General features: G+C 39.4%; 7 protein-coding genes across 7 annotated transcripts in view; 6 read left to right on the top strand and 1 right to left on the bottom strand.

Moving 5' to 3' along the window:
- LOC124290025 (lengsin-like) overlaps window positions 1–3,441 on the bottom strand; it is a 3,694-nt gene extending 253 nt beyond the window's left edge. Inside the window, exons 1-3 of the mRNA XM_046726707.1 lie at window positions 3,340–3,441; window positions 1,667–1,803; window positions 1–1,292 (exon numbers count right to left, since the gene is read on the bottom strand). The exon at window positions 1–1,292 is cut by the window's left edge and continues 253 nt beyond it. Coding sequence (XP_046582663.1) covers window positions 199–1,292; window positions 1,667–1,799 — 1,227 coding nt within the window. The 5' untranslated portion in view covers window positions 1,800–1,803; window positions 3,340–3,441 and the 3' untranslated portion in view covers window positions 1–198. The remainder of the gene's footprint in view (window positions 1,293–1,666; window positions 1,804–3,339) is intronic.
- Window positions 3,442–12,921: 9,480 nt separating this feature from the next.
- On the top strand, window positions 12,922–17,340 carry LOC124290054. Its single transcript, XM_046726741.1, has 5 exons — window positions 12,922–13,050; window positions 14,945–15,081; window positions 15,633–15,816; window positions 16,263–16,309; window positions 17,214–17,340. The coding sequence occupies exons 1-4, from the start codon at window positions 13,004–13,006 to the stop codon at window positions 16,264–16,266; spliced, it is 372 nt and encodes a 123-aa protein (XP_046582697.1). The 5' UTR covers window positions 12,922–13,003; the 3' UTR covers window positions 16,267–16,309; window positions 17,214–17,340.
- A 4,183-nt stretch (window positions 17,341–21,523) lies between these two features.
- Window positions 21,524–26,642, top strand: LOC124290031. Its single transcript, XM_046726713.1, has 5 exons — window positions 21,524–21,577; window positions 22,024–22,151; window positions 23,907–24,071; window positions 25,540–25,586; window positions 26,408–26,642. The coding sequence occupies exons 2-5, from the start codon at window positions 22,067–22,069 to the stop codon at window positions 26,441–26,443; spliced, it is 333 nt and encodes a 110-aa protein (XP_046582669.1). The 5' UTR covers window positions 21,524–21,577; window positions 22,024–22,066; the 3' UTR covers window positions 26,444–26,642.
- Window positions 26,643–31,213: 4,571 nt separating this feature from the next.
- Window positions 31,214–38,735, top strand: LOC124290063. Its single transcript, XM_046726752.1, has 6 exons — window positions 31,214–31,304; window positions 31,510–31,577; window positions 35,089–35,210; window positions 37,089–37,253; window positions 38,154–38,200; window positions 38,616–38,735. The coding sequence occupies exons 2-6, from the start codon at window positions 31,525–31,527 to the stop codon at window positions 38,682–38,684; spliced, it is 456 nt and encodes a 151-aa protein (XP_046582708.1). The 5' UTR covers window positions 31,214–31,304; window positions 31,510–31,524; the 3' UTR covers window positions 38,685–38,735.
- Window positions 38,736–40,297: 1,562 nt separating this feature from the next.
- Window positions 40,298–47,224, top strand: LOC124290062. The gene is made up of 6 exons (XM_046726751.1): window positions 40,298–40,387; window positions 40,575–40,641; window positions 42,337–42,458; window positions 44,312–44,476; window positions 46,631–46,677; window positions 47,131–47,224. Exons 1-6 carry the CDS (start codon window positions 40,372–40,374, stop codon window positions 47,170–47,172), a joined length of 459 nt encoding a protein of 152 aa, XP_046582707.1. The 5' UTR covers window positions 40,298–40,371; the 3' UTR covers window positions 47,173–47,224.
- Window positions 47,225–55,225: 8,001 nt separating this feature from the next.
- On the top strand, window positions 55,226–61,222 carry LOC124290023 (neuronal acetylcholine receptor subunit alpha-3-like). The gene is made up of 6 exons (XM_046726706.1): window positions 55,226–55,292; window positions 57,045–57,193; window positions 58,580–58,689; window positions 59,121–59,659; window positions 60,749–61,042; window positions 61,185–61,222. Exons 1-6 carry the CDS (start codon window positions 55,226–55,228, stop codon window positions 61,220–61,222), a joined length of 1,197 nt encoding a protein of 398 aa, XP_046582662.1.
- A 7,379-nt stretch (window positions 61,223–68,601) lies between these two features.
- On the top strand, window positions 68,602–71,038 carry LOC124290022 (histidine N-acetyltransferase-like). The gene is made up of 3 exons (XM_046726705.1): window positions 68,602–68,763; window positions 69,798–70,028; window positions 70,193–71,038. The coding sequence occupies exons 1-3, from the start codon at window positions 68,602–68,604 to the stop codon at window positions 70,706–70,708; spliced, it is 909 nt and encodes a 302-aa protein (XP_046582661.1). The 3' UTR covers window positions 70,709–71,038.
- Window positions 71,039–72,089: the final 1,051 nt, after the last annotated feature.

Genomic DNA, 72,089 nt, shown 5'->3' with positions numbered 1-72,089 from the left:
AAGATAGGTTACACACCACATATAGGATGTACATAGGAAAGGCTCTCCTGACTGTGGACTTAATCGAATGAACCAACCAGACTGTAATAAATTATCTTAACTCAATCGATATTATCAGTTACTAAAACAGTTTTCCATTATACCTTTTACGAGAGTAGAGAATTAGTGGCTTGGAATACATTCGCTGGAAGTAATGTATCAGCTGCTTATTTCAATGTCTTTTTTTGCAACTGCAACAAACCAGTCCACCAGCTCCTTCCCGAGAATATTCACCATGTCAGTATCTGCCTGGAGAGCAGACAGAGCCTCGGGGAGAGAGGTTGGTAGAGTATTAGCTGCTGTGGAGTTAGAAGATGGATCATCTGGGTCTGGGCATTCAGGAGGACAATCCAAGTTATTGAATACCCCGTCTAAACCTGCTGCTATCGTGGCAGCCATAGTCAGATATGGATTGCTGCTGCCGCTTGGAATCCGGTTCTCAAAGTAGACCCCTATTTTATCAGTATCTGCTTTAACGCGGAAACATGAAAGACGATTTTCACACGCCCAGTTGATATTCCCTGGTCTCCTTGGACGATGGAGTCGATCATAACAATTTACAGTCGGACACCAGAAGGCTGAAAGGGCCCTTGAATGTTTCAGCAGACCTGCGAGCCAACATCTTCCCAAATCTGATATACCATCGGGCTTGCTTGAATCACTGAAAATATTTTCGCCACTTTCCATCGACAACACTGAATGATTATAATGCATTCCGACTTCACCCGATTTTTGTCTTGCTTTAAAGCTTACTCCATAATCTGCATGCTTACTTGCAACTTGAAGGGCTCCATTTCGAAAGGTAAAAGCCTGGTCAGCAGCAGTGATGCCTTTGGATGCCTTTAAAACGCTTTCGTAGAGCCCAGCGTCCCACTCTGTATGGAAGTTCTCTACATCAACACCTGCATTACGCATACCTTTGTCTAAGGCATAGAGAAATTCGCTGTGTTGAGTATGGTCCAAGTGATACATTCGGTGTTTCCCCGACGCAGGTAGGCTTTTATAATACAACATGTATTCCATCTCAAATCCTGATAACATTGCATACCCATTATCTGCCAATCGTTGAAGCTGTTGTTGAGCAGCATGCCTCGGAAAGAATGTAAGAGGTGTCTTGTCTTTCAACCAATACGCATCACATATGACCTCGGCCACCTTGTACTGTTCACCTCCATCCCAGGAAATAGTCTTCATTGTGCTGAGGTCGGGAACGATTACAAATCCATAATCCCTTCGCAGTGCCCTTGGAACGCCTGCAATATTTCCAGACAAGGATGTTCTACTTATGAGTATGTTTATTTCAATACAGCCTTTTCAAACATTCATGGTTATTATTGTTATTGTTTGTTGTTTACCACTACAGAATACCATGGAACCCTAAATATTCCAACCTCGACAATTATACTTAAGTGCGATGAGCATCTTTACTAAGAAATGTATTTTCTTTTGTTAACGTAATAGCTATATGATGGAGGTGTGGTACTATGTCTGGAACGGGCATCCAGTCACAAGACTGATACCACTGATCTTACTAACGAGTCTCAGCCACCAATCCCACTGGTTCAACCTCCATCGGTTCTTACAATTTCAACACAGAAAGGGTAACGTTACAGATGACAACACATACCTACTCCTACTGTGACTCCAGTTCTACAGGTGTGTTCGGCATGGCGGCAAGGAACAACTCTTCCTCTGGACTTTCCAGATATATCACAGATAGTTAGTCGTAAATAGTCGAAGGAGACTTTCATTTGAGACATGGGTCTGCAAAAAAAATAAAATTGACCATTATTTGGACTCTTTGATTATTTCTGAACAATTAACCCGGGAAACATTGCAATTTTTCAATCCTGGCTTGAACACTGTCAGATAATATAATTCGCCGAATAAAAGATCTCATACATCTCCATCGGTTCCTGTGGAGCTATGGAGACGAATCTCGGGCCGATTTAATCATATACGTGTATGTACAACTGCCGATTTAATCTATACGTGTATGAATTTCGGGCCGATTTAATCATATACGTGTATGTACAACTGCCTCTCTCGGGCCGATTTAATCATATATACGTGAGAAAAGAATCGTCTTTCTTATTGAGTAAATCTGCCTGGCGATGACTGACAGCAATCAGAGAGCAGAGAGAAAAATGTATGATTTATCTGAATTGAATATCTATGTTGAACACATGCGTAGGGTCACAGTGGCCTAGCACTAGTCTGGAACATATTTTAGGTTAATGGCGTGATTCTATTTTTTTTCCAGTACATAAACCGGGACGAGGTCACACTGGTCCTTCACATTATCGAGCAATTTCATTGTCCTGTAGTGTTTACAAGAGCATGGAACAAATACTTTTAAAGCTACCAGTCAGTGTTTGTTTCTAAGAAGAAAAAAACCCCGGACCATCCTGCATATACTCGCAAACAAATAATGAGTAAACAATTTAAGCTTTGATTTCGTACGCTTTGAACCCTTCGTTGATCGTGCAGTAAACAGTATGCAGTGTCAATCTCTTTTTCCTAACAACCCAACATGGAATCTTTGTATGTTTTCACCACTCATCGTACAGTTCATACGGACAGATCACAAGCTGCTGGTGCCAAGGTTTTAAGGGCTACTTTCATTGGATTTCTTTAAGGAAAGTCAAAAGGTAAGTTGCTAGAAACAGCCTAAGAATGCATTGAGCACCAAGAATAAACATACGTAGTTATCATCTCCATTACCTCTCTTTCCCGTTTTTGGGTGCTTAAACGTTCAAGTTTTACATCCGACCATATCTGACACACTAAACCACGTAACCCGTGAAGATCCGGGTTATAATTGATCTTCAGTAATAAACCCATGCTTGTCGTAAAAGGCGACTAAATTGATAGGGTGGTCAGGTTCGCTGACTTGGAAGACACATGTCATCGGTTCCCAATTGCGTATATCGATGCTCGTGCTGTTGGTCACTGGATTGTCTGGTCAATTATTTACAGACCGCCGCCATATAGCTGGGACATTGCTGAGTGCGGCGTAAAACTAAACTCGCTCACCCGGATAAATATTATCCAGTGACAAGGATACCATCTGAGGGTGACAATTTTGTGATTACAAAGTCTGAGACGGAATCAGGCAGGCTGAAATGCGAATCTCATCAAACAACAAGTATCAACCTAAGATGCTGAAGATGTTAATCACCGGATAATCTGATACGGACTCACAGAACGCCTTCATATGTGTACTTACTATATTGAAGAGTGTAGCTTCAACAACAAACAATTGAGTGAGTGAGTTAAAAAATAATGGTTACTACGAACCCTTCAGTATTCTGTACCTTGGTTATGCTGGTGTCGACTTGTATCAGTAACAGATAGTGAACGGCGTACCTTCTCGGTCGGTGCAGAAAGCTGGATTACAACTGGTCGTTCAGCTGATGAATTATGATGGGACATGTTCCTTTTATACACGACATATTTGGACAAGAACACGTGACCAATACAATTATACCTTATTATTCTAAATGTATGTTGACAAAAAGAAAACTATGACAAATATCATCTCACACGCATTGATGACGATAATGAAACCTAATTTCACAAAAGAACTAATAATCCAATAATTATTCAGACAAATGAGAGTTAAAATGTTCGCAGCAATTTCGCAAGAGCCTTAAAACATAAACAATTGCACATGTTACAACAATCTAACGGCACATTCGCTCACCTGTTAAACAACCTATGAGCAGAAAAACTGTCATCTAGTCAGCGTTGCACGTTAAGCAACACAGTAGGTAACGCAAAAACCGATGCTACAGCTAAGGTTAAACTTGATTTAAACATATGTTTTATTCATTGGATGAATACTGATTATACATAGGATGTGTCTTTTTACTGCCCGTTAATGAGGTGAAACAGTGGGAAGAATGTTGGATATGTAAATACGTTGACAAAAAGAACACTGTAAAAACTTCATAGAATATGTACAAATTATTTCTGAATTCAGTAAAATTTGGACAAATGAAGAAAAAATGAAAGCAATTTTCACAGCGATAATGTCAGGAGCAGTATGGATACTCAGAGACATATCTTTCAAACATATGGGCGTTTAGATCACTACATCCGAATCGTAGTCGGGAATCTGAAATTTGGCAGAAGCAACATCCATAATTCAAATTGAAATAATTGACAGGTTTGGTTTTCATCTTGATTGTTCTTTTGAGATAACGAGTAGGGGCTAGTATATTCGTTGAGAAGTTCGTTCCATAGTTTGATACCATCATGTCAAAATTTCATAACATTTTTTCATAATAGTTTGTTTGCAATGTATAGTTTGGATTGGTTTCTAAGGTTAAACAGATTAGATTCGATCACTTCGACCACTGTAGGTCGATTACGACCGGTACTGTAGGTAAAGTAGTCAGGCGTTAAATTGTTTGTAATTTGACAAAGCAAAGTTCTTTTAGAATAAAGGTTGTTTCTTCATATATTTCATAATGGCTTGTTCCACATGTTGTCAAAGTACCCAGATCTATTTTTTCTAGGAGGCGATGTTGCCGTTTAGTGTAATTGTCCCAGATATGGCCACAACAATCAAATACAGGTAAAATATTTTTTTTTTTGTACATTAAATATTGTTTCTAACTTTGACAGTTGAGCACATGGTTAACCTTAGAGTCAATACCGACAATATGATCGAAGCAGGAGCAATTGTTACGGTTAATAATTGCCGTGACAAAAAGGTTTAAGAGTCCCCTTTGAACCAGCAAAATATAAAACACACAAGTCTAAAATATTCTATAATATATTGAGCAAACAATGAGCAAGCTACAATAGATGACAATACAGATATTTAGTACAATGCAATTGAGTCACAAATCTAAAGTAATGGGTCACAAATATAAGGTATCAACTCACCACGAGCCTTGGCATTTACAGTGAGTGCAGATATACAAACTAAAGGTAGTTTACAATGTCAGTAGACAGTCGGTCTTGACGAGACAATCGGTCTTGACGATGTTGACAGACAGACGACGACGGTAGGCAGGTGACGGCAGAAAGATGTACACAACTCCCGTGATATGAAAAGTGACGTGTAATTCCGTGTGTGTGTGTGTCAACACAACAACCAGCCTATATATACTGAACATCATTGAAAACGCACCAGTCTAAAATTGTCCATATTTTCATCAAGATGGATTTCAGCATGACAATGATCAATGAATATAACTAACATGAAGTCGAAGGGCATGTCCAGTTGAAAAAATGCTTTAGAAACAAATTCCTGTCCACAGTATGACACTTTATTCCAAAATGCATCAACATGCAGCCCGCCATGAAAAAAGTGCGAATTTAATTCTGAAATTATACTGACTGTGACATTAAAAGCAAGTGTATGAGAACCGATTCTCACTGCTTCACTAACGATTGTGAAACGAGGACAGAGATGCCGCGGTTAACACCTCACGAAAGAGAACGTGCACTAGGCATGATTCAGGTTGGCACCAGCAGCTGGGATATTGCTCGACAACTTGGACTTGGCCACTCCACCATCGTTAGGCTTCATAGACGACATCAGTAGACAGGCAGCACCCGTGACCTGCAATGACCTTGGCAACAACGTGTTACGACGCTCCATCAGGATCCCAATATTGACCTTGTCCATATCAGTGATTGAACACTGCCGATTGCCAGGACTGCTGCACTAGTTCAAGGTTGACGTGGGGGTCATCAGCGCTGACTCCATGCGACGCCGTCTACAAGCTACAGGGCTCCATGCTCAACGTCCTTACGTTGGACCAATTCTGACTAACAGACACCGTAATGAGCGTATACAAAGGGCTAGCAAGCATTTTCAGTAAAGGTTACAACAATGGCATGGTGCGGTAGTCACTGACGAATCACGTCATCATCTACGTAATACTGACGGCCGATTACGTGTTTGGCGTAGACGTGGTGAACCTTATGCTGATGAGTGTATGGTTCAGATAGACCTTTGGGTGGTGGGAGTGTCATGGTCTGGGTTGGAATAAGTTACAATCACAGGACTGCCTTCACGTCTGTCAAGGGAGAGTTAATGCCCTTTATTATCGTGAGCAGATTCTTCAGAATCACATCGTATCTGTCTTAAATCACCACCAAGATGTCAATACGTTTCAACAGGACAACGCACGGGCACACACATTAATACTTTCAATGCAGTATCTGGCCCAGCAACACATCCAGGTTATTCATTGGCCAGCACAGTCGCCAGATGTATCCCCCATGGAGGACTTGTGGGACGAAATTGGTCAAAGTCTTTCGCGGCGACAACAGATGCGAAACATCCGGGAACTTGAGGCTGCTCTACTGCAGAAATGGAATGCCATCCTCAAGAACTCTATTCGGACGCTTTTTTGACTCAATGAGGAGACTTTGAACTGCATGTGTCAATGCAAATGGCGGTCACACGCGATATTGACATTTCGATTTGACCCCACGTGTGTTTGATCCTTTCTGACTGTGGAACATTTCAATGAATGAGCGTCTTTTCTGTGTTGTTGTTTTGTCAGTCGTCCATCTGTTATTATCCACTCAAAAAATATCAATTCCTTACACGTGCTTTTAATAATCTGAACGTTTATAAGTGGTGCGTTTTCAATGATGTTCAGTATATATACTGACACAGTGTCTAGAACATTCTTTATCCACTGACAACATTCACGAATCATGTTGAACCTTCGACCGGGAGTCAAAACAAAATAAAGCCAAGGGAGGCAACTCTGGAGCGCTATCAAAAAGGCGTACCGCTAAAAAATACTATTGCCATTGAACGTACATGATGCAAGATGTGACCTACAACCCACACTCAAAACTCTATACATTGTGACTCAATGACAACTATCCCTTTATCAATGATAATACAAATTACAAAAACACACTCTCGTAACACAATCGCTAAATAGAATATCCCCCCAGTGTCTATGGTTTACTACTTCGTATTGTCCCTCGACAAAGGTGCACGCAAATTAACATTCAATTTTCGCGTACATAATATTGAAAGTGTCTTATTTGGATTGAAAGAGTGCTATTTTCTTGCCCAAAGTGAAATTTGAGATTAGCATCACTTCCATCCATGATACATATCATTAATGTATAATATAAAACATAAGGGACCCAACACTCATCCCTGGCGCACCCAAGCGAAAACCGATTTCCCAGATGAGCTGATACCTTGATTTTCCACTTTTTGTGTTCAGTTGTTTTCATACCTTTGAAACCATTCAAATACACTGCCGTCGATGCTATCTCGCTCAAGTGTATGAAATAATATGTTGTGTCAAACGTGCTTAAAATACTCTACTCATGTCCCAAAAGATGTCTTTATCCTTTTGCGATAGAATTGTACAATAACCTAAGTTGATTGCCGCTTCTTTCTTGATGATAAGAAACGCGGTATGTTTTCGTGATGATACAAACAATTTGCTAGAGATTCTTGTGGTCATTTCTTAAGGTATATTTCTTATACTGCCCGGACCAGATGTTTTAGTACTCGAGAATATTTTTAACATCGTTACTACCAATAGGTACAGCGCGAAGAGGGTTTTCGGATTTTATAATGATAATTACAGCAAAGTAATAACAGAAATTGTTTGAGTGATCATCATAATTCATGCCAGTATAACCTGAAAAGTGACAGGATTATTTTATCTTTTTATCCTATTTTTAAAATTCTTCATGACATACTTATTTTAGTCATAAAACCCCTTTATCGCCTCTGCTTTCTATGATTTCAAGCCATCCATCAAATCTTATGCAAAAAGGTCGAACACCATGCAGGAATTAATAAACGTCAAAATTATAAACACAAATCGGTAATACTTGCATGGATCGTCTGTCAGGACACGAGGAGGTCATTTTTCAACGATGTCGTACTGACCTCAGTCGGTTTACTGACAAATATCTATTCAAATCAGATGATGACGAACTTCCTAAGTCATCCCTTGATGAAACGCTCAATGGCAAGCACACTTGACTGTGTTGCCTTCACGGTTGCAAGATATTCATTATCCAGCAACAAACCTGAAATATCTTTTTACCTGTGTGAGCTGATGTATTACAAAATAAAAACGTGTATAACTAATTACTAGTTTTAGGACTGTTTAAAATTGTAAATAATATTGTAAAATGTGTGAAAATATAGACAATGCTTTCGGATTTAAGTGTTTATAATGGACTTGTGTATATGTGTGAACAGGATCTTGTGGCTATATGACTGAAATGTAGCTGATAAGAAATTTTAACTCCCTCCTTCATACCACAATTACGTTGCATGTTATCAATATAAACAGGTTTCAGAAACATATGTTCAGCATTAGCGGTGAACAGAGAATATCAATAATCGTCGTTGCCTGACTATGGTATTCCAAAATACTCATTAATCATGAATGCTGATTTTGCAAATTTCCAACTATGTTTGACAATATTATCATTTATTGATATATAATTAATCAAAAAACCTGTTACGTGTTATTTCCCAATTTGAAACAATAAGGTAACTGGAAATCAATCATTTAGAGAATTCGCACTATTCACAACAATAATCCAACTACATTTAACAACAATCATTAAATATCGACCAAACCAATGACCGAGGCACACTGTTAGATTACAATTGTGAAGAATATGTTTACTTACATTGCCAGTTTGACACATTTTTAGCTATGATGCCCATGAACACTGTCTAACTGATCCCCAGTCGACAGCTGCAGAGAAACAGCCAATACCTCTGTTCCCTTGTCAGATCAGGTGTTAAATTTGTAAAACTGCCCATGATGGAGTTCTTGTTTGTCATTAATCACAGGTCGATGCATTTTGGCAGACACAGAACCTTTTATTGTAGAGAATAGGATACTACGAAATCTAACTGTACCACGTTTGTAGCATAATATCTCTTTTTCTGTTCAAATTTTGAGTTTTTTCGTTACTTTGATTATATGTTTCTACATTTTTCCGTTCCATTACTTCTTATCCCCGGCATATAATTTGGGGAAAGTAATAGTCAACGCCTCGTGTATCCATCCGACCGTCGGTCCGTAATCTTTTCCGGACCATAACTCAGACACCGTTCCATATTTTGTAACAGACATTACTACATGCATGTATATTGTTTCCCGACACTTTTGAAAAAGACATCACCCATTGTAATTCGGGGTTCCCAGCAAAATCTGCTGGTCGAAGGAGGCCATTAAAATCGGATTGGCAGTAACTTGGAGAACCAACCACACAGTAATGCTTCTATTCAATTTTGAAAGCATGTGATATTCCAAGTGACAATCAATGGATCGTCTGGTCCAGACATAATAGTTGACATGTTTGTTATGCAGGATTTCCCACGGGAAATCACTGTCTGTGCTGCATATAGAGACATTCTAGATTGAGCCACCATCAAAGACAATCCTTTTTCACGTTTTTGTCGAAAATATACGAAGGACAATAGTTACGTTGCCCAAAATGCCCAAACAAGTTAAATACTCCGTGAACATCCGTTTTAAAAGTGTTCTTCAGCAACCCATGCTTGCCAAAGAGGCGCCTACCGGGACCGGGTGGTCAGGCTCGCTGACTTGGTTGGCAATTGTCATCATATCCCAAATGGCGTAGATAGATGCTCATGTTGCTGATCACTGGATTGTGTGGTCCAGACTTGAGTACTTACTGACCGCCGCAATATAGTTGGAATATTGCTGAGTGCGACGTTACACTATCAACCAACCAATCGGACAATCGGTAACTATTCGGCTGTCTCAGTAATCTGTTCATTTCCCCTGTATTTTGGTTGGTATTTCATATTTGCTAGTATACCAAGTCGTACATGTAAGTAGTTAAACATAGACAGCACGAATGTGTATATTTAGAGAAAAAGAAGTGCCCTGCATGTCCTACTGCAAACATTTAGCTCTGGAGTCTCAAATAAACGACGAGAGGACGCTATGGTCGACAGTTGGCTGCCTATAAAACAGGTAACATATGTTCATATGATTGAACTTGATGAAATGAGAACATCGTTTATCAATAACAGCATTTTGCAGTCATGTATAAACAACATATCAGTCATGGTTTATCATCAAAACACGTTAATTGACTACCTGTTTGCAAAAATTAACCAATTTTTCCTCTTCAATTAACAAGTAATTATTGTTATGTTAAAGCTATTTTATTTGGACTTTTGTGGTTGGATAATTACTTTTGCCCGATATTTAAGAGTTTGTTCAGTTTGGAAGTTAGTTATGGTTTAATTTCATGCTGTATAGCGCTGCTCACAGCAAACTTCCAGCTCTTTGTAAATAAAAGAGTCCATCCGTGAAGACCCAACTCAGAAATGGTCAGAAATGGACAAACGGCATTGGGTGGTCAGACTCGTTGACTTGCGTAAATCAAAATTGCGTTAATCGATGCGCATGTCAACCACTTTCTGCTTTGATCGCTGGTTGTTTAACGCCATAATCAGCAATTTTCCATCTGCAGACAAAAACACATGAATTTTAAACTTGCCGATACGAATTTGATGTCTTATGTACTGAACATCATGGAAAGCGCACCAGTCTAAAATTGTCCATATTTTCATCAAGATGGATTTCAGCATGACAATGATCAATGAATATAACTAACATGAAGTCGAAGGGCATGTCCAGTTGAAGAAATGCTTTAGAAACAAATTCCTGTCCACAGTATGACTCTTAATTCTAAAATGCACAACCTGCAGCCACTCCATGAAAAAAGTGCGAATTTAATTCTGAAATCATACTGACTTTGACATTAAAAGCAGGTGTATGAGAACCGATTGTGAAACGAGGACAGAGATGCCGAGGTTAACACCTCACGAAAGAGAACGTGCACTAGGCATGATTCAGGTTGGCACCAGCAGCAAGGATATTGCTCAAAAACTTGGACTTGGCCACTCCACCATCGTTAGGCTTCATAGACGACATCAGTAGACAGGCAGCACCCGTGACCTGCAATGACCTTGGCAACAACGTGCTACGACGCTTCATCAGGATCCCAATATTGGCCTTGTCCATATTAGTGATTGAACACTGCCGATTGCCAGGACTGCTGCACTAGTTCAAGGATGACGTGGGGGTCATCAGCGCTGACTCGCGATGCGACGCCGTCTACAACGTCCTTACAGGACCAATTCCATGCTCGTCATTTTCAGCGCTGGACCAATTCTGACTGACAGATACCGTAATGAAGCGTATGCCAATGGGCTGGTTCAGAAGCCTTTGGGTTTTCAGTAAAGGTTGGGTTGGAAAAAATGGCACAGGTGTGTCTTAAATCACCACCAAGATGTCGATACGTTTCAACTTCAGAGGACAACGCACGGGCTTAAACACACAACAAGACTTTCAATGCAGTATCTGATCCAGCAACACATCCAGGTTATTCATTGGCCAGCACAGTCGCCAGATGTATCCCCCCATGGAGGACTTGTGGGACGAAATTGGTCAAAGTCTTTCGCGGCGGTAACAGATGCGAAACATCCGGGAACTTGAGGCTGCACTACTGCAGAAGTGGAATGCCATCCTCAAGAACTCTATTCGGACGCTTATTGACTCAATGAGGAGACTTTGAACTGCATGTGTCAATGCAAATGGCGGTCACACGCGATATTGACATTTCCATTTGACCCCACGTGTGTTTGATCCTTTCTGACTGTGGAACATTTCAATGAATGAGCGTCTTTTCTGTGTTGTTGTTTTTGTCAGTCGTCCATCTGTTATTATCCACTCAAAAAATATCAATTCCTTACACGTGCTTTTAATAATCTGAACGTTTATAAGTAGTGCGTTTTCAATGATGTTCAGTATATTTAGGTTATATTGAGACCATACCCCCAATTGTACGTCAGATTTTAGGATGGTTGCAACCAATAGCGGAAGTACTCGTCATCTGCCTCCTCAACTCTTCTCAAACTGAATATTTTGCAGTCACAGAGGCAAAGTACCTGGTGTAGCCTCCCCTCGCACGGTTAACATTTGACAGTCTCCTCCTCTATCAAGCGTCGAACTCAGTATCAGAATCTTCTGCCATACGTCACTGAATGCCGGGGCGGCGGGGTAGCCCAGTGGTTAAAGCGTTCGGTTCATCACATGAGCACAATGTATAAAGCCCATTCTGGTGTCCCCCGCCGTGATGTTGCTGGAATATTGCCAAAAGCGGCGTGAAACCACACTTACTCACTCACTCACACACAGTGTTATGGTTACCTACTAGGTTTTTGCCGAATGAAAATAATGTCAGTTAACTCCAGAAATGAGAAATTTAATTTGTTCTTGCATTGACTTACTCATATTAAATATGGTATGATTTGTATTTTTCATTTCACTCGGCAATATTCCGTCGGTCAGTTGACCTCCTGAGCATCGATCTACGCCATTGTGATACGATGACAAGATGTTCTATCCCTGATCATCACGGCAGCGTGTGAAATAGTTTCCTAAATTTGCTAGTCAGTTGGGCTAGCTATGCCACAAACTAATTCACTAGCCCGAAATTTGAATGTAGAAACAAAGCAAACGATTACAAAAATAGATGAGAATAAGATAGTGTTGGCATGACACGGGTTTCATCATTAAGCTGCTAACATAATGAACAAATTTATCAGTCCATAATCTTGGATGATCTAAAGGTGAATTATAACTTAACAAGTCGGAGAGAGTGATATATTTTCAAAATGACCCCATGAAAATTCACTTGCCAGTCGGGCCAGTGACTGTGGGCTTTTACTGGCCCGACGGGATTTTTACTAGCCACGGGTTAGCGGGCCAGTGGCTATTTCGCGCAGCCTCAATTATAAAAATTACATGCTTGACAAGACAACAGCGTCAGGTAAACGGTCATGATTCAGGTAAGTATAACATAACAGGTGTTAATCAACAGGACATAGGAGATAAGATTACCCTGGCCTACTCCTTGCCGTGAATTCCGAATAGAGAAGGCTTTCAAAATGTCTTCCTTTTTAATTGTTACAGTCCTTCTTGTTGGCGTCTCATGGTAAGTTATTAAATGCCTGCGTGTTTATATATTTGAGTTTTAAATCTTTTGCTCCTAACTGCAAATGTTTGAAAAGCCTCCTCCCGAGATATAGCCATAAGACAAAACTGGCATTTCAATATGGTTACCGGGGGCCCCCAGCGGTGAGGTAGCCTAGTGGTTAAAGCGTTCGCTCCTCACGCCGAAGACCCGGGTTCGATGCCCCACATTGGTACAATGTGTGAAGCCCACGTTTGGTGTCCCCGGCCGTGAAATTTTCGGAATATGGCTAAAATTCAAATCACTCAATACGGTTACCAGGTCTTGCAAGTTAGCCATAATGTAGACATGGACATCTAGTAAATGTGTAAAATATTTATTGGAAAACGCCCGGATATTGCAATCTTCAATTTATAGGCATATAAAACGTGCCTATGCAGTTATTGATAATGAAACGACTAACACATTCCCCTTCCCACACTGAATGATGATCATAACATCAACCACCACCCTCGGGAATTCGGGGTAAGAATGCATGTCATTGCTTGACAGGTATGCCAACATCGTCGGCGACATAGTCGTTGATGTCTTTGAATCGTATCCAAATTGCGTAGGTCGATGCTCATGCTGTTGATCACTGGATTGTCTGGCCCTGTCTCGATTATTTACAGACCGCCGCCATGTAGCTGGAATAGTGCTGAGTGCGGCGTAAAAACTAAAGTCACTGACTCACTTTGAATGTACATCTCAGCCTTATTCCTTAGTTAGTTCTTCCGAAACCTGGTTACATAACATAAAACTTTGTATGCTGAGATGTCCGTCTACTTCGCATTGTTTGCTTGCGACATTAAAATCCCGATGTGGTTCATTTCCGAAATGGCTCTTAATTGCCTACGTGAGCTCAGTTTAGCCTAAAATAATACCTTTCAGTTTTTAACGAATCCAAGTTTTGCTTTGAAAACAAACAGTGACCTTATTTTCACAATGAGCCTGCATTTACGTTAAAAACATACCCAGAGGAAAAATAATCCACGATCATCAAAACGTACTAGTTCATCTCTAGACCGATCTGTACTAGTCAAAACATTGATTACACAACAGTCTCGTTTCCTGCTGGCTGAGTTCCGTCCTATTGCGCAGGCTAGCACAATAACCAGTCCAGAATTTTGAAACAAATTCATTCAACTGGATACATAAATATTAATCAGTATTATTTGATACATCTAAGCACTTGTATATTGCAACACTACGCTCCTTTTAATCCTTGCAAACATGTTGTGCAGCGTGCTCTGACAAACGGAAATTTGGAAATCGTGGAAATCTCAAACGAGGCTCTACCGCTAGAAAAGTTTGGCGGTCTGGTACGGACTTGATATTTCATTAATCACATTGTGCGTTACAAAACTACATGAAATGAACGCAAGAAACACATAACAGGTGTAACCAGTGAGCCAGATGAATTGTGAATCATTTTACGACCTCATCAAACAGGGGCAGTCTGTGACGTCTTAGTTAAGATCATGCTGCCTACACCTCGCCATAAAATATAGAAATACGATCTTATTAAAGAATAAAATTAAAATTTATTTATAAATACCATTTTCTTATGAAACAAAAAATTTAAATTTAGTGTAACCATAGTTGTTTGTGGTGTCTCTTTCACTTTCACACGAGAAAATTCGGATCGGCTGAAAAGTAGGTCATTGTCTGAATAGGTTAATGAGACTTATGTTTCGGTTTGAACAAGTTTAATAGCAGGATATTTATCCATTTTGGAATAATGCAACAAATAACAGGTTTCAACAAGAAATATTAAGAGGTTTTTGAGTTTTGCTCGATCGTAGCAAAGACAGGGACGGACATGTTGATTGGTATTATATATTGTGCTGCTGAGATGTTATTTCTAATTATCCAGCCAACACCATAATCACAACAGCCATGAAATCTACACTAACGTAATTGGAGATGTCTGGCTGAGCTCGGATGCTAATGGCGACGGCATCTTTGAAAGATATGAGTTGACCGGTGTCTTTGCTCACTACGATGACAATGGTAAGACTGGGATAGGTGTCTGTGTTTAAGAGTTGGAGTGTCTTTGGTCTAAGACTGCTAGTTGGTGTCATGGTGTCCTTGGGAAGAACGGGAGCGGGTGTCAGTGTGTCTTTGGTCTAAGAGTGGATGTCAGGGAAATAGGAAACAATTTCACGTAAATGTGTGTGTATGCGTGCTTGCGTGTTTGTGTTTGTGTTTGTGTGTGTGCGTGTGCGTGTTTTCCGCTTCATGTGATAGTACTAACTGAGACCAAACTTTCCCCGCCCCCAATAAGTGACCAGCCCGCGCATGTGATATGTTGTTGAGTTAGTGGTACTTTGCTCTTAATGACAATCACTGGATAGTCTGTCCCGACTGCGGAAAAAATCAACATGTGTCTTTTTTAAAATATAACTGGAAAAAATAGGTTGTGATAGGTTTAAGAAAACAACATACAGTATTTCATAGGATAATGTTCCTTTAGACAAACAAAAAATATGAAAAATATATCCCCTTCTCACAAGAGCATTAATGGGTCTGTCCGTAGTGTAATATTCAGTATTTGTCACCAGGTGATCACATTATCACCCACCACGAATACATGGACTCCGTCCCCTCTCACTCCCCTCTCAAGGAGTACACCCATGCTGTCTTCAAGGAGTTCGACGCTAACGACGACAACAGACATCGATACTGGACCCACGGTAAGAAATACGGACATCGATATCGTCTTTCTTTTAAAAATGGATCTCGACGGTAAGAAATACGTTAATGGTTTCAGCGTGACGAGCGAACACACGTCGACTATGATGAATATGGTTTAATTTATTTATATCATGCAGAAAATATTTCCCCCATTTGATACTGGCGTCCGTCATTACATTAATCACTAATTGGTCCAGCTCAAATTGAATTATTAACAGACCACTGAGATATAGTCGGAATACAGCTTTGGATTACAGATCCCCCAAACCGATGAAACAAGATCTTTTGCCGGAGATTGTTCGCCCTGATTTTGTCACAGGCGATTGTGTCGTCTAGGTTTCCCAAGGTGATGGGACAAACTAGGTTTATAGAGTAACAAACATATAGAGTCAAAAGCCCCATAGTCTCGACCTGAACATTCCCACAAACCAAAGTAACTGAAACCGTTTGTAGCGTCCAGAATATGTCATTTCAATGTTCGTTTTACATTTTTTTAGATAACAAAGAAGTCTCAAAGACGGAATTTACAGCCTTTTGGATGGACGTAAGTGTACATAGCTTGTTAGATTAGTAACAGTGCGTGTCTATAACCAGCTGAAATATGTATCTTTTTGTTTCGTAGGCTCCCGTTTTCTTGCCAGAACCCCCGTAGAGATCATGAGTTTGAATATGACCCCAGCAACCAAGGCATGTCTAACAATGCGGATTAAAGAGGGTGGTCAGTCTGGGTGGCTTCCTTCCTTGCGTGTTATTGTATCCCGATCATTGCCGAGTTCGATGTTAAACCAAAATAAAAAATCGTTGCTGATAATATCCATCATTGGTTGGCCGGTCAGTACATGCAGGCTGATGTCATATTTCGTGACGTTTAAGTTTGCTTGGTTGTTGTTTTACGCCGCACTCAGCAATATTTCAGCTATATGGCGGCGGTCTGTAAATAATCGAGTCTTGACCAGACAATCCAGTGATCAACATAATGAGCATCTATCTACGTAATTTGGGATACGATGACGTGTCAGCCAAGTTAAAAGCAAGCCTGGCTGACCCGATCCCGTTAGTCGCTCTTGCATGAGTCCCTGAAAACCAATTCTTACCAGGATCATCATGGGGTTCATTGTGTTTAAGAACAAACATCCTGCAAAACTACAAACACGCCAGAAATTGATCGCATCAGTGTAATACCACCTCCCCGTTGTTATGTAAACCCCTTGAGAAGGATTAGTGATGGTTGTCACAGCAACGATTCTCAGCTACTTAAAAAACTAACAAAATTACTGCGATAAGATAAGACTCAGAAAGACTCCCCGAAGGTGTAGATGGCTGCTCATTGCATCAATCACTAGATTGTCTAATCCAGAATCGATTATTTATAATCCAGACATGGACAGATGAGTTCACCGACATACATATATATAGAAATGATCAGGTATTTTGATATTGCTTTTCAGATTTTGACGAAGACAGCTCACCTTCACGGCCACGGCCTCCACTTGGGTCACCATCACTAGATCACGTGATCACTTGCAGTAATAACTGCTCAACGGAATCATTCAATAAAATATAGCAACAACGTTACATGTTTGTTTGCCGCACTCAGAGTGAGTGAGTGAGTTTGATTTTTAGCAATATTTCAAAAATATCAGAAATGGGCTTCACACAATGCACCAATGTTGAATTGGGAATCGAACCTGGGTCTTCGGCCTGACGAGCGAACGCTTTAACCACTAGACTACCCCACCGCCCCTTAGCGCACTGTGCAATTTTCAAGTTTTATAAGGACAGTCTCGAAATAATCAGGGGCGTGAAGGTCCCGGTTAAAATTGATCTTAACACGTTTGTCGTAAAAGGCGACTAACGGAATCGGGTGGTCAGGCACGTCGGTGCACGTCATCGTATCCAAATTTCAAAGATCGGTGCACATGAAGTCAGTCACTGGATTGTCTGGTCCATACCGCATTGATAACATATAAAACAACAAACAGACATGATGCAGTTTGATATTTTTAGGAAATATTGCTTGATCTCACCCATGTGATATTTCCTCTAAAACGCAAATTTTAGCAATACTTCAAGAAATATTACAGGGTTACACATGTCATCACACATTGTACACCAAGTGTGGAATAGAACTCAGGTTTTCAGCTTGATGGGCGAACGCTTTACCTACTAAGCTACCCCAATGCCCTTGTTCTATTAATGTAAACCTAATAATTGTATACTACCCATCCAAAGTTTAGACTCGCTTAAAGCACTCACTATATGTTATATATGTATATGTGTGTGTGTGTGTGTGTGTGTGTGTACATATATATACACACGGTTACATCGAAGATGAATTTCTCCACTAACTTCGGGGAACCAACTGCACACCTTATGCAGATGAATTGCACGAGGATTATGCATCAAATATCTGAAAAGCTAGTGGAAATAACGTGCAAGTGAACAGCTGAGTTTTGGTGTAAAGGTTTGATAAGAATTCGCCAATTTTCACTGAATTTCATCATTTATTGAACTCGTGACAACAATCTTTTCAACGTTACGTATTTTTTTTACGATACATCAATTCATGTGTAAACATTACCTTTAAACATAATGGAATATTTTGCAAAGTTTAGATCAGAACAGTTGACTGAAGTATACATTTACAAACTTTTGATAGGTAGTATATGACTGGTTGGCGCTTTGCGCATAATTTGTGCTTAGAGCCACTGTACATGTTTTAGCTGGACATACCAGCGGCTTGACCATGCACTAGTTGCGTGGATATGTGCGCTATATAAATATCCTATAATAATAATAATAATAAGGCGATTTGCTAGATAATCTCTCGAAGGAAACCGAAGGATAGTCCAGACTCAATCATGTGCGTAACTTATTTATATTGACAGACAGGGGACGCAACTCCAGGCAACCGGTTACGTAGTCCAGGAACACACGCCCCCGCGTCCACACGAGTCATAGATATCTAGCAGAAAGTATTCTTACAGTGTTCCATCTTATCAGCATTTTATAAAGACGGCGCACCTGCATGAAACGGACAATATGACCTTGACCTAGTAGCAGTAGAGAATGTCACTCTTAATCGCTGCATGAATAGGTACGTAGATAATATCTTTAAAAAAGAAAACCCTACTTGCGGTTTCTTTATAGGTCCTACAAATTATGGTTTACACTATTACTTATTCTGACCCAAAACAAGTAAGGAATTTTGGAACACGTAAAATATAGCTGAAGCATCTTTTGCAACGGTGCAAAATTATGAAGACAATGTTGAAGAGGGCTCTACAACAGACAAAATCTGAAACAAATGTTTTGAATCATGTACTAGGAAAATCAACCAACAGATATAGTTACATATACTGTGCCTCCCCTCTATTCCAGCACTATCATGGTGTGGAAAGTACATTGTCTCCATGTGGGGAACCAGGTCTTCGGTTTGAAGAGCGAACGCTTTAACCACCAGGCTACTACACCACCTCCTGTGTAAGAATACGTGATGCGCATGAAGTCAATCACTGAATTGTCTTGCTTTTCGATGATTTCAAGACAATATATATATTCAAGGACTAGTGGAGACCCCTAAAGACTCATTAATTAGCCATTCAGCGGTGGGGCTTTGAATTCCCTGTATGAGAGCACAAAACATTTAAACCATGTCTGATTTCCGTATCTTCGAAACGAACTAGAACGACACGTATAGCCTGAGAAGTAAGACGAATCTGATCAAATGCTCTCATTATGATGAGATTTTCCACAAAGAAATTTATGCAACACCTACAGGAACAAGAATCACACTGGATTAAATATTGGACTAATACGTGTTCACCTGAACATGTGTTGGTGTAATTAGTTTGCATTTAAATGGCAACTGCAAATAGGTTTTCTTTAAAAGAGACGTTCCTCTATTGTAACGGTAAACTTGAATGAACAGGCGTCTTTGTGCGTACTTGTACATTGGAGAAGGGAAACAATTTTTACTTGGGTAAGTTCTTATATATGTCGCCGGCAGTCTTTTATTTCTGTATCTTTTCATCAGAAGGCTGCTTCTCCACTGTCTTATATAGGGAGTTGTACGTGCTACCCGTATTTGGCTCACGGGCTTCTACACCTGTGACGTATGACAATATAAATTCACATTCGATTGTCATCCGTCAGCAATCACACATGCATGGCTGACACAATATCTTCCTATTGTTGTATTTTTCCTCATTCACAGTTGAGAACCCTCTCTATATTCCTTCTCTATTTCATAGTGCTAAATATCTAATTATTATCAATTAAGTACCTTAAGTTAGTAAACATATTACTGCTCGCACATAAAGTAAACATATCTATCGCGTATCACTAACTAACGTCAGACAGTGTGAAAGTGTAATTATAACCTATTTTATAAACCTTTTATTATCAACACCAACTGTGTATATTTTTAGAAATAATATGATGCATCACCTATATGTGACGTCATCATGTAAACAATCACTATTATTCAATTGTAATCATAACGTATGCCTTAGTTTGTGCTAAGCAGACAAAATAGAACGGAGATCCTCGGTAACACACACACACACAAATAGGATCTCCGTTCTATACACACGTTCTCACACATACACACACGGGCGTGGGTTCAGGCCTTAGTCTGTGACAACATCTTCCCCTGTCTGTGCACACATATACTAGTGTGTGTGTGTGTGCGTGCGTGCGTGCGCACAGACAGGTGAAGATGAGCACTAGGGGGAAGAAACCAATAGCTTTAACAGGGAACAAGAAACATATAATCCCCTGCACCAAGGTTGGTCATTTGGTCATCACATTTAATGTCTGACCCTTTCTCATTTTGACCGCCCAACTTATAGCCCTGGGTCCCGATCCACAAAGCGTTCATAGCGCTACGACATTCGTGAGCCTATGTTAAACTATAGAGTTACGACAGGTCGTAACGTTACAAGCGCTTTGTGGATCGGGACCCTGATGATTTGCTTGTTTGTCTTCTTTCCCGCTATATGAGGGCGGTTTGTAAATAATCGAATCTGGACAACACAACCCATTGACTGATATCATGGGCATCGATCTAATTAATTGGGATTCAATGACATGCATCCACCAACTAAACGAGTCTGACCCCAGAACCTTTGAGTCGCCTCTTAGAACAAGAAGTTGCTGAAGACAAATTCTAACCCGGATCTTCAAGGGTATGTAACCTCGTTGTGGCCAGATATATCGCCAACAAAAATAGTGTATTGACATTGAGTTTTTGTAATTTGTGAAGTGATAAATTCCCCAAATACGTTAAGAAAGGAGATCTATGGTTTTGTTCAGGCTTCAAGCCTTGATCGTGTACAAGTGCAGTACCCATCTGTAAGACAACCATACAACTCTTGTCTCTGGATATATTTTGTGCTTGTGAGTGAGTGACTTTGGTTTTACGCCGCTTTTAACAATATTCCAGCAATATCACGGCGGGGGACACCAGAAATGGGCTTCTGACAATGTACCCATATGGGGATTCGATCCCGGGTCTTCGGTGTGACGAGCGAACGCTTTAACCACACGACTTACCCACAGCCCGTTTGTGCTTGTACATAGACGCATTGGGAAATAGTCCAGCAACATGTCAGCGAACTATAGCCTAGCATAACCTTATCTTCGATTGCTACTTTACATATGGATATTTTCGGTTCAGTTTTTATTCATCTTCCTGACAGGTGCGGCCAAGATATAGTCGAGAGTTAACACTTGTCTTGTGTAGTCTTGGGAAAATGTATTTTCTGGTCAGCGTTGTGTTGGCTCTTTGTGTCTCCCAGGGAGCCAGTCAGTGAGTGAGCATATGTGTATTACTATAACTGTTCATTGTCACTTCTCAGTCTTATTGATCATTCTTGGTGTATTATTCAAGAACAGTTGTGAAACAGTTAATTACATTTTAACCGTTAATCAGGTAAATTCAATTTGGGCACCATGCAGGAAGCAGAAGTCCCCATGGCCCATTGTGTGATGATGGTGTTATATGCCCACAGACAAGCTTTCAATCTGTATCTCTGATACTGTGGTTCTTTTATTGCTCTTTGTCGCCAGGTTTTATAGTCTAAGTATATGTATTAGTAATGGATAGCTTGTTTCAGCCACGATACGGCTGAAATACGAGGTGACTATGAATAATGACTTAAACAATCCTGCTTGTCATGACTCAGTATGGTTTTAACGGGACAATTTATGATGTATTTGCACTCCGTACAATCTATTCAATAACATATATTTAAGGGTGACTATAGACCTTCGGCCTTACAATGAAACCGCCAAGGTGATGTTTGCGTCCGCTGACCTTGACAAAGACTTGACTTTCACCATCGGCGAACTGCAGTATTCGTACGATGCCTACGACGCTGATAGTAAGTAGATGTTCCTCTATTGAGTGAGTGAGTGAGTATAGTTTTACGCCGCACTCAGCAATATTCCAGCTATATGGCGGCGGTCTGTAAATAATCGAGTCTGGGCCAGACAATCCAGTGATCATCAGCTTGAGCATCGATCTACGCAATTGGGATACGATGACATGCGTCAACCAAGTCTGCGAGTCTGACCACCCAATCCCGTTAGTCGCCTCTTACGACATGCATGGGATACTGAAGATCAATTCTAACCCGGATCTTCATGGGTCTCCCTCTACTGAGTGAGTGAGTGAGTCAGTCAGTCGGTTTTAACGCCGATTTGAACATTATTCAAGTAATAACACGGCATTTAAGTTTCATTTTGTAATAATTTGTCCTTTCTGTAGAAAATTGAGATGTATGTCTATTAAGAAATATTATGTTAAACGATCAGTTTTCAATTGGTTGAGTTATTTGATATTGATTGTCAGAGAAAATTAGCAAAATATGTCTGTGAATCTTTAAAAGTAGGAAACAACAATTGAGTCAAATATTTAGAATCATTCCTGTTCTGGATACTGTCCTGTACAAATAACACTATACTGTATTTATAATTATATCCATTAAGCCCAACATCATATGTATTTGGCCAGAGGTCAAATATGACTTGAGTCAAGTTAAAGTCTGTATGTCAGTCTGTCTGTGGAAAGCTTTGAGTGATTCAGGTCTCGGGCGTTTAGCACGTTTGTTTGTTTGCTTGTTGTTTAACGTCAGTTGGCTCAGGAAGTCCGTTGGTATATTTCATGTTTAAAGCCTAACTCTGCCACATGACAACTCTAAGACGTCGGCTAAGTACCATCCGACCACCATTCACGTCATCACGTGTACTGTTATGACTTATATAGTATGACCAGAAATTATTGAGAATTTTAGGAATATGTTTAATTGGATTTCTAGTATAAACAACCCTGGCCAGCTATCAAGTGCTTGGTTTCACCCAAGAGAGACAACTCCGTTAATCCTTTTTCATTAGTTTGTGCAGAGTTATCCCCTGTATATGAGGTTTTTGTTGTCTCGAAATGTCTGGTATATATACTGTATATTATCTATTTGCTTTCTCCCAATGTTTTGTATCACATTTATAATTATATAATATTTATATATTTATTTATGTGGGTATCCATTCATAATCCTATGCTGTCAAAGTAGCAGGTGAGTTTCATGCTGATATTTTTACTCCCAAGTCATCAAACAACCTGATCATGGCGTTAAATCCAAGGTTGTCACTGATCATGCCTCGCTGATTTTCAACACAGTTCTTCAACAGCGTTAAATGTGTACTCATGTCTCTCTTCCTGTACCCGTAAGATCCGGGTTAGAATTGGTCTTCAGTAACCCATGCTTGTCTTAAGAGGCGACTAACGGGATCGGGTGGTCAGGCTCGCTGATTTGGTTGACACATATCATCGTATCAGAATAGATCGATGCTCATGCTGTCTATCATGATGTCTATCACTAGATTGTCTGGTCCAGACTCAAATCAACAAATCAACAGTCGATCAAATTCATCTTCAATCTCAACCCTATACGATGCTCATGATGTTGATCACTGGGTTGCCTGGTCCAGACGTCATTATTTACAGACATCCGACATATAGTTGGAATATTGCTCAGTGCGGCGTAAAACTAATCTCTCTCACTCTTCCTGGGAGTTACACGTTGGTAAAACTGTTAGCGGCGTCAGGTGTAGGTCACTGACTCCGTCCTATGTTTCAGATGATGGTGTTGTGTCGAGGACGGAGTACACCACATTCACAGCTCACCTTAATCCGGAAATGTTCGCCTTGACGCATGCGCTCTACGATATTTATGATTCAGACAAGGATGATGTACTTACCCTCTATGATTTCAATGCCTTGTACAAACTGATGGACACCAACGGTAACTATTAAATATTTCAATAATTTACCCCTTGCACTTAGTTTTAAACTAAAAATAAATTTAAAACTAGCTAAACAAAGATTTAATGAATGTTAAACGATTATTTATTAAAAGCATTGCTGTATTTATTTCTCACTGTGTGGCCTTCTCGTCAAAGCAACAGAGTTACCTTGTTGAAAGAAGATGAACAGAAACGGTAACTATCAAATATTTCCGATAATATCCCTCTTGCTCTTTTGATTTCGGAATTAAGTTTAAAAGGCGGTTAAGGAAGATTTAACTAATTCAAAATTAAAATTTGATAAAAGCATTGTGTGTCCTTATCGTCAAAGCACCGCACAGTGCACGTGGCGTCCCTTGCGTGCAAGGATCGTGTGGCCATTGTATGGAAACCATACCCGTATTCATGGGTTTCGCCACATTCGTCACCACTGGGCCCTTTCCGTAACCTCCAAGAAGACTCGTCCCCCTATCGATGAATGTTATGTGCGAAAATACAACAAACTAATCAGAATGCGCTAATCAGAAAAACTAATCATTGTTAGGAAATGTAGGTACGAGTTTCAAAACAATATATGTATCTATAACTAAATCAACTTTAATCTTAAACACTTGCACCGTGCTTACATTTCACTTCACTGGGGCTATGCTTGTCGGACGTTCCTAAGGGTCCTTCATACTTTTTTTCAGCGTATTCATTTTGAATTTCACCAGGTTTATTGCAGCAGGGTTATGTACATGCACGTTATGACATCTAGTACACTAAATAATGTTTTGACTCTGTAGGTATTCTCAGGTTTGAGATTATTTTAAACTTATTTTGAGCATATATTTCGGGACTTATAAAATACAATATTATTTAATTGCATATTCATGAATAAAAATCATATTAGCAATTGTTAAAACGTATTCTGAAGTATACATTTAGAATATAAGAACAGCTGGTAATAATTATGTTAAACATGTTTTCAATAAATCATCATCATCATTATCAAAATTATTGTTTAAAACAGGTTAATATCTTTTTAGATTGTCTGATATAATTAAACAGAAATAGAGTTGTCGTTTTTGTTTGAAGTAGATCCAATGGTTATACGCCAAAATGATACTATACTTCCAGAGTGGGCTTCGGTATTCGTCTTGTCCCGGAATAACACAACTGGGTGACGAATGGTTTCGCCAAAGACATGTATCTCGTGGCTTCCTCCATATTTGGCTGAAACGCTCTCGTATAAATAAATCATGCTGAAGTCAGCATGGAAGACAGCTCACTTGGTGATGCACAATATCACCAAGTCCAATTCCCATTACCAAATTTTGTATCTTATTGCGTTCTGATTTGTTATGTACAGCATAGTTATGTAACCCTCGCCATTCCTTATGTTGAAATACAATGATTTAACAAGTGTATAAAATGTCTCTGACAGTAATAGTGAATGCCAACGAACAAAGTGTTCTCTTGTTGCAGAAAATGGGCGTGTGAGCGAGAAAGAATATATACATTGGTGGACAGTGGTAAGTTGAAGTTCAGGAAGTACTGTTTAAATAATCAACCCCCGAAACAATTGTAAAATGGGTTATATTTGTGACTTCACATTTTCAGTAAAGCGCAGACCTTGTCCCTCTTTGAAGGGCTGAGTCCCATCCAGGATTCGAACCCACAACCCAAGAGCAAGGCACATAATAGCCAGGGTCCTGATTCACAATGCGTCCGTACGACATTCGTAAGTTTATGATAAAATATGGTCGTAACTTTATGAACGCTTTGTGGATCGGGGTCCAGGGAACCAAATCAGCGACGTAACCCACTCAGCCACCGCGACTTCTACAGAAATAGAAGTGTGACACATGTTAATGTACACATGTTACAGTCTCCTCTGCGAGAACACGAACACTGAATGTGAGTCTCTTAAGGGCAGTACAGCTGAGTTTAACAGTAGGTTTGGCACTATGCGTTACTTGCCAATGAATTATCAGCGTTTCCCCACTGTCACGGTAGTTGTCATTTATGTCAGTACTGCTAATCTGCCGATTTTCTCAAGCGGTGTTAAATTAATTAGCGATGTCACGATGATGTAGATAACATTTATCAGAGTGAACGAGTGAATGGTGTTTGACTCCACAGCAGTCTCATTCCAACTTACTATTCATGGTCGCCCGTAAAGTTGATTTCTGGAAGAGTAAGAAGCGATCTTCCTAATCGCCGTACGACTCACCAAGCCAGACAAACCGATCCTACGTTTAGTGGGTTGCTATACTGCAATAAAAGGCATGATACAATTGACAATTTACCGTCATTAATATATACTGTAATTCGATGATTTTGTAATTTTCAGACACTGGAAGCCCTGGATCATCTTCACCATCCATGATGATGAAATTCCATTTGTGAGCAAGTGTATATCTCCATGAAGATAAACAAGTGTATATACACTTGTTTACAAATTTTGTAAACAAGTGTATATCTCCATGAAGATAAACAAGTGTACATCTCCATGAAGATAAACAAGTGTATATCTCCATGAAGATGCTGTTTCGACATTTAACTAACAATTGAACGTGTTACCCTCTATATTCCGTGTTGTCATCTGTGATAGTATTTTCTTGCACATCTGTGGACGAGTAAGCCATGCGAGATAACTGTGTTAATCATATGAGTGAGATCGAATTCCAGGTTAGCGATTGGCTACTCCATGGTGATGACCTGAGGTCAGATTAGAACGGACTACTTCGTGACTTCTTTGAGTGACATTTTAGAAGCTGGGAAGTGCAATACAGACAAACGTTATGGATAACAACTTAAGGGTTTCTTGACAACGCTACAAGAACCTGTACAGAAACACTCACGAATTGCAGAAGTTGTTACCCATAAAGTTTGTTTGTATTTCCCTGACTTCAGTGTATTGATAAGAGAGTCATTCTTCGAAGTCATTTCTTCTATACTTTAACTGTTTAGTCTGAGAGTGTGTATATATGTTGTTGGGTAAGGTATCTAGTTTTCATTATCACGTTCGTCACAGAATGAAAGAAACGTTTGTGTAGAAGATCCAACTAGGTAAGCAGTTGACCGGATGAAGTCACCAATGACCGTTGTGTTTTGTATTAATGCGCCACTATGATCATGGGAACACACACAAACAATAGGGTTTCGCTCGTTTGATACGTTTTGAAAAAAACCTTCGTGAGGAGAATGGTATCAGACAAATAGAAATGTAGTAATATCAATGAAATTCATCTGAATGTATGTTCGTACATCGACCGGACACTGTGTGAGGAAAGATCCCGGTAACACTGATTCCCGGGCCATGGGGAATCACTGTACATTTTTTCATCAAGGATTTGAGGTGGTTAAACTATATGATTGTAGATTGAAGCCGTGCAAATAACACCATGTTTACCGAATCTGAATATTGGGAATTATGAAGCTCGGATTATTTAGATATGATTTAGTATTGCGGTTAAAAGAGACACGCATATACAAGAAATGCACTCAAGGATTTGGTTTCATACAGTATGCCATATCTGTTTGATGTTATTTCCAAGTTGGAACAATACGTTAACCAGAAATCTGTCTGTATCTGTCAAAATCAGTCCCGATTCTCAGTCTAAATATAGCAACAAACACACCACTGTCCTCTACTGAACCATAACAGAAGCAATGTAATAAATTGCAACACGGTTCTATAAGCAATAACACTTGAAAGAAACCGGGAACAAAATACGGGAACACTTGTACTTTCATGTGGTCCCTTATTTGTTTCCCTCAGTATATATTTGCCTGATATGGCAGAAGATATGATGAAAACCGAGAGGTAGTATATGGAACCCTTGAAGGAACACTGTCGCCCTTACAAAAGCAATTGAGAAGTGTCAGAATTAACAAACGTGCGACAACGCGTCATAGTGTCCATTTGGCGCATACTCGCATTGTCGCGCTTTAAATAGTATTTGTTATTTCTACCAGTGGGCGAAAACGCGACAGTGTCCTTTTTAGGATTCCGTAGGAGTACGTCCATGTCACTAATGTCAAACAGCTGTGTTTCTATTTTCACCCTGACCTGTAAGATAAGACTAGACATGTTGCCGCCTTATCACATGGTCACGTTGACAGAATTGATTGTCGAGGTACAAGTATGGTTTTCCTAACGTCGTGCGACAGCAGACATCTGGACAAGTAAAGCAAGTTGAAAGATGACTGAGTGAACTGAAAATTCGTCACGATAAGAAAACATACATAGCTTCAATCATACCAACTACACAATCACTAATCTCTGCATCTGACACCATCACCCTAATATGTAATGAAAGGAATGCTTCGAGTACGACTGGATAACTCATTTTCGATTTTTCTTATGGAAAGGAACTATAATCGTAACAGAATGACATTTATATTTTCATGTTCATTTCAATATTTTCTTTGTTGTGTAAACTTTGGAAATGTAAATAAAATCATTTACATAAATGAACTATCCTTTTGCTGCAATATTGTATGTGCAGATACTGAGATAGAGTATGTGGGCGTATATTACCACTGCACTCATGAAGAAAATGTTCATGGTTGTACTGACACACCAAGAAGGATGTTGCATAACATGAAGTATTAGTATTTCCTCAATACTGAAAAGGTCCCAAGGGACTTTGTCAAATTATGTATCTTTATACATGCATGCATACATACATACATACATACATACATACATACATACATACATACATACATACATACATACATACATACATACATACATACATACATACATACATACATACATACATACATACATACACACACACACACACACATACATACATACATACATACATACATACATACATACATACACATACATACATACATACATACATACATACATACATACATACATACATACATACATACATACATACATACATACATACATACATACATACATACATACACATACATACATACATACATACATACACACATACATACATACATACATACATACATACATACATACATACATACATACATACACATACATACATACATACATATACATACATACATACATACATACATACACATACATACATACACACACATACATACATACATACATACATACATACATACATACATACATACATACATACATACATACATACATACATACATACATACATACATACATACATACATACATACATACATACATACATACAATATGTATCTCTATACATCTAAGGCCCTTAGTGTTATGAAGGCAACCCATTCCTTTTCCTATTGGAATCTATCATAAATTGCAAATATGTTTAACAACTTGCTTGTTTTTGAAATATGGTGTAATACATTGTATATACTATTGTATTGCTGAAATGTGCATAGTAAAGAAATTCCTTTCAAATGAAACTTCGCATAACGATCTTATATATATCTGCAAACTTGATCCCGTCACTGTGTGGCTGAATTAAATCCTATGCGAGATTAACTTGTAATAATAGTCCGCGTATATGGCGCTCATATCCAGGCACGTTGCCTGCTCACGGTGCTACGTACATTAGCTATCCCCGGTCATAGGACACCATACTAGTCGCCATGAAAAGCTTTTATTCACTGAGTACTCATGCCTTATGTATATTATGATCTTTCATGAAAGAACGTCATTTTTAAACAGACGAGGCACGATGCATAAGGAATTATAGAGTTATTCAATCCATTGATAGTAAGTTTGTATGTTTCGATATGTTATGAAACCTTTTAAAAACCTTACTTCAATTGTAAGCCACATAAATATAACACACACACATAGGGAAAAACATCGAACAGGAAAACGACCGCTAATGCATGTAGTGCATATTGTTCTCAGTTGGCTCGTGCGAGGAGGTCATCATTTGGAGCTCATTTTCAGATAACCCATGCTTGTCGTAAGAGGCGACTAACGGGATCGGGTGGTTAGACTCGCTGACTTGGTTGACACATGTCATCGGTTCCCAATTGCGCAGATCGATGCTCATGCTGTTGATCACTGATTGTCTGGTCCAGACTCGATTATTTACTGACCGCCGCCATATAGCTGGAATATTGCAGAGTATGGCGTAAAACTAAACTCACTCACCCAGATAGATATTATCCAGTGACAAGGATACCATCTGAGGGTGACACTCATTCACTCATTTTCAGGATTAACTGGATTTAGGAGATACATTTTAATGAAAATATGCATATCCAAGTCTCAGAATTGAGAACATGTAACCATAATTTACTGCAGACCGGATGTTGAAGTTTTGTACAGAAGAGAGATCATGTGTTATGATCTGGGCAGCATTCCAGACGAATTACATTATCTGTTTAAAGTGAGTGAGTGAATCGGAGTTTTGAAAATGGCGACTGCTGATGACAAACGCTTCAAGGTGGAGTGGACATGGCGACAGAGCGCAAGGTAGTTGCGTCACTGATACAAAACTGGGTTTCGTGTCGAAATCAAGCTGCTTTCTTGTGATAACAGATAGCCATAACTTTGTGTGCAAACATTCTCATGCACTCTTCCAACAGTGTTTTGATGTAAGTCGGGGTTAACCTTTACAGTATCTTCAATTTCCACATGATAATGCTAGTCCACACATAATAAAAATCTTTTAGGAATGGAAACATTCCTGTTCTGATTTATACAGCTATACCTCCAGAATTCAATCCCACTGACAATTTGTTGGACCTTCTGGCACGACCTGGAGCTTCCTTGGTATTATTGCGTCACAGACTGACCGATTAAACCGTGTAGCAAATGACCCAGATTCCCCATCAAAATGTCCCATCGATGATAATTGTCCAATCAGTGGCTTTAAAACATAACAACAAACCTCTGAACTGACGAGAAAATGGTCACAGAACCTCGTTGCAATTACTTGAACAGAGCTGTCATCTGATGATAAGCTGCCCAATGTCCCAGAAATATGTAATGTCTTTCATTGTCTCACCGAAACATATCCATGTATGCAGAATTGTTGCTTTTGAAATCTGGTTTAGAATTCTGTATTTCAGTAATGGAGTTATCAAAGCATTATGACATTAACCATACTAAGTCTAGGTGCACATCTTCTACACAAGGTAAGGTCGTGCATATGAAATTAAAATTTAAAAAAGACAAGGTTTGGAACCTAATCTAAAGATTGTTCCGTCTAGGTCAAGATATATAGTTTGGACGGCATTGTGTTATATCAGACTACGACAAATATCGGAAAAGCTAGGTAAGTACTGAAATTACATAAGACAGACACTATACTTCAGATTAATGTGTTTTTAGATTATTAATTCTTAAAGGGACTTCTCCTATCAAGGTCCATATTTCACACAAATAAACATCCCAATTTTATTCAGGGAGAATTTTCAAATTTGACACCCCTTTCCAGTCGAGTATGTGACGTTGTATTCGCGTTTTTGGTTTCTTTGTAGACTTTCTACATCGATATGTACGCCTTGGTTGTTTTCCTTCTACTTGGAGTCTCTCTATCTCTTGCCGAGTAAGTAAAAACAACAATGAACATTGTCATGTCCTACTTACAAACAATTGTTGTGATCATAACCAGTGTATGAAATAAGCCAAAAACCCAGCCAGACATCAGGGCTGGTAACTTCAAAACGTTAGCTGTAACTTTAGACCGTCCGTCAGAAATCCAGCCCGTCTCGGGCTGTCGGGCAGACCTTATTTCATACACTGTTATAAATGATGGCCAAAATCGAAGCTGATTTTGGGCGTAAGTTACATACGAGCTAGCATTTACTCAAAATTTACAAGTGCATGTTCAAGAAGCCACATTTGACGATGTGTGTTTAAAATATATATTTGTTTTCTCTCAACTGGTCTGTTTGTAAATGTTTTCGAGAAAACCTAAGTGGTTCTTGTGGATCCTTCTAACAAGACCATAGGAGATACTGTTAAGTAAATAAACAGTAAATTCTGTTTGTAAACAATTGTTCATACAACACTCTTTTGGTCTACTAGTTCTTACAATTCCACGACAATGGCAATTTATTTCGGTATAGCGGCCACTTACCTGAGATATTCGCTGTACAGCGCAAATCCGATGAATTCAATAAAATGCCCTTACGACTGTGATATTGAGTTGGACATGTTGCAAATGCGTTGTGAGGTCGAAGCCAATTTCATACGTATAAAATGCCAAACGGGTTAGATACGTCACACAAAATGTGTTCCATGTAGGTTTAAGGTTAATCTTGTAAACCGATTTACTAGATTTCATTTAAGGAGATAAACATCGTGTGTTGGCCAATTTCCTGGTGGTATTGAGTTAGTGAAGCCCGGGAATTCATTTGGAACCGACGGCATTAGCCAGCACATGATATTGGCCAACACATGATGTTTATCGACATTGTAAACACAAACGTAAACCAAAATGCCCACACACGTTTTTATGTCTGCATTCATTGACATGAGTACGGGTACAGCAGTGAAATGTCATCAGTCGGCCGTGTCGGCTGTCTCCCATGGTAGCATCTGGAATAAGCTGGGCCCAGTCTCGCATATCGCAACATACGAGCCGGTACAGGCCAAAGACACGATGGCTGACAATGTTATGTCATTTTCCATTGGTTGCTATTTTTAGACGGCCGCGCTGTCCTTTTTCGGAAGACGTCAAAAACACATTTTGTATCGTTTTCAAAAATCGGCCATGCAGGCGCTTGAAAGACCTTTGAAAATATAAATTGTTCTTATTTTTTGGAAACTTCTTTTTCAAAATTCTTACTTTCTGTTATTGTACATATTTGATATCAATATTCACGAGAAATAATAGTAAACGTAAATATTCGCTTTTTTTGCGTGAAAGGATTGTCGCTTTTCAAATACATACCCTAATTCCATATGCGACAAAGATTTTTACTAAAAGCTTGTCAGACAACTGTGAGCGAATAAAATCATATCTGATGTATGAACAAGACAAATATGCAGGTAATTTATACATGTGGACATCGGTCGAGCCACGCATACAAATTAAATCTCGTATTGCAAATATTCCAAACATTCCTCGCGGATGACGTTAGAAAGTTATACATGTGTTAGAGTTGGTACGTGTGCCAACAGGCCCAACACTGGCACAAAATCAGTAGTAAGTCGAAAAATGAATTTATAATATTTTGTGGGGATATATAAGTATTGAATTATTCACTTAGAAAATGCTGAATGTGTCCTGAAGACACTTTAGTACAGCAACAAGAAAACTTTTGAGGCGATGCATCAACACCGCGGCAAACTCTTTGTTCATCAATTTTCACCAAATATTAAATCAACATGGGTAGGCTTTTTAAGCAATATGGTCTTGTCATCATTACAAAATGGTTATATGAAATTGAGCAATATAGATAAGGTGTGAAAACGAAGGCGGAGCAAACTCTACTTGTTTAAAATGTAAACAAATCATCACAATTCAGATCTTACACTGTGTAGTTTATAGATGTATGAACGTTTGATAATTAGTTGGTTTGAACATACTTTTAATAGGAAATTGACAATGTTATTGTTGTATACAAAATCTCGTACCTTTAGACAAGTGTCAGCAGATCTAAATGTATTCTACATCTGAACATAATGTTATAGTCGGAGGACCGTAGATCTAATGCAACGTTCACTTTTCAGATCCTATGAAACTGCGTCACAAAATACTTCCGCATCCAGTGGTTTTATTTTCAGTAATTTCTTTACATTTGAAAATATGGCTAGTACTCTATTAATAATGATGCAAAATTAGACAAAATACATCTACACTAACATGAGAATATGGGAACCTAAGAACTAAATTACATATCAGATAGGGCCATCCAAATCGCTATTACGTGCTTTCTCATGTAGTGCTTTGTCATCTTTTCTTATGAATTGTGCAACTACCAAAACATATCCGCTCACATTGTGGAACTTTGTATTAGTATAGCTTGGTTCATGGTGAGACAAACCATAACGAAAATATAGCGTCCATATCGACAACAAATTCTCTCCAAGTATTCTGAGTTACATTGACCTAGTGTTAAGCATGTCGGAGTTATGACCCCTTATCTTTATACGTGTATGGCCTCTCTGTCGTCGTTTGACGTCATAGAACCAAATCCCTTTTCGACATTTCTTGCGAGTCATTTTTAAGATTGAGCGTAAAACGTTATGCATAAGCACATAAACCCATTTCATATATACCTATGTCGTTCAGATATCAGGCTGTATTTTCTTCGCTCACACTTTCCGTAACGATGCCAAATTAAAAATTCGTAGCACAGTGCTTTCATCAATACACAATCAAAAGCGGAAAAATTTACTGCTTTTTAACGCATAACAAAACTTTGGACAACATTTAACAGTGTCTATTTCTCAAACCGCCGAGGTAGGTGCACTTATATTTATACCAACGGATAGGAAACTTAATATTCTACATTTCTATGTAATTTTATAGCCATACGCAGATCCAGGACCACATAAGCGCAATTCTCGCACAACGTTCACTTTTCAAGTCTTATGATTCCCAGATCTTTCATCGCGACGGAATCCAGATTGACCAATCCGGATGTGACGTCAAATAAACGAGCAGAGCGTTTTAAATGGCAGCCTATACCGGCTCCTAGTTTTGTCGAACGTTAGCGCGCGCAAAGGGAGCCGGGAACCAGCTTAGCATCTGGAACTGCTCATCTGTGACGTCATTCCGACTTTACGTCACAATATGATTTGAATGACGTCACAACTGCTGACGACGGAACAATACAATGGCGTTTTCGATGTTTGTATGTATTTTAAAATACGCAGCAAATGGTCTTGCAATTTCCGGGAATCGAATACCATTCGATCATGCTTTTCAACCAATCAGATTAAAGAATACAGTGACTTTTGGTTTACAATGTAACTTTGACATTTAGAAATCGACCAATAAAACGTCTGAAATATGGCACACACTTATAATTTATACCACAAGATAGGACATTAACTTTCCATTTCGATGACTACATACGTGACTACAATACGTTCTTTCGTTGCAGTGTTAACTTACGGCCGTATAATGTAACAGCACAAAACCTCTTCGACAACAACGATCTTGATAAGGACAAAGAATTCTCCTTGGCGGAACTCAAGTTTTCATTCCAGGGCTACGACTCTGACTGTATGTATACAACAGAAACCCTTCTGACATATGGCGACAATGTCGTGATAGGTCGATCCCTAGAAACCGGTGATTGTCGTAAAAGGCGATCATCGTTCCACCTGGGTGTAACCCGTGAAGGTCCAGGTTAGAATTGATCTTCAGTAACCAATGCTTGTACTAAGAGGCGACTAACGAGATCGGGTGGTCACATGTCATGGTATCCCAATTCCGCGTATTGATGTTCATGCTGTTTATCCCTGGAGTGTCTGGTCCAAGCTCGATTATTTACAGACCGCCGCCATATAGCTGGAATATTGCTGAGCGCGGCGTAAAACTAAACTCACTCACTCACTCCACCTGGGTGTAGACTGATGCTCATGACGTCAGTCATCGGACGTCACACAGCTGGAATATTGCTGCATGTTGCGTTAACCAACAAATATTTACAAGTTTACGTCATGTGGGCTGCATTTTAGCCAGAAATTGTTGTACATTGATATTTCCTAAAGACCCGTCATCTAAGGGCACGGAAAACCTACCATAGATTTCAACTTTCAACGTGAGTGAAATAATAAGATCGGGTAACGAAAGTCCGACTGCTGAGTCCTAGCAACCAGGGATACTCTACAACCTTATATAGTCTCCCTGTAGCAACCAAAGATAGGCTACGTTATTGAGGACAACTGGGACTTTGGGTACCTCAACTATCAGTATGGTACATCTGCAAGATTTACACCATCACCTTTGTCGTTTGGGATGTATTGACATGACAAGCTTACAATATATGTAAGTAATTGTTTTATTAAACGTTCTCATAAACCAAAAAACTAGGTCACTGTTAAAGTACTGGTAATTACATATTTCTACTGAGAGATTACATTCTTACTATGTGCAGCTGTACATATTGAAATATATGCTTAGAATTAACAAAAGGACAACAATTTTTATTTCCATGCGATCGAGAAAATAAGGTGGATTGTGTCTCAGTTTAAAGGCTCTATTTCACACCACACTTCTCTAAAAATAAATAAAGCATTTCTCTCAATAATACTAACTATCAACCCTCATTGAAGCTGCCATATCATTTATTCCAAATAAAATTACGTATTTAGATTACAATATTAATTAAATAAGTTCGAATGAATTAATGCAACGTTGCATTAAATCGACTCTCGCGCCCTCTACCGGCTGAACATTATTTTAAACGAACCCCATAGAGTAATGTCCCTTGGAGCGATCTGTACAAATATCCTATAACTTTTGGAGACAGGACTCAGTCCAAGGCAAAAACATACGAACAACTTGTGATTGAGTGAGTGAGTTAGTTTAGTTTTACGCCGCACTCAGCAATATTCCAGCTATATGACGGCGGTCTGTAAATAATCGGATCTGCACCAAACAATCCAGGGATCAACAGCATGAACATCGATCTACGCAACTGGAATACGATGACATTTGTCTACCCAGTTAGCGAGCTTGATCACCCGATCCCGTTAGTCGCCTCTTAGTACAAGCATGGGTTACTGAAGATCAATTCTAACCCTGATCTTCACAGGTAGTTGTGATTGAAACCAGTTCGGCAAACACCGACAACACCGCATGCGACAATTTTCGATGCACGGAGCAATTGTTTACATTCCATATATCGCAAGTGTTTTCTGTTTGGAAGCTGTTCCCCTCGAAGTTTCAATTATCGCTTTTCAGACAAGTCGTAAGGGATAATAAGTCTTTTATTGCATCAATAGGAAGCTAAAGCGAGTGCATATGTCCTCTATATAATATTGGCCAAAATATTGAAATGTCGAAAATGTGTGAAATTGTGCCTTTAAACGCAAAAGACACAAAACGTGATCTTTTTTGTCGAAATCCTCCAGTTACCTCCCTTCGTATTTTCAGTCGACGGAGTTGTCTCCCGTGAGGAGTACACCACGTACACCACTCATCAGAATCCGGCCTTGTTTATTCTGACGCATGCGCTGTACGACATCTATGACAGCGACAAGGACGGAGTTCTAACGGAATATGACTACGACCAGCTTTACAAGTTATGGGATGCCAACGGTACTTACTCCTGCTTTGAATTGATCTTATCTTGTGTGGATACAATACGGGACGGCACTAGTCATATTAGTGATTCCTGTTCCCGGTTATATGTACCCAACCACAATGTATTCCAAGATTCCTTAGAATCAAATCATGAATAATGATTGCCGCCTTTTATCATATTACCTTCGTTGATCCAGTGCACAATAATTAGTGTGTTGATTTGTTATTTAATGCCGCACTCAGCAATATTCTTGCTATAAGTCGGCGCTCTGCAGACAATCCAGTGATAAAGAGCATGAACATCGATTTTTTCAGTTGGAATACGATGACATGTGTCAACCAAGTCAGCGAGCCCGACCACCCGATTCCTTTAGTCGCCAAACATTTCTAACACGAATCGTTAGTTCAACATATATCACGCCGTTGTGATCTATACACCGGACCTTTTCACCCACTGAGCTTCGTTTCGTTTCCTTTCACTATCATACCACACTATTTATTTCGTTCATTACCTTCAAATAAACAGTCGATCACATTCCTCTTCAATCTCAACCCTATATGCGTAGAATCGATGCTCATGATGTTGATCACTGGGTTGCCTGGTCCAGACATGAATATTTACAGACAGCCGTCATATAGCTGGAATATTGTCAAGTGCAGCGTTAAACAACAAACAAACAATCTGATTACACTGGCGTCCTATTATCATACTTACTAGACGACTAATTTCAACGAATGGTCGGCTCCGCCACTTGGTTAACTTACATAATTAATGATCATATCAATCACCGGTTTGTGTGGTTTAGAGATTATTTATAGCCGTTTTATGAATAGAATATTGGCCAATATGGGATTAAACAACAGATGCCCACAACCTTAAAAATTGCTTGAATATAACTTTGTTGTATGTTTCAGAAAATAACGTTGTAAGCGAGCCTGAGTTTGTACATTGGTGGACGGTGGTAAGTGTTATGTTTCTACACTAGAAATATCCACACAGTAGTGTCATGCATGTAGCAATTACTCACAGCGTGTGAAACCGTTGAATAGATTCAGTTGAGTGAGTGAGTAATTTTAAACCGCTTTCATTAGTACACAATTTTATCACTGCGTGACTGCTTTATGTAGGAGGAAATCCAGAAGTGGTGCGATATCAGACAGTGTCGCGGAAACCCTGGAGCTTGGGCATACTACTGATAAACCTAGACACAGAAACAGGGAAACCATGAATTGATAAGTTTCTGGCATACCAAAGGGACGCAACTCTGCACGGGCGATTGCGACGCCCCAGACACTTGCGCCACCTTTGTCGCCTGGGTCCAAATATGAATTATTTGATTTTTATATTATTTTATATATTTGATATCTTTGTTTCAGACGCTGGAGTCCTTGGACCACCTCCACCACCCCGATGCCACATTTCCCCCCTCCAGAGTTCACAAATAGGCCTGTACTGTTGATGTTGATCAAGACAATAAAAACGCCACCACAAAAATATTCAATGTTCATAGATCTCGCTTGACAACTTCAGTGTTTTCAGTTTGGATGTTTCGATAACATGAATGTTAATTTCAAGAGAGCTTGAGGTTTCGTATGCATAAACCAGTAAAATTGGAGTTGAGAATTCAAGCCTCGTTTTTCCGCCTGAACCATGTTTCAACTCTTCAATCTAGTGACAGCAACAAGTTAATTAGCATAAATGTATGATGTAAAAAGCTTCCAAATTGCGAAAAAGGTTCATGTAAATATATACTGGCTAATGGATTACGGGCAAATTCAAAGCAATCAAATTATAGATTCGAAAATGGCGTGGCACAACTAACCTTCACGGCGAGTTGAAGTGAAAGTGTGATGGTTTGAGCATCACCTTGGAACTGTTTTAATACACATCGCGAGTGTCTCAGCGTGACATGGGCGCACAGTGCAAGTGGTTGCAGGCAATCTGTCACCATAAGAGGAATGGTGTTGGTCCTAATCAGGACGAACCTCTGAACCGGGTAAATATCAATGTCCAATCAGCTTACCAATGACTTACGGCAGTCACACCTCAGTATAATATTGTATGTAGCAGTGCTCAGGTGTCTGATTGTTGGGACAGTAATCAAAGAGATTACCAAAGTACTGTACGGACTACACCGATCTGTATAAAATCTCCCGGAACGTAAACATTCATGTCACATGACCGGAAAGTCCACCTCGTTGTTAACCCTCCAAGTATGTAATGTGATTTGCACACCTTGTGGCTACTGACTTGTGAAAATATTAAAATGGACAAATAGAATATACAATAAGAAAATCCAAAATTACAAAAACAACCAAAAAAGAAAAAAAAAGAAAAAAGAAAACAAACCCAACAAACATCTAAGCACAAACAAAAGAAAGCAACAAATACCCAACCAAAACAACCAAAGAAATTGAACAACAAAAGTTGTCAAAGGTTCTCAGCTTCATAATCGTGGCAAGTGAATACAATGTTATAATTACTACAAAAGCTTTCAAAAGTGATCCGACATCATTTCATGGTCACCTCGTTATACAACGTCATACAACCATAATGACGTTACGTTGCCCACGTTGAGCGTCGTTTTACGTTGAAAAGAATGAAAAGGTACCAACAGCAGCAATTTAAATGTTATGGTTACATATAAAAGCATGGTACCTTGAAAAACTTGGAAAAAATGACTATCCTTGGTGACACAGGTACTGCAAAGCAACAAAGGAGCAGGTAGTGTATACATATTATTGAAGTTTCACAGAATCCTGGAGTAGAACGAAAATCACATAATAACATTGGCAAAATGGGAATGTCAAATCTTGCCTTATTCACTCACACATGCAAGCACATTTGTACCTGTGACCCTGAAATATGTAATGTCTTCCACTGTTTGCTAATTAACAGGTTTTTTGTCTCTTTTTGTTTTTGAAATCTGTATTTTAATAATGGAGCTATTTAAGCACTATGACATTGACAACTAGTGACTTGTGATACACACCTTCTACACATGGTAAAATCGTGCATATGAACGTTAGATTAGAATTTTAAAAAGTAAGGTTTTGAACCTAATCTAAAGATTGTTCCGTCGAGGACAAGATATATAGTTGGGGCAGCATTGTGTTCTTCAGACAACGAGTAATGTCGGATAAGCTAGGTAAGTATTAGAATTACAGAAGAAAGACAGCACACTTCAGATTAATGTTTTTTCGCGTTTGATTCCCCTTTCCAGTGGAAGAAATGTTATGATTACATATAGAAGCATGGCAACTTTCTGAATTCAATATTGTTTTCTCAATAGTATTTATTCAGGAAGAACATTCCAATTTGATTCCCCTTTCCAGTGGAACATCCCAATATGTACTATTTGGCTGCTTTCCTTCTACTTGGAGTCTGTCTACGTCTTGCCGAGTAAGTAAAAACAAGTCGAGTAAACATTTTCTTTTCGTGTTTTATAAAATGTTGTGATTTTATCCGATGGACAAATTTGAAGTTGTTTTTCTGATTAAAATACAGACGGACTTGTAACTTAGTATTTACAAGAACATGGCCAAGAAGTAACATTTGATGATGTGTATTTGTAATATATATTTGTCTTCCCCTAACGGATCTGTCTATAGTAGTTTTTTGAATTCTAGAAAAGTCAATAAGATTTGGATAAACAGTAAAGGCAGTTCTATTTGTACACAGTTGTTCATATAACATGAATTTTGTACTTAAAACTCCCAATATGTGTGTTGCTCCTTCTTCAATTCTATTTTTACTAAAGCTTTGAAATGCATGACGACTGTTAAGACGTTTACTGCAATATTGTTATAAATGTCATCGGACCTATGGACTTATGTTTGATTGATTCGAATGTACGTGTCATGCATTTCTGTTTCCTTAGACAATTGGGTTATAACGTGTCATATTTGTCCCTAAAAATCCCGGTTTATTGTCTAGTGGCTGAGATTTGTTTCATTTGAACACATGCCATTTGTTTGTAAGTGCCCTGCCATACTGAAAACTAGACAGTGTCAACGTGTCCGTTCGTCATACGCAGGATTAGGCTTGACCTAGTTTTGGGCTATTGCGTCCAAAGACATAGATTATCACATTCAGTACTATTGTTCTATAAGGGAATTAATGGCATAGTAGTCAAAAGATGACGTTAGATCATTATCAGTGGTTTTGAACATGCAGGGTGACAAAAGAGTTTGGCGCAGTAGTGACGCCTTGCATCAAGTATAATTGATAAATTGAGGAAAGCTATAAGTCTGCAAGCCGTTGTTAATTTAATTCAGGAATTATTCTGAGCAAATGGACTTTAACAATTAGTCAGATGTATTCGCTATAGAACACAACACCGATAGATTCAATAGCATGCCCTAGCGTTTTATGATTGATGGATTATCAATAAGATATGCGCAAAGACCATAAAGTCCGGTTAAAAGAACCTTTTCTCTACGATTGTTTCGAGATACGTTTGATTTAGTCACAAAAGGCTCAATGCCGTAGGGACAGCTTCCCCTTAAAGATGATGCCCATCTCAGTTGTCATTTCGTTTGAGCATGGATTTTACTGACGGTGCAATATTCTGCAGGGAAGGGCAATATTGTCTCATCCTGTTATTCAGCTAATTTCCAAGTAGTCTAGCATGGGCAGGTATCCATGAAAAATGAAAAATCTAAAAGAGTTTTACACAATTCATTAAAAAGGTCGAGCGTAATTTTGAGTAAGTCCTGCCTCGCTGATTAGGAAACTGCCTGAATTGTTTTTTAAAACACTGACAATGACCACTGACACAAGTTTGCGATTTGTGTTATATTGCGTTAAACATATTGTAGACAAATTTTAATAAATTTCACACGTTTAAATTCTAAATGTATTTAGATGCGTCACACAAAATGTGTTCCAATTCGGTTTAAGGTTAATCTTGTAAACCGATTTACTGGATTTCATTGAAAACCTGACATTTAGAAATTGACCGATAAAACGTCTGAAATATAGCACACACATTATAATTTCTAGCACATGAATATGACATGAACACCGTAAAGATAGGGCATTAACCCTCCATTTCCAAGACTTTATACGTGACTACAATACTTTTTCTCATCGCAGTGCTGAATTACGGCCATATAATGTAACAGCACAAAACCTCTTCGGCATCTACGACATTGATAAGGACAGTGAATACTCCTTGGCGGAACTCAAACTATCATACAACGGCTTCGACTCTAACTGTATGTATACAACAGAAACCCTTCTGACATATGGCGACAATGTCGTGATAGGTCGATCCCCCACATCCGGTAATTGTCGTAAAAGGCGACCAAAAGATTAGCACCCCGTTCCACAAAGCGAACTTTGCGCTACGTGAAGAAACTACCAATCTTTACTATTGACTTACGATCGTCGTGGCGCTAACATCGCTTTGTGGAACTGGACCTACCTAAACAGGCTCTTGGAGTTGGTTGATGCACATCAACCCCGGAAAGTGTGACTGTAAACTCTTAGACTTTCAATTCCGATTTATAAACAGAATAATTTATAACATATGTTGTATTTGGGATTACACTTTCTTAGTTAAGTACAGATTCTAGTACTTTTTGGGGTTGAGTCCATACCGGGATTCGAACCCACAACCTCAGAGTCAGGTACCTAATCGCCAGCACACAAAGTCAGACGCCTAGACCGCTCAGCGACCGCGGCTTCCATTAAAATGGCATTGTGTATTTTAGAATAATTTATACAAAAAAAAGAATTATTGAAGATGAAGTTAGTTGATGATGATACATGTACATTTTGTAAAACCGCCTCAGAAGATATATCATATGTTTTCTTTGAACGTCAATTTGTTCGGAACTTTTGGCTAAAAGTTGAAGAATTCCTTAATGATAACCTCCAAACCAATTTGACACTACATGTATCTAAATTCATTTCTATGTTTGGACTCTCCTCAAACAACCAAGCCTTAAACAGCAAGATATATCCTTTGCAGGATTTCTTATGTTGCTTATATCGAAAGGTTTATTGCAATGAAAAATAATCAGTTAAGTTATTTTACTAGGAAATGACATTACTTATATACCCTGTTCTGACATTTTAATTTAGCACACATACAGTTTGATTTACTCAAACTAATGTGTCCACTACAGTTATAACACTTTCATCTAGCTCCTGTCTATCTATCTATCTATCTATCTATCTAAAGGTTTATATATAGGTATATATATATATATATTTATACTCCCTCATATGCATATACAATTTTTGTATTAACTTGATGATGTAACTGCCAACACATGTCACTCTTCTGTCTGTACATGCAACTTGAAATGGAATAAAAACAAACAAACATACAAACCCAATCCGGAGAGTAGACTGATGCTCACGATGTCCGTCACTGGTTTGTCTGGTTCAGACACTAATATATTTATATACCGACATCACTTGGCTGGACTATTGATGCGTGGTGTATATACCAACAAAGCAACATGGGTATTATTCTAGCCAGAAAATGTAGTGCATTGATATTTCCTTATCACCCGTCAGTGAAGGACGAGCGAAACTTACCAGTAACATATCAAGGTTTTCAGCTTTAAGCTTGTGTTAAATAACAGGATCGGGTAACGAAACTCCTATTGCTGAGTCCCAGCAACCAAAGTTAAACCTCGCTATTAAGGATCTTTGGGATTGCTGGTACCTCAGCTATCAGTATGCTACATCTGCAAGATTTACACCAACACTTTTGTAACCATCTCTTAAAACCCAACACTTTGTAGTGACATGACAAGCTCACAATAAATATAATTAATGTTTTGATTAACCATTCTCATAGAATAAAACCCAAGTCACTGGTGATTACTGTTGTCGTGATAGATAATATTCTTACTCTGTGAAACTGTACATATTGAACACAGGCGCTTAAGATTCTTAAGATTAATAAAAGACAACATTTTTATTTGGTGTTTCATGCAATCGAGAAAATAATATGGATTGTGTCTCAGCTTAAACTCAAGAGATACAAAACTTGATGTTTTTTTGTGGGAGAAAGACGATTAAATCATCTTGTTACCCTCCTTCTCTCTTTCAGTCGACGGAGTTGTCTCCCGTGAGGAGTTTACCACATACTTTACTACACAGAATCAGTACTTGTTTGTTCTGACGCGTCCGCTGTACGACATTTATGACGCCGACCAGGACGGAGCTGTAACGGAATATGACTTTAACCAAATTTACAAGTTATGGGATGCCAACGGTACTTTCTGTCTTTGAATCGATCTTATTGTGTGTTGATAAGATAGGGGACGACATTGGGAGTCTTGAGAAACATTCATGCACTGGTCATATTTAATCATACCTTTTCCAGGACGTCGTCATATGAGCGAAATATTCTCAAGCACGACGTTAAACCCAATTTCACCTCACCTCACATCACCTGTTTCAGGTGTACTTAATGTCTCCAACCACAATGTATTCCAAAATAATGTATGTGGAAAGCATGGAATCTAATCAAAACTTAAAGCATATTCTGCTTCTTGATCCAGTGCAAAATAGTTGGTTAGTTTGGTTTGTTGGTTGGTTTGTTATTTAATGACGTACTCAGGAATATTCCAGCTATATGGCAGCTGTCTGTAAATAATCGAATCTGGACCCGACAATCCAGACAAAACAGCAGCATGATTATCGAAAATCGATTATCGATTATTATCTACGCAGCTGTGATGTGATGACATGTGTCAAGCAAGTCAGCGAGCCTGACCACCCGATCCCGTTAGTCGCCTCTTACGACAAGAATGGGTTGCTGAACACCAAATCTAACCAGGATCTTTACGGGTTTGGTACACTTTATCTCCATGGTGTTGTGATCTATGAACTGTACCTTTTCCCTCACTGAGCTTCGTTTCGGACGTGTGATGGTCATTCGTTAAATCTATCCTTTCACTCTCATAGCACAAGATCCGGGTTAGAATTGGTCTTCAGCAACCTATGCTTGTCGTAAAAGGCGACTAACGGGATCGGGTGGTCAGGCTCGCTGACCTGGTTGACACATGTCATCGTATCAGAATAGATCGATGCTCATGCTGTCTATCATGATGTCTATCACTAGATTGTCTGGTCATTGTATTCTAAATGTGTAGATCGATGCTCATGATGTTGATCACTGGGCTGGCTGGTCCAGACTTGATTATTTATAGACCGCCGTCATATAGCGGGAATATTGCCGAGTTCGGCGTTAAACAACTAAGAACAAATTATACTCTTCACAAAAAGTTAAGCAACACTAATTTGTAGTCTCATTACATTTTCATTTATTGAAATTGCAAATCATGGAATGATGCGATAGAAAGGTGAAACATATGTACACGCGATTAACAAAATGAAATGAAATGGTATTGAGCAATAATAGACTTACAAATCATCAAAAGCATGTACCCGTGAATCAGTCGTGCAAAATGTGCTGCATTGATGGAGCAAAATGTTAACATTAAGATTCAAGTCAGTTTTGGACAGTGAAGCAGTGTTCAGTAACGCGTATGACCACCATGAGCACAAATGCAAGCTTCTACACATCTTTGCATTGACCAGATGAGCCTTTAAAGTTGCTGTTGTGGAATGTTCTGCCATTCTCTCTGTAACGCCTGCTCAAGTTCATCCGGAGTCTGGGGGTGAACATGGAGACCGTAAACACGACTTCCAATAATGTCCCAAGCATGTTCAATGGGATTAAGATCAAGTGACCTTGCAGGTCAGTCCATATGCGTGATGTTGTTGATCTAAACGAGATTGTTAACACCTCTTTCTCGGGCATTATCATCCATGGACGGGCATTATCATCCATAAAAATGAAGTTAGGACCCGCTTGTTGTGCCAGAGGAATGATTACAGGTAGGTTTACACCGATCAGGGTGCATGTACGAAGACTGGAGCACATTCATGCCACACATTTTGCATGTTGTTTCTGAGGGTGGTTGTGTTCGGGTGATTTTGTCAATGTTGTCAGATAAATCAATTTGACAGTCATTAAAGGTTATGTATTCTTTGAATATTTACCGTTCAGTAACATGTCGGCAAAAATCGCTATCGAGATTTATAAAGATATTACACTGAAAATACTTGTTGCTAAATTTTTGTGAGGAGTATCTTATTACACTGGCGTCCTACTATCATACTTACTAGACGACTAATTTGATTGGATGGTCGCCACTTGGTTAACTTATATAATTAATGATCATATTTGTTTGGTTTAGAAATTATTTACAGCCTTCTTATGAATAGAATCTTGGCGAATAGGGGATTAAACAACAAACATGCACTGTACTCCTGCGAAAATCGTCGTATTTGACCAACCAGTGATTGAGACACCTACAGCCTAAGGGCTGCATGAAGATAACTTTGCTGTATGTTTCAGAAAATAACGTTGTAAGCGAGCTTGAGTTTGTACACTGGTGGACGGTGGTAAGTGCTGTATATCTATAGTGAAAATATCCACACAGTAGTGTCATGGACATCGCTAACATGCATGTAGCAATTGTTCAAAACGTTGAATAAATACGACTGAGTGAGTGAGTGATTTTAACGCCGCTTTCATTAGTACACAATTATATCACTGCGTGACTGCTTTATGTGGGAGGAAATCCCGAAGTGATGTTATCCCAGACGTTAACAGCAGTGTAAACCGTGGAGCTTGGGCATACAATTGTTAAACAGACCAAGAATCAGGGAAACTGTGATCCGAACCCATAATAAGTTTCCAAGGGACGCAACTCTGCACGGCTGATGCCTCAGAGTACACTTGCGGCACCTGTGTCACCAGGGTCCAAATATGAATGACTTGATTATATAATATATATGTATAGAATTAAAATTTCGTGATAACTGTAGTTTATGCATTTGACATCTTTGTTCCAGACGCTGGAGGCCTTGGACCACCTCCACCACCCTGATGTCTAACGCATAGTACTCATTATGTTGATGAGACAATAAAAACGCCTCCACAAAATAATTTAATGTTCATTTATCTCACTTAACAACCTCTGGGTTTTTCAGTTTGTCTGTTAAATGTTAAATGTTCAGATTGCGTGAGCTTTCGTATGCATAAACCAGTGGAATTGGAGATGAGAATTGAAACCTGTTTTTTCCGCCTGAAATAAAAAAAATCCACTCTTAAATTATCACACATCAAAACACATCGTGTTAATTAGGATAGGTGTATGATGTAAAAAGAGCTTTCAAATTGCCTGTTGTGTGTTTGGTCGGGTTTGCGAAAAATGTTCATGTAAGCACTGGCTAATGGATTACGGGCAAATGTTGATTCAACAGCAATCAAACTTACAGATTCGAAAATGGCACAACTAACCTTCAAGGCGGGTTCATGAAATAAAAAGTGTGTTGGTTTGAACATCACTTTGGAACTGTTTTTAATACACCGCACGAGTGGCTCAACGTGACATGCATGGGCGCAAAGCGCAAGTGGTGCAGGCAATGTATCACCATAACTGGAATGGTGTTCTTCCTAATCGGGGCGAACCTCTGAACCGGGTAAATCTCAAGGGTCCAACCAGCTTATCAATGACACCTCACTATAATATTGCATGCTACAGTGCTTAGGTCTCTGATTGCTGGGGCAGTAATCATACAGATTACCAAGGTACTTATTCAAGGTACCGACTGTGAAGATGTTCATCATCCTTGCTGTCTCGCTTGAATGCTGATCCCCCGTGCGCCCGATTTTAAGAAAGTCACTACATTCCATGAATGAACCAACGCTTGTCCCAATTCAGCTAACGTCAATGGCTGATTCTGGGCTTGACGTAAACGTCTCTCCATTTCATCCGAAGCGTGTTTGATGGGGAACAGGTCCGGAGAAACAGCTGGCCAGGGGAGTGCGGGAATGTTCTGTTGTTTCAGGAAATCTGTTACATCACGAGCGACATGTTGACGGGCATTATCTTGCTGAAGCGTGAAGTTACGTCTCTGTCCTTGAATGTCCTGCACATGAGGCCCAATGACCTCATTCCTGTATGCACACCTGTCAGATTGCCATTGACAATGACAAGTTGTGTCCCACCATGAGATGTGATGTTTCCCCACACCATAACGCTTTCGTCACCAAACTGTTGACGTTGAACAACGTATGTGTCAGCATACCGTTCACCTCGTCGTCTGTACACCATTGCCATGCCATCTCGACTCGTCAGTGAATAAAACACCATCCCAATCTTATCTGCTGTACCTTACATGCTGTCTGCACCAGGCAAGACGTGCCTGTCGGTGACGTTGGAACAAAATTGGACTATTGCAGGCCGTCGGCGCCTGAGTCGGTTCCGTACAGTCCTGGAACTGATTTGACGTAAGCAAGGAATGGTTCGAGACGTCAAGCTGATCGTCTGGAATCCATTCCGTAGATCTGTGTCTTGCTGACGTGACCTCAAGCGTGGACGAATGGTCTGAGGCAAATCTGTCGTGTTCCCATTATGTTAAAAACGTCTTCATAGAGATGAGATTGTGTTTCGATGGACACCAACATGTCTGGGCACTTCATTTTGGGTCATTCCAGCATACCCACGGCACGGAGACGCTGATTTTCTGTAAGTCGTGGCATGACGTACGTGCAGTTTAGGTTGAAATTAACGTGTTTTCCACAACATTCAGAGGCTAGAGAATGATCTACCGTTCTTCAAGTTTTAATATCAGGTGTGAGAAATTTAGGTGTCAAACAGCATATAAAAGTGAGTAAGTTCATTGTGCACAAAGTGCACGTGCCACGCGCGATACGTCACATGAAATGAAATGTCAAAATGCCTTGCTACATGTTTATGTAGGGTTATCTTTATAACTTTTCAAACTTTATAACTTTTATTTTATGCAATTTTATGTGATGCACAGTTACTTTTTTCCGTTAGTACTTATGAAAAGAATGTTTGAATGTTGCGTACTCACCTCTCATTCCTCGGATATCTACTGTGATAAAAAATGTAAGTAAAATGTCAAAGGTTCTCAGTTTCAACAAGTGAATTAAATCCTAACGTTACAGCAAAACCTTTCCAAAGTGATCTGACGTTATTTCCTTGTCACCTCGTTATACAACATCATACCACCACGATGACGTCACGTTGCACACGCTGAACGTCATTTAACGTAAAAATGATTAAATTAAAGGTACCATGAGCAGCAATTTAAATGTTATGGTTACAAATAGAAGCATGGCAACTTTCTGAATTAAATATTTATTTTCTCTAAAACTTGAAAAATGACCATCCTTGGTAACACAGGTACTGTATATCAACAAAGGAGCAGGTGGTGTATGATAATGAAGAACAGAATCCACGAGGAGAGCATGATCACATAATAATATTGGCAGAATTGGATTGTCAGATCTTACCTTATTCACTCACCCATGCAAGCACAGTTATGCCTGTGACCCTAAAATATGTAATGTCTTCCACAGGGTACTAATTAACAGTATTTCGTTCCCTTTTTGTTTTGAAATCTGTATTTTAATAATGGAGTTATTCAAGCGTAATGTCATTAACCATACTGGGACTAGTGACTCGTGGTGCACACCTTCTACACATGGTAAAGTCGTACATGTGAACGCTTAAATTAGAATTAAAAAGCAAGGTGTTGAACCTAATCTACGGGGTGTTCCGTCGAGGTCAAGATATATAGTTTGGACGGCATTGTGTTATTTCAGGCTACGAGTAATATAAGATAAGCTAGGTAAGTATTGGAATTACATAAGACAGACAGCACACTTCAGATTAATCCCAATTTTATTCAGGGGAATTTTCGGAATTTGATACCTCTTTCAAGTGGAAGAAATGGTATGGCTTAATACGGAAGCGTGGCAACTTTCTGAATTTAATTGATTGTTTCAAAACGTTGATTACACAACATTATCGTTTCCTGGAGTCTCGTTGACTGGATTCCGTCCTATTGCGCAACTTAGTGCAATAACCAATCCAGAATTTTGAGACCAATTCATACAACTGGATATATAAATATTAATCAGTATTAATTGATACATCTAAGCACTTGTATATTGCAACACTACGTAACTTTTAATCCTTGCAAACACGTCGTGCAGCGTGCTCTGTCGTACAGCTTGCTCTGACAAACGGAAATCTGGAAATGGTGGATTTCTCAAAACGAGGCTCGGCCGCTAGAAACGTTTGGCGGTCTGGTATGGACTTGATATTATATCAATCACATTATGCGTTACAAAAATACACTGAATAAGCGCCAAAAACCAGTGCTCCAGATGAATTGTGAATCATTTTACGACCTCATCAAACGGGGACAGTCTGTGACGTCTTAGTTAAGGTCATGCTGCCTAAACCTCACCACAAAACATAGAAATACGATTTTATTGCACTTTTAAATAAAAATTCATTTGTAAATACCATTTTCTTATGAAACAAGGAATTGGAATACAGTGTAACCATGGTTGTTTTTAGTGTCTCTTTTCACTTTCACACGAGAAGAATCGGATCGGCTGTAAAGTAGGTCATTGTCTCTAAACTGGTTAATGAGACTTGTGTTTCGGTTTGATAGTATTCATTCAGGGAGAACTTTCGAATTTGATTCCCCTTTCCACTGGAACTTCCCATTATGTACTCTTTAGCTGCATTCCTCCTACTTGGAGTCTCTCTAGGTCTTGTCGAGTAAATAAAAACAACAATGAACATTATCTTTTCGTATTTTTACAAAATGTTGTGATTATATCCGATTGCCAAATTCGAAGTTGTTTTCTGGTTAAATAGTCTGTAACTGTAACTTAGTATTTACAAGAACATGGTCAAGAAGTAACATTTGATGATGTTTGTTTGAAATAGATATTTGTCTTCTTAGCGGTTGTGTTTGAGATATACTCATGCCAATAATGGTTGTCACCCCCTTCAATTGTATTAATAGGCTGGGGGTGTCAACAATTATTGACATGAGCATAGTTTCGTGTGGATACTTCTGAAAGGTCAAAAGGATTTAAATAGACAATAAATGCAATTCTATTTGTACACAGTTGTCTATATAACATTATTTGTCCATTTGTACTTTAAATTCCCAATACATGTGTTGCAAATTCTTCAATATTTTTTTAAGCTTTGAAATGCACTACAACTGTTAAAACGTTTACCGCAATATTGAGAAGGAGATAATATCAGACTTATGGACTTATGTTTGATTGCTTCGAATGTACGTGTCATGCATTTCTGCTTCTTTAAACAATTGGCTTATAACGTGTGATATTTGGCACACTAGTCCCTAAAAGTACCGGTTTATTGTCTAATGGCTCAGATTTGTTTCTTTTGAACACGGAAATCGATGAGATTTGTCTGTAAGTGTATTGCTATAATGAAAACAAGACAGTGCGTACGTGTCCGTTCGTCATACGTGGGATGAGATTTGACCTAGTTTCGGCCTATTGCGACCAAAGACATAGCATATCACATCCAGTGTTCTAAAAGGGAGGTAATCGCATAGTAGACAAAAGATGATTTAAGATAATAATCAATGGGTTTGAACATGCCTGGTGACGAACAAAGAGTTTCCTCGCACCAAAGTATAGGTCCACTATTGAAGAACGCTAGTAGTCGGCAGCCATTGTTAATATAATTTAGGAATCATTCTGAGCAAATGCCGTTTAACCATTAGCCTGAGATATTCGCTATAAAACACAAATCCGATAGATGTAAGAAGTTGCTAATGTGATTGTGTTATATTGTGGTAAACATGGTGTAGATGTGTTGAGAGATCTTAGCCAACTTCTTAGACTAACAACTAGTCTCTGAAATGAACATATATAAAACACTTCATAATATAAAAATATAATATAGCTGCGAGCAGCAATATAAGGCTATACCCCAAATGACTCAATTAGCCATTTAGAACTTCATTGTTCACGTCCATAATTCCAGAGTCGATTATAAAATTCTGACTGGCAATCCAGTGACTGAGATCATATGATATGGTTTCAGAGCAAATAGTGATACCATCTGTCACCTGGTTCTTAACACATAGTATATGGTAATCTTGTATGGATCATGTCACTTCCAGTAATTGGAAGGGCTTCCTTCAATAACTTTAAAATTGAATTATCATCGAACTGGAAGTATTGGAAGTTTAGATCAATTCATTACAAAGCATATTTTATTGGATTTAAGAATATCATTTGGGAAAATGACTCTTAAAACAGAGGAAACTTTTGTTCCAACAGTCAGGAAAACAGGAAATTCCATGACCTAAGCCGAAAAAGGTGCAAGGTTCACATTAGAGGAATTCAAACATAAGTCTAAAACACATAACAAACGTTTCCAGTGACTTATTTCAAGAATATTTACAAAAAATACCATGGACGCTCTTATATTTTACACCAGACCCTGGTCAATTGAAATGCAGCTATGGGAACATTTAAGTCATTTTAAGGATGCTTCTCATGTCAAAAATAGAACATCCGTGCTACGAATACCCAATCTTGACTATCTTGACAAACAGATCCCATTTGGTGAAAGGGGAAATAAATGTGAAAATAATATGAAATGGATGACTGAAAATTAGTGGTGAACGTGTCCTGATCAACCGTGGCGCAGGCCATTCATAAATGTTGCTAAAACTGGAAATCTGTTTTGCCTGACGCCGCACACCTGTTTTCCCCCCATTAGACTTCGACTTGAAAACAAACCAGACAATCAAGTGATCAATGAACCAGAAAATCCAGCACACTGGTGGACGGTGGTAAGTGCTGTATATCTATAGTGGAAATATCCACACAGTAGTGTCATGGACATCGCTGACATGCATGTAGCAATTGTTCAAAACGTTGAATAAATACGACTGAGTAAGTGAGTGATTTTAACGCCGCTTTCATTAGTACACAATCATATCACGTTGAATAAATGACGTGACGCCGCTTTCATTAGCACACATTTTTATGTGGGAGGAAATCCCGAAGTGATGCTATCCCAGACGTTAACAGTAGTGTAAACCCTGGAATTTGGGCATACTGCTGTTAAACATAGGCACAGAAACAGGGAAACGGTGATTCGAACCCACAAGCATGATATTTGCAATGCCCCAGACACTTGCACCACCAGGCTCCAAATATGAATTATTTGATTTGTATATTAGTTTATATACTTGACATCTTTGTTTCAGATGCTGGAGTCCTTGGACCACCTCCACCATCCTGATGCCTAACTCCTCTCCCTCCCCACCCACCCCTCCCCTCCAGAGCTCACAAATAGGCCTCAAGATGCCACACACAGTACTGTTGATGTTGATCAAGACAATATAATCGCCACCACAAAATTATTCGATGTTTATTGATCCCACGTGACAACCCCTGTGCTTTTCAGTGTATATCAACAAAGTTGTAGAGAATCCTGGAGGAGAGCGATAACCACATAATTGTATTGACAGAATTGGATTGTCAGATCTTGCCTTACTCACTCACGCATGAACGCACATTTGTCTATTCAATTCACACAATCGCCTCTGTACTTGGCCTTATTCACCGTAGGACCATAGTTTAACCACAAATGACCCAGGCCTCCGTTTTAATTCTTATTCATACCCTAGATACCGATCTGAAATGATAACAAAGGTGCCCCTTAGTATTTCTCATGAACGTTTATAATGAAAAATATTACCGATAGTATAATACCATATATACATGAGGCATTATACAACAACTGTTGTAAGAAAACACACATTGGACTGTGACTTACACAATTCAATCACCAGACGGCAATCGGGCACAGCTTAAGTACAAGCCATGACAGTGTAAACTGTCACAATAGTATACATAAGAATTGGCTCCTCTGTAAGTTGAACAAATTCTAACAGATCAGTTTATAACAAAATGGCAATATGAAAAATCTTTATCGTTTCAAGGTAAAACATATGATTGTATAAAGCCATTGTTTGGTGCTGAAGACTACATTTTATTACAAGTTAGAGTTTCACAACTTCTTTTGAAATTTAGAACTAGTAATACTAGGCTTCCTGTTGGAAGTACGGCGCTGGTATCATGTCTCCTATAATGACCGGAAGTGTTTGATGGGTAACTCATGTGAAGTGGGTGATGCGTACCACTAAAGTTTTCAGTGTAACTCTTTTTAGAAGATAGAACTAAGTTATAACCAAAGTATTGTTGTACAAGACCTAATTATTTTAAACTTCATAGTCTTTTTACGGAAAGAATTTACACAATTATTGATAAGCTAAGCAAATATATTAAATGTATTTATGTAAATCTTTCAAAACTTTAATGATATTGCCTCCTTGTAATACTATTATATCATTATTGGTGCGTGAATGTTATGTGTATCACTGGGAGTGGTTTGGGTGAATAAATGAAGTGAACTAAACAACTGTTAGTCCGATGCGTGACCTCGAACTTAATGTTTCGATTATTACCGCTTGTGTGTCGATTATTCAGTATTGTTGGGGCCAAAGGGAGAAGAAAAACAACCTATATTTCAAATTGTTTTCTATTCGAGGAAAAGCGCCCACACACATACAGTGGACATTGACGTGTAGCCTGTTTGTTCCAGGTACCTGTAAGTGGGTTATGTATGTTCACCAATTTGGTGAATCATTTTTGCACGCGACAGACTCAGGGACATAATCTACGCGAATGCTTGAGCCACCGTCAGTGTAGGAAAACAACGCATTATTCAGAATCATTTAATGCCCGCTGTTAAAGAACAGGTAAACACAACGTTTGCCTATGCCTCTTGCCAAGGCTTACTTATATCCCGTAGGTATATTGCTAGACTCTGATAAATACAAAGAAAGGATAAAGGCATTCTTGAAGTTAATCGATTTAGTCATTGGGCTGTGTTTATTTCACATACGCATCGCCGAACTTCTTAGGCATTCGGACAAATTGACCCGAAGCTTTACACAAAGCCCTATTTGAACTCTTGGTCAGTCTGAACTGGGTGGACAGAGCCAGCGACCACGGTCACTGAAGACACATACAAACTTCTGCGACGTCGTCAGAATGTGTCCAGGGGTGACCGGAAGTACACACGTGATGATGTTGATTCAGATGCTGCTAATAATGAAAGGTAAGCTTGTGTGGGATTTTACAGAAAGATTCAGAGACACGTGTTAGGAAGGATATTGTACGCTTTCAAATGTTTCAAACACATACGTTAGTACCGGCGATGACAGTCATTTAATACGTCATGTCTTGCAGTGCCAGACATTATGTAACCATATCTGATTAGTGATGATGGAAGCGTTTGGAACATTACCGATGTAACCCCTTCCCCAATACTCACAACTCACTCCCACCCACACCCACACACCCAGACACACCCACAACCAGACACATACGGACCCACACACCCCACCAGACCCAGAACCCACGCCTCACTCTCTCTCTCTCTCCCTCTCTCGTCCCCCTCCCCTCTCTCTCTCGCTCCCCCTCCTCTCTCTCTCTCTCTCTCTCTCTCTCGCTCCCCCTCCCCTCTCTCTCTCTCTCTCTCTCTCTCTCTCTCCCTCTCTCTCTCACTCACACAAACAAACACATACACAATGTTTATGTATATCACCACAATAACCGTTATCCAAACTTTGGCTTGTCCAGTTCGCAAGGAACGATTCGGGTGATTACGAATGCGATCTTTCGTGAAGTATTCGGGGGAATCGTCTCATTTACCATGTGTGAATTCGGTACAAGAAATCATAGTTACCTTGGGATAGTAATCTTCAGATGAACCATATATGGTCTCTGGATGAACATAACGAAAGTGATCGTTGAGAAAACGGCGATTCTGGATAAACGTGGCCTCGTCCATAGTATATAGTAGGTGTTGCCTGTAAGATAAAGGATTCGCGATGGTAGGAACATGGTACTCGTGAGGGTCTGTTATGAAATGTTCCTGAGTAAGCGGAAGTTTGTGCTCTGTTAAAGCAATGCTAAGGAAAGCCTACTGTTCTGAATTCAGTTATATAAGCATGTCGGCAAACATACACGTGCTGAGAGTGTTTACATCATCCTGCATCGCGACGGCGGAATATGTGCATTTAATACGTGATGAAATGAATTCCATAGCTGGCTACTCGTGAAAATAAACGTCAGACGTTTTAGACAAACATTGAGTAAGAAAGATTTACCTGATTACATGGCCGTTTTTCGCACATACTTTACAGGACCCTAAACCCAAATTCAGAAATTATACAAATAATATTAGCTAATCAGACCTTTGTGTTTCAATAAAGCTATATTAAGTACTTATTATCCATTTTTATCATTTGTATGACCCTCCCCGACAAACTCTGGTTTGGTGACCCTACACTGACTCCCTGAGATGCCCCCAGGGTCAACCCAACACATTTGGTAAACTTGAGATTTGGGATTTCCTCAAGAAATTTAATCTGCCTTTGGGGAAATTGCTACGGAAAGAAAGAACCAGATCTAAACCAAATAATTTTTATTAAGTCATTTTATGAACTGAAGGTGAGACAAAAGATCCATTTTTTTATTACTTCTAGTATGGTGGCACTACTCCAGTGTTCCGTACGGTTCACCAGCACCTCCACAAACCTGGCTGTCAAAACCTCCATTGTTTTTATTACTTCCAGTATGGTGGCACTGCCAGTGTTCCGTACAGTTCACCAGCATCTCCACAAACCTGGCTGTCAAAACCTCCATTGTTTTATTACTTCCAGTATGGTGGCACTGCCACAGCACCTCCACAAAGTTGGCTGTCGTACAGTTCACCAGTATTTCGGCACTGCCAGTGTTCCGTACAGTTCACCAGCACCTCCACAAACCTGGCTGTCAAAACCTCCATTGTTTTTATTACTTCCAGTATGGTGGCACTGCCAGTGTTCCGTACAGTTCACCAGCACCTCCACAAACCTGCGAAGGGATCTCCTGACGGACTACGACGTTGAAGTGCGACCTGCCCTAAAGACCCAAGTCTCTTTACAGATGGTGCTGGTCTCTCTGAACAGTATTGTACGTGCAGATACTATATAACATCGCATACAGTATCGGTAGACGTCGTTGCTGATTTAAGACTACAGGAATGACTTGTATGATCATGTGTAGTGTCATAACTTTGGCAGGAGGGGTGGTGGGGTAGCATAGTGGTTAAGGCGTTCGCCCCTCACGCCGAAGATCCGGGTTCGATTCCCCACATGGGTACAATGTGTGAATTCCCATTTCTGGTGTCCCCCGCCGTGATATTGCTGGAATATTGCTAAAAGTGGCGTAAACCTAAACTCACTCACTCACTCACTCACTCACTTTGGCAGGAGTTTGCATAATGTTCTTGTATTCTCATGATGTCAAAGCGTGTTATGCTTTAGGGAGTAAATAGAAGGACACATACAGGTTCCAGTAGCTGAATTGTTCACATTATAGTTATATGTTATGTGTATATAATGTGTTGTTGACATATTCTGGCATCTATTTAGTACAAAATTGATGCATGTGAAGAGTGTAATGAATGGAAAGTACTCCAGAAATGACAGTTTCTACAACTGAATTTAGTACTTTTAGCTGCACATGATTCTACAGTAATGTGGCTTCACAATGAGAAATACAATGCCAACAGTAGACATGGAACAATGAACCTATCTTAGTACCATGAAGTAAAGAGAACGTGTCTGGTTCGGTACCCTCAAAGATACAAACGAACATGCTGACACTGTAGGTTTAGAAGATTAGAAGAAATGGACAGACAAATGTATTTCACCTTTGATATTCTGGACTCACAAATTAGTTCAGCTAAAATTACACCAAGAGAAATTGTGATGGAGAGTCAAAATGCCTCTCAAGTCACCGATTCAATAAAGAAAGATATCTTTTTAACTGTTCTGAAAGTTGTATAAATTCACCTTGCTTTAAAAAAAAATTGATTCTGATGAAAGAATCAAAATATGGATTCATGTTTCCTTATAATCATAAAGTTTGGTGAGAACAAAGCTGATTCTTATTCATTAAACCCATCTTCATTTCCAGGACACAGCGACTCAATCCATGTCTGTCAATTGCTTATGGTATACGGTGAGATATTTTATGTATCTTATGATCTCAGAATGTAATAACTGGCAATAAATTGCATATTATAGGTATGTCGAAAAATCTAGGATGTATGAACATCCCCAAAAGACCTTTAACAATGTCCAGTGATGTTTTGGAATACAATTACGTCACATTGCTCGAAACTCGCATGAGCAGGGAACACGTTATTGTTTGTGTCTTGGTGTCCGACAACTTTGCCTAGATAAGCGGAAGCCTTTGTCTCAAACAAAATTTTGGATACAGAAATACTATTCATATGAATGAAGGTTTCTTTGTGAGTTTGAATTTTATGACTATCTGTATGTTCTTGACCAGATATGGAGGGATGAAAGGTTAAGCTGGAACCCCAGTGACCACAACGGAACAGACTTTCTGGCTTTGAAAAAGACGGAGGTGTGGACGCCACCCCTTGTCGTGTCCAATGAGTAAGTAATGTTCAGGTTATAGCCACTCGTCCCCTTCAACCAACTGGGATATTTGATAAAGAACTTTTGATGTGGACACTTTTCCGCACTTGTGGCAGAATATGTACATGCAAAAGTAGCCATACATTATGTGTTACACTAATGCGTGAACGAAACTTTGCTTCTTTTGTCATTTTGCAAGGTGTCAGTCACAACGTAAAAATACCAATGTATTACTATTGCTTTCGGATGTAGATAAAATTTGAAAAAGGATGAACCTGAAGAGTCTTAAAATTTATTTCATGGTAACTTTACCATAATGTTTACGGGTGTTCATTTGTACAATATGTCTACATAAATCATTACGATATTTCAATGGTTCTTATGTTATCATGTGTAAACAACGTACAGGCAAGTAACATAGTAGACTAATGCGTAATTCCCATTCTCAGAATGAACAAAGTTGGGCCAATTGGACAAGAGGGAGTCCCGCTCCGAGTTTTCAGTGAAGGGACAATGTTGTGGATTCCTCCAACCAGACTGGAAACATCGTGTACCATCGACGTATCTAACTATCCATTTGATGTCCAATCTTGCATCATCAACATTACCGGTTGGACCTATGCAACTGATGAGCTGGACCTTCAGATAGACCCAGACAAACCCATAACCTTAGACCTCTACTCTCACCATGGAGAATGGGAACTAACTGACACCTCTGCTTCCCTGAACGACTTCGACGGGGGCTTCGACAAACAATACCGGGATATCCAGTACTCGCTCACTTTCCGACGTCGCTGGCAATACTATGGACTGACGCTTATGCTTCCTCTTATTCTGAGTTCGTTCCTAATGGCAGGAGTGTTTGCAGTGCCTGTTGAATCTGGGGAAAAGATCGGCTACTCTTTGACTGTTCTGTTGTCCTTCACTGTACTGCTTACGCTGATCTCGGACAGTCTTCCAGCCATATCTACAAGAACCTCAGCTCTGCGTAGGTATATAACACTTGTGTTTGCAACATCATGGTTCAAAGATATAGATGATTAGACATCACCATTACCTAGACAGTTAACAAACCACGATACAAGATCGATACTATTGTGCGTATGGATGTACCTTGGCCCCGATCCACAAAGCGTTCGTAACGTTACGACCTATTCGTAACTCAGTACTATACCATTGGCTACGCAGTGTTCGTAGCGTTACGACCTGCCGTATCTTGTATGGTTCATCATAGTATTACGAACGATGTCATGCTACGAATGATATGTGGAATGGGGTCCTTCTTATATTAAAGAACCGCATGCTGTAAACATCCATACCCTGGCTATCTAGAGAATCATCCTACTGCTATCTTGGCGAAAAGAGAGTAGTTTTCATTTACATTGGGCATTTTATTTGTAAAATACATGAAACAAAATCTAGTCTGAAATTGCATACCTTGCAATCTTTCGGATACTGCAGACAGTAAACGAAATAATTTTAGTCAAAGATGATGTGTTGCCCTGTTTTGCATACATCCTGCTAGCGGAGTAACGCTCACATATAAGCACACAATCACATTCATTTTCAATACAGACCTTCTTCTTTCCATACTTTATACTTATAGTCGTTCCGTGTATGGGACATTTGTGTATCTCCCAACATCAGTTGAAAGTTTAAAATATACTTGTTACAGGTTATTATAGTTTTCTGAAGAACCTTTCAATTGCTTATGCAGTTGACTCTTCGCAAAATACAACAGGGATGCCTATATTTATTCTTCAAAGTATCATTAGCTTATCTGACATTTTCAAAATGAGATACGGACAATATATTTTCATATTTCGAGCAACATGAAAACGAGAAATGGCGGTGCTTATCGTCCTCCAGATGAATGTGCATGAACGGGAGAATATCCCCGTTAGGGTAACAGTAATCCTTGAAGCTTAATTATTGCTGAAGAATAAACCATTGCATTTCTTTCAAAATATCCAGATACCGTTCATTGCCATCAACAGGCATGCGCCCTTCTACGTCAGGCAGGCATTGGTCAGATTCAACCAAAGTTGTAATACTCAAAACATACTGTTCATTTCAGAGATCTATCTGACGTTGTTGATGAACCTGGGCACACTGATCACGTTCCTCACGACCCTGGTGCTGTGGTTGTATTACCGGGGAGACACGAAACCCCTCTCTCATGGCACTCTACTCCTCTACAGACTCATGGCGAGATGTTCCAGTGTTAAACACAAGCGCCGACCCAGAACGGTTCGAGCTCAAGTGACCGTATCAGACTATAACGATATGTCAAGGTCAACGCGCTCCTTGAATACACCCAGAATCCAAACATGTTGTAATGACGTGTCGACGGCATGGAGTGACAAGGGAGGTAATCCTGTCGTCGATGTGGTCACCTGGCAAGATTTTGCGAAATGCCTTGATGCAGTGTTTCTTCGCGTATTTACCTTTATTTTTATTACTGTAACTGTTGTATTTCTGGGAATTATGTATGGGACTTACTATGTTTCCAGGTAGTCCTGTCCAGTTTCAGGGCGGTGGGGTAGCCTAGTGGTTAAAGCGTTCGCTCGTCACGCCGAAGACCCGGGTCCGATTCCCCACATGGGCACAATGTGTGAAGCCCATTTCTGGTGTCCCCGCCGTGATATTCCTGGAATATTGCTAAAAGCGGCATACAACCATACTCACTCACCCACTGTTCAGATTAGAATGATGATGCCACATAATGCATAAGAGTATGTGTTTGATTAACAGAACTAACGCGGGAAGGAGGAACACAATATATGAGTGGCAGTACAGCAGTGATGTATGTAGTGTTATACAATGGCTATGTTTACAGCAGATATTCCCCTGCAATTCTCGAACACTAAAATTATACTTATGGAAACGAATAAGGGAACACCATGAAAGTACGAGTGTTCCTGTAACAGAAAGAAAATACCTCCCACTAACAAACTACTGCTTCCTGATTGGCTGAGACTGTTGCACTTATCGTTTACTGTTGTCCTCTGTTGTTTTTGTATTACTGACTGACTGAGTTTTGGTTTTACGCCGCTTTTAGCAATATTCCAGCAACATCACGGCGGGGGACACCAGAAATGGGCTTCACACATTGTGCCCATGTGGGGATTCGAACCCGGGTCTTCGGCGTGACGAGCCAACGCTTTAACCATTAGGCTACCCCACTGCCCTGTTTTTGTATTAACGATTAAATAAGCAACCTATGAAGATATTAGTGTTAACTTTTGTATTTATCAGAATTTATTTCATTGTAGGTTTGCGTTATTGGAAGTGTAGCCGTTAAGCCATAAACATAGGAACAAAAGAAACACCAACACAATCACAAAATGCAAATTGTGCTCACCAATTTTAATGTTTATACCACACCAAATATTGAAGTCTATTCGTATCAGGCCTGTGCTGATACAAAGCCTAGCACGTAGCTTCTTTGTTAGCGCTTAGTTACACTGCGGAATGTAATTAATTATGCAAAATATTTGGCACTAGTCAGAAGGTGACACCCATTAGTCAGATACCCCAGTCGTCAGCCGCTTGAGTGAGGGTTGGAGAAGGCTCACCCCACAGTAACAATAGATCAGTCCTAATATCCGCTGTTCTTTAGGATCAAGTGACTAGCACAACACTGTGTTTGCTTTGAATAATAAGGACATAATAAGCTATATCTAGTTGGCTTATCTCTTGCACAGTAAGATCAAACTCCCATAGGTCAGCCTTGACTGTTAAAGTTTAATCCCTTGATTAAACCACACTATCCGTTACTTGATAAGCATCACTATCAACTATGCACAAGGAAAATCTTGATATTATGTGAGTTGATCGATTGATCAATGCAACTCACATAATATCAAGAGTCTCCTTGTGCATAGTTGGTAGTGTGGCTTAATTTTTATTGTGAGTAAACCAATAAAAAATTATAAAAGCAACTTGAGACTGACTTCTCAACTCAGGCCGGATGTATTTGGATGCTGTTGGAAAGCTTGTGAAGCTTAGCTGAATTTGACTTTGTAACTCCATACTGTGCTTGTAGTGCTAGGGAATATGACAATTTTACTTGTATGCATGTGACATTGTGAAAAAGTAACGAACATTATGACAATTACAAAAGATGCTATAAAAATGATAAAACTGGTCTAAAAAATCTCAGTTGCCTCCTTTAATTATGTCTGACTATGGGTAATAGTTGTATTAGTCCATTTCCCCAATCGGTAACACCCTTCCCAAATTTGTCAACCATGTAATTGTTTTTTTCAAGTGTCTAACTAATGGGGTTTCTGACTAATAACGGAACACCAGTCAGAATGCACCGAGTTCGTTTGACTCAAATTGCAGAATTTGCTGAACTGAATGCTAAGCATATCTCACTGTCTGCTATCAGACAAAAACTCTCTGCTGGAAGGTACGAGGGTCGATCAAAAAGTACGTAGCCTAACTATACTGAAAGCCATTAAAAATGCATTTTGACATTCATACTTTCTTTACTCACACTAATTTCAACATATATAAACCTAACTGGCAGATATGTTTTAAGTGAACATCTATGAATAATTTCATCTGAAAATGTCCAGTCAACAACAACATCAGTGACGCAACAACGACATCACACAATGGAGGTGTCACTTGCAGTCAATATTGTGTGTGTCCACCGTGCGCTGCAAGGCATGCTCGCAGTCCTTGGGGCATTGAAAGACACACATTTCTCAGGAACAGCTGTTGGATGGTCTGCAGCCTCTGATGGTCTGTGGTCTGATCATGACACCACCTCCAAAACGATCATGTTCAAGGACACAGTTTGGCGCAAGTCTTTCTCCTTTACGTCGATAAATCTGTTGACATCCATCTGCAAAGGATAAGTTAAACCTGGATTCATCTGAAAAAAAATAACATCTGGCCATGTCCTGTTGCAAAGATTGGCCCCATTTGCTGCCCATCGCTGCCTGGCAAGTCTGTGGCGATGCAATAAGGTTGGACCACGGTACGGGTGACGACACCGGATGTTGAAGGCAGCAAGGTGTCCTTGCACCTTTTGGGCGCTGAAATGACGTTGACTTGTCCCAATTGTCCTCCTTGCCTAATCATCAGCTGTTTGGAACCGATTTTGCAAGTGTGAAACTCGGATATTGCGGTTTTGTCGAGCTGTTATCACAGGTGGTGTACCAGGTCGCGGACGATCAGCAACACTTTCGGTACCCCGAAAAAAGTTGTCTGAGTCGACTTACAGTGGATGGTTGCACATTAAAGTGCCTGGCAATCATCACATCTGAAGCACCTTGGCTGACCTTACCGATAACCTGATTCCTTTCGTCTTGTGTCAAGTGTGGCATTTCTCACAGTGATTGAGTTCCACAATTCCTTGTGCTTTTACAGGGCCTGGGTGCAGGTAATGCATGTGCACAACGTGTTTCATGAATGTGGTTGTGTTTACGAGAAATGTCAAAGGTTCAGTTTTAAATATCAAAGTTCATGCGAGAGGAATGCTCCGGGACTCGAACTCGAAATGGGCCAGAATAACAGCCTTTTATCCCTACATCCTCTGTATCGCAGGAAAAAATCTTCAATTGAACTTTTGTAAGTTTCGGGACAACAAATACCAATTGCGTTTTTAATGGCTTTCAGTATATATTCTTGATGTCCAATGTTTGAAAAGCTTCAATTTTATTTTGAAGTCATCGTTCGCAAAGCCATATCCAAAATTTCACATGTGTGGGTGATGTGGTTAACTAGATATTTGTCATCACATCACATTGGGGTATAATATTTCTAACAAAATTGTAGAAAATGAAAAACGATTTGTCTTTTGGTACCTCTTGGATAATGGTATGCCCTCAGATAATGTCATATAGAATATGTTCAGTATAGTATTGGATAACTTCCTGTCATGATCAACAGTCAAAGATTTGGATTGCCTGATTTATATTTAGTCTGGGGCTATTTTTTAAGGACACCCCCATTTTAATCTTTCAAAACCATTGTGTCCAGATATTCAAGCTGGCACTGTTTACAATACATTGTGTGCTGACACTTGTGTGACCATTCAGTATTTAGTTTGAACACTTGGCATCATGAATGCATAAGTGAAAACATTAGAATAAGCTATGCCCTTATAATTACGTCATCTGAAAGGGGGGTGGGTAGTGTCTCCAAAACAAGCTCTTTCAGTCAACATGAAGGAGATGGGGGGATCACTTTAACGAGCGATTGCAATTTCAAATTGCTTTTTTTATGAACTTTAATATTTAAGTGTGATTCTAGGGGACTTCCATCAATCTCAAACACACAAAATATTTCTTGCATATTTTGTTACCTGAAGTTTTACATGCATTTATTGTAGACTTTGCGTTTTTTTAGGGTACCAAGATAAAAGATCAACCAAAATGGGGATTGTGAGACTGGAACATAGCAAAACCAAACTGCTTGAGCTTGACAGATAATATGTAGAAAAATAAAACATAAAAATAACTGCATTTGTATCGTTTTCTTGGTGATTCTGCATACTGTTCAAAAGCCCCTCGTATATACAACGGAGTTCTAATGTCTTTATTAATTAATTACTATTTATTACTATTTATTACTATTTATTACAAATTATTACTAATTATCATATTATGATAATGCTGTGTCAAGTAATTGGATTCAGGAACTTATTGAAGCTTAATCAAGTGTCCTGCTGCGTCAAGGAGCCGAATGGCTGTTCTTCGCCCCTCGTATAAACTGACAGATGTCAGGTATGAACCGCCTGCTGCTGTTAGGTACAAACCGACAGATATCAGATATGAACTGTCTGCTATAAGGTTTCGACCGCCTGCTATCAGGTATGAACCGTCTGCTATCAGATATGAACCGTCTGCATTCAGGTATGAACCGCCGACTACCAGGTATGAACTGTCTGCTATAAGGTATAAACTGCGAGAAAGGATGGAGACGGAACAGCACAGGTAAATGAATCAATGACTTTGTCGGGACTTGTGCACGTGCCCAGCGTACACCTGGCTGTTCCTCTCTTTGCAGTCCTCCCTCGTAACAAATAGTGAACTGTGTCAAAAATTAACTTTTCTTATTTTTAGGTCATAAATTCTGAAACAAAATCACAGAGTTGGTTAGATGTTATGATTATAATCAGTGTTTCATTGAGTATTCTATGTTTAGTTGTTTTCGAGTTAGACTGCAATTCATCGGTCCGATTTTGAGCCAAACGGACTATAGTCCTGACCCACTTCCTGGGTCAGGTGTATCTGGGTTGAACAAACACTGATATGTGACTGTATACGAGGTCACCGCACAAGTGGATGTCACCGTTAGAGGATCTTACACACAACACCACTATTTTGCAGGTAAAGTCAGAACTTCTAACTGTTCCGTGATTGGCAAGTGGACTCACAGTAAGTACATATGGGTCAGAGATCCCTTATATGGACATATATCAGATCAGGGCCACGAACCTGCGTAATTGACATGGCGAGCAAAACGATTAGTGTAATTAGTTTTCGTGATATAAATAATTCAGAGGTTTGCGCATCTTTGAGCATCCTTTCATTTTATGACAGGTGAATGTTTGCTTTACATGTAGACACGTAGTGGTACAGGTAGATGAAAGTGACACAGGCGACTAGATGTACCACTTGGGTGTTGCACGTGAGGTCACAAGGTGTACCCCAGAGGTGTTCCACGTCAGGTCACATAATGTTCCACATGTGTGTTCCACGTCAGGTCACAAGATGCACCTCATATGTTCCTCGTCAGGTCACTAGATGTTCCTCTTATGTGTTCAACTTCGGGTCACTAGATGTACCTCTTAAGTGTTCCAGGTCTTAAGTTTCCAACGTCAAGTCACTAGAACCACTTAAGTGGTCCACGTCAGGGTCACTAGATGTTCCTCTTATGTGTTCCACGTCAGGTCACAAGATGAACCACTTAAGTGTTCCACGTCAGGTCACTAGATGTACCTCTTATGTGTTCCACGTCAGGTCACTAGATGTACCTCTTAAGTGTTCCACGTCAGGTCACAAGATAAACCACTTAAGTGTTCCACGTCAGGTCACTAGATGTACCTCTTATGTGTTCCACGTCAGGTCACTAGATAAACCACTTATGTGTTCCACGTCAGGTCACTAGATGTACCTCTTATGTGTTCCACGTCAGGTCACTAGATGTACCTCTTAAGTGTTCCACGTCAGGTCACAAGATAAACCACTTAAGTGGTCCACGTCAGGTGCCTAGATGTACCTCTTAAGTGTTCCACGTCAGGTGACTAAATGAACCTCTTATGTGTTCCACGTCAGGTCACAAGATGTACATCTTATGTGTTCCACGTCAGGTCACTAGATGTACCTCTTATGTGTCCCACGTCAGGTCACTAGATGTACCTCTTATGTGTTCCACGTCAGGTCACTAGATGTACCTCTTAAGTGTTCCACGTCAGGTCACTAGATGTACCTCTTAAGTGTTCCAGGTCAGGTAACAAGATAAACCACTTAAGTGGTCCACGTCAGGTGACTAGATGTTCCTCTTATGTGTTCCACGTCAGGTCACAAGATAAACCACTTAAGTGGTCCACGTCAGGTGACTAGATGTACCTCTTATGTGTTCCACGTCAGGTCACTAGATGTACCTCTTAAGTGTTCCAGGTCAGGTAACAAGATAAACCACTTAAGTGGTCCACGTCAGGTGACTAGATGTTCCTCTTATGTGTTCCACGTCAGGTCACAAGATAAACCACTTAAGTGGTCCACGTCAGGTCACTAGATGTACCTCTTATGTGTTCCACGTCAGGTCACTAGATGTACCTCTTAAGTGTTCCACGTCAGGTCACAAGATAAACCACTTAAGTGGTCCACGTCAGGTGACTAGATGTTCCTCTTATGTGTTCCACGTCAGGTCACAAGATAAACCACTTAAGTGGTCCACGTCAGGTCACTAGATGTACCTCTTATGTGTTCCACGTCAGGTCACTAGATGTACCTCTTAAGTGTTCCACGTCAGGTCACAAGATAAACCACTTAAGTGGTCCACGTCAGGTGCCTAGATGTACCTCTTAAGTGTTCCACGTCAGGTGACTAAATGAACCTCTTATGTGTTCCACGTCAGGTCACAAGATGTACATCTTATGTGTCCCACGTCAGGTCACTAGATGTACCACTTATGTGTCCCACGTCAGGTCACTAGATGTACCTCGTGTGTTCCACGTCAGGTCACTAGATGTACCTCTTAAGTGTTCCACGTCAGGTCACTAGATGTACCACTTAAGTGTTCTTTGTCAGGTCACTAGATGTACCTCTTATGTGTCCCACGTCTGGTAACTAGATGTACCTCTTATGTGTTCAACGTCAGGTCACCAGATGTACCTCTTATATGTTCCACGTCAGCTCACTAGATGTGCTTCTTAAGTGTTCCACGTCAGGTCACTAGATCTACCAATTAAAATGTTCTGCTCCGGGTACATGTCAGGTCACTAGATGTACCTTTGAATTGTTCCACGTCAGGTCACTAGATGTACCTTCTTAAGTGTTCCACGTCAGGTCACTAGATGTACCACTAATGTGTTTCTCGTCAGGTCACTAGATGTACCTCGTGTGTTCGAGATCTACCCATTATAGTGTTCCGCTCCGGGTCCACGTCAGGTGCCTAGATGTACCAGAAGATGTGTCACGACGCATGATAAACGTTTAAAATCGTCAAGCCGAAATCAGGCCATCAATTTCTACATGTGTGTGAAGCTAATTTTGATATAACATTTACCAAGGGCGCTGGTTAATTCTCTGTTTTGGATAATATGTGTGAACGTAGATCTCACGGTATTAATATAATGAAGTGTGCTGATGTCATCTTCCCCCATGCTGACATCTTATCACACTGTGCATAATTCCATGTCAGTATTCTTGCTATTCTTTAATATACATGTATATTGCAGGCAGGATGAGCAACTATACTATTCGACTCGCAACTCAGGGGGACTATGAAAGTGTTTTAGCGATTGGTGAAGTGTACAACGGCGTGGATTATCTCCCTTGTAAATATGCTGAGTTCTTGGAAGATGACAACTACTTGAACTTTATATGTATCGTAGATGGAGAAGTGGTAAGAAAATAACCTGTTTATCTGGAAATGACACTTAATATTGCCTCGTAATTTGGACTACTATTTGGGGCAAAATCAAGAAACGAATATCAGCCCTAAGCGTCCCTAAGGTTGGTTTAGCTGATAGTAACATTTGAAACTAGCATTTCATAATCTATCTGAGCTATGCGTTGGAAAATATGTCCTGGATACCAGGAAGAGATGTCCCCGATGTGATGTTGCTGGAATATTGCTAAAAGCGAGGTAAAATCATACTACCGTAAAAGCAAATACTGAGTATGACTTTCTCCACTTTTAGCATTATTCCAGCAACATTACAGTGGGTGATTCAAGAAACAGACAGACTTCACACATTGCACTCCTGTAAGGGATGGAACCCAGATCTTTGCGTGAAGAGCGAATGATTGAACCAGTAGGCTACCCTACCGTCCCATAATATCTAATGGCTGTACATGGAAGTAAGATGGGTGAGTGATTTTAAAGGCCTGTAAGTCTTGCTAGATGTTTCACACTGCACCCAGCTATATTCTTGCTGTACAACTGCGTACTGTAAATAATCTAATCTGCACCTGGCAGGCTAGAGGTTGACATCATGACCACACGGTACGTTGGCATGCACCAACCATGTTCAGTTTCTTTTACAACGCCGCTTTTGTATGGTGTGTGGGTGTATGAAATGTCGTATCATTCTGTAGTATCATTCATACATTGAATAAATACATAAATCAATAATAAATGAATGAATGATCTGTAGTATCATTCATACATTGAATAAAAATAATCAATAATAAATGAATGAATGATAGAATGAATAATAATAAATAAATAAATAAATAAATGAATAAATAAATAAATAAATAAATAAATAAATAAATAAATAAATTACATTTCGTAGCTGGTGTAACTGCTTGAGAAATTATCTCTGTGTAATTAGAGCAATTACTTACTGCCAGACTGATAAAAACAGCAGTTACTCAAGCCAACAAAAGGGCTGACAAATTTCCGGCAAACAGTATCCCTTTGCTACTCCTCAGATTGGTTTCCTGTGTGGAGCTTTGATTGACAACCGGGAAGCATTTGTTCTGAGGGCTGGGAGGGTCAAGGAGGCCTATCAGGGTCAAGGTTATTACAGAGCCCTGAGGAGCCATGTATACCAAACAATGTCGAGGATCAAATCAGTGAAACAAGAAAAGGTGGTTGTGTTCAACAAGATAGCTCAGAAGCTGCAACAACCAGATAGTGGATTTGAACATATAGCTATGCAGGTAATTAAGACGTTCATTTTCTTCCATTCCATAAATCATAAATACAATTTATAATCCAATTTGACCCCATTAATATGTGTAGTATTCATGTCAACTGGTCAATGTTCATTCACAAATACAATGCCATGCATGCAAGTAATACGTACTGCTTCAATGTATTTCAGAAGGTTTATACGTATGAGATACCAGAAGGTTTTGTTGAAGGGACATCATCTGACCTACAGCCTTTGACCCAGGAAGAGCTTCAGCGCCTGCTGTCTGACCCGGAAACACGTGACTTCCTGTTTCCGGAAGGGATCCTGTATGTACACCGCGTGCCCTACAAACTAATCGAGGGCAACTTCCCAAGTATTTTTAACAAAAGAACTGTCCTGTTTGGCACTCCAGCCTGTAGCTCCCAATATAAGCTGGTGACGTCTGGACATTATTTCAATGTTAAGATAGGCTTTCGTTATATTTTAGACATATACGGATCGTCGTCTAAAGAATTCGAGGATCATTTTAAGTCTCATTTGGCATTCATTCGGGAATTGAACAAAGGAAAGACAGCTATAACTATCTTTACCCCTCCAACATTCCCTGTTGATGTACTTGACGATATCCTGAAACGTGTCGGGGCTGTTTACCTGGAGTCATTTCTCTCAGAGGAGCATTCCTTCAGAAGATGTGTTTCAGAATGACTTCAGTGAAAATGTTTCTCATTGTGTAATTGTGCATATGATATGGCCGAAATTTCTTAAAGCATCTTGTTCACAATCTTACCGGTGTCGATTCTTGAAGAAAAACTGTGTGTGTCTTTTGTTTGCATTTTAAAGTGATATTTAGGTTGTAAGACCCTGCCTATAAATAATCGTGCCAGGACAACGAAATCCAGTGAGCGATGGCGTGAGCAAAGAAAGATCAACGCCGTCGGGAACTTTACCTGGACACATGAGAATATAATATGATATCCCTGCCATAGTAATCTTTGAGTGGTCAAATGCCACTATTTTACAGGATATGTTCGTGGTGTAAAGCCTTGACTAAGAATAATAATAATAATAAATGAGAATGTAGTATATTTATGCTATGTTATAGTGTAGTATTTTACAACCTCTTTTTCCAATGCCGATCCGTTGTTGTGGAGTATGCATCTGAATTCAACTCATTTCAATAGTATAATTCGCATAGGTACGACTGAAAAGGAACAATAGTATGGACATATTATCTGCTAAAAGTACCTACAAGCTGCCAATGGGGGAGACTTGTTGCCACTTGGTTGTTCGGAAAATTTCTCATCGTCACTTAGACGTACCTGAATTTAAGTTTCAACATTATTCCCCTTCTAGTACACTGCTGCTATCACGTGATCGTTCAAGACCAAATGGGTTTCAGCTCCGAACAAAGACATGTCATAAGCTTTGCCTTTGGTCAGCGAGCCTGACCACCCGATCTCGTTAGTCGCCTCTGGCTGAGGACCAATTAAAAGATATTTGTAATGGCCTCTCAAGGAAAACCATACCCTGGTTTTTCATTGTTTTTACAAAACACTCCATGAAGTCTTCGTTTGGTAAATATATGGAAAAGACTTTCAACAAAAGCCTCATTCTCAGAATGATTTCAAACGTTGTAGACAACCTGTCTGTAGCCGATATTATTCATTATAGTTTCATAATGAAAAGAATAGAAATGCAAATATTCCTCTATTTGTTAAGTGCTGATGTCGAAGAATCTTGTTAAATATATAAATACCACATATTGAATCTGGTAAATGATAAATATTAATCCATTTACAATTTGTTAGGACGCTATATGTACGAAAGATTAATTTCATGATCAGCCAAAGTTGTCACAGTATATACTTATCTTAAGAAATCGAAGAATTATGCACACATCATGGTAAAGGATAATGCATAATTGATGCATGATCTTTTCACAGCTAGTGAGCATTTCACTGCAAATAGAATCTGTTGCCGAGGATAGTAAAGACAGGTTCTTCGTTTACATTGATGTTTCATATTAATTTACAAAATTGTACTATCCATTAAGCATTTAAAGATTCATTTGTTTAAAATTAATAAT

The sequence above is a fragment of the Haliotis rubra genome, unplaced genomic scaffold, assembly GCF_003918875.1.
Source record: "Haliotis rubra isolate DU_JTF1 unplaced genomic scaffold, ASM391887v1 Scf455, whole genome shotgun sequence".
Lineage (NCBI taxonomy): Eukaryota > Metazoa > Mollusca > Gastropoda > Lepetellida > Haliotidae > Haliotis > Haliotis rubra.
Note: the sequence above shows the minus strand (reverse complement) of the source record. Positions and strands in the feature narration are given on the sequence as shown.

Bases quoted from the DNA above. Each gene is read 5' to 3' on its own strand.
- LOC124290054 (XM_046726741.1), top strand. From the start codon at position 13,004: ATGTCTTCCTTTTTAATTGTTACAGTCCTTCTTGTTGGCGTCTCATG. The intron at 13,051-14,944 runs GTAAGTTATTAA...CTAATTATCCAG, and splicing joins CTTCTTGTTGGCGTCTCATG to CCAACACCATAATCACAACA. The intron at 15,082-15,632 runs GTAAGACTGGGA...ATTTGTCACCAG, and splicing joins TGCTCACTACGATGACAATG to GTGATCACATTATCACCCAC.
- LOC124290031 (XM_046726713.1), top strand. From the start codon at position 22,067: ATGTTTGCGTCCGCTGACCTTGACAAAGACTTGACTTTCACCATCGGC. The intron at 22,152-23,906 runs GTAAGTAGATGT...CCTATGTTTCAG, and splicing joins CGATGCCTACGACGCTGATA to ATGATGGTGTTGTGTCGAGG. The intron at 24,072-25,539 runs GTAACTATTAAA...CTCTTGTTGCAG, and splicing joins CAAACTGATGGACACCAACG to AAAATGGGCGTGTGAGCGAG.
- LOC124290063 (XM_046726752.1), top strand. From the start codon at position 31,525: ATGTACGCCTTGGTTGTTTTCCTTCTACTTGGAGTCTCTCTATCTCTT. The intron at 37,254-38,153 runs GTACTTACTCCT...TGTATGTTTCAG, and splicing joins CAAGTTATGGGATGCCAACG to AAAATAACGTTGTAAGCGAG. The intron at 38,201-38,615 runs GTAAGTGTTATG...TCTTTGTTTCAG, and splicing joins TTGTACATTGGTGGACGGTG to ACGCTGGAGTCCTTGGACCA.
- LOC124290062 (XM_046726751.1), top strand. The intron at 40,642-42,336 runs GTAAGTAAAAAC...TTCTCATCGCAG, and splicing joins GTCTGTCTACGTCTTGCCGA to TGCTGAATTACGGCCATATA. The intron at 46,678-47,130 runs GTAAGTGCTGTA...TCTTTGTTCCAG, and splicing joins TTGTACACTGGTGGACGGTG to ACGCTGGAGGCCTTGGACCA.
- LOC124290023 (XM_046726706.1), top strand. From the start codon at position 55,226: ATGTGTCCAGGGGTGACCGGAAGTACACACGTGATGATGTTGATTCAG. The intron at 55,293-57,044 runs GTAAGCTTGTGT...TATTACTTCCAG, and splicing joins GATGCTGCTAATAATGAAAG to TATGGTGGCACTGCCAGTGT. The intron at 59,660-60,748 runs GTAGGTATATAA...TGTTCATTTCAG, and splicing joins TACAAGAACCTCAGCTCTGC to AGATCTATCTGACGTTGTTG.
- LOC124290022 (XM_046726705.1), top strand. From the start codon at position 68,602: ATGAGCAACTATACTATTCGACTCGCAACTCAGGGGGACTATGAAAGT. The intron at 68,764-69,797 runs GTAAGAAAATAA...GCTACTCCTCAG, and splicing joins GTATCGTAGATGGAGAAGTG to ATTGGTTTCCTGTGTGGAGC. The intron at 70,029-70,192 runs GTAATTAAGACG...AATGTATTTCAG, and splicing joins TTGAACATATAGCTATGCAG to AAGGTTTATACGTATGAGAT.